This window comes from Anoplophora glabripennis, unplaced genomic scaffold (genome assembly GCF_000390285.2).
Source record: "Anoplophora glabripennis isolate ALB-LARVAE unplaced genomic scaffold, Agla_2.0 scaffold242, whole genome shotgun sequence".
Taxonomy (NCBI): Eukaryota; Metazoa; Arthropoda; class Insecta; order Coleoptera; family Cerambycidae; genus Anoplophora; species Anoplophora glabripennis.
The window spans coordinates 119,180-186,985 of NW_019417087.1; the positions used below are offsets into that span (position 1 = coordinate 119,180).

The following is a 67,806-nucleotide window of genomic DNA, read 5'->3' on the forward strand; positions in this document are numbered from 1 at the left end:
TTGAAAAAGCCCTTTGTTTTATCTTTTTCCACCCTTGGCCGGGGGTTGAACAAAAAATTACTCTCACTTATTGTTATAATATACCTTAAACTAACTCATATCAAAAATTCAGCCAAGTTGACAAAATTTCGATTTAAAGGCTTAGTTAATTGGACTATTTTGGCAAGTTGAAGGCATGGAGACTACACACACATCACAAACGTACTGTTTTTCGTTTAAATCTGTTGTCATTCACTGCACTTACTATTACCATATTTAAATTATTTTCAAAACTTTTTATTTACTACTATAAAAACAAATTGCAATAATTATCGATTTATTATGCTACATTCACTTCGGTACACATGGAACATAGCGACAACAATATGCCAAAAAGAATCATTCAGAGGCAATCCATTTTATGAGAGGTACAGGTGGTGGACCACAGCAACAAGTATCAACAACAGAGGATGAAAAGGCAGTGATGGAATTACTTGAAATCACTGCTGTGGAAAATGATGAAAATGTCATGGATCAGTATCACGCACAAACTGTTGTCGCGAATGGTTTGCAACTTCTGCAGCTTGCAAATTACTCATTATATTTAGATTTAATAATAAATTATTTAGATCCCTTACAAATTTTAAATGATTACGTACCTTTGAACAGCGAATGAATGAAGTGACAATTCGCGCATGAGAATCAGATGACATTCGGATTCAAACTATTCGGAGAAAATGCCAATTCCCCCGACAAAACCCTGTGGAATTATTTCCCTTGATATCTGGAGAAAATATCCCACAAAAAAATTTCAAAAATCACAATAGCTTTGTTCCTAGTAGAATCCAAAATAGTTTCCAACAGTCAGACGCATGCGCATATGGATATAATGCTTACATAAGGTTCAAAATTCATTGTTTTGAATCAAATGCGATTGCGTCGGACTGTTGGAAACTAATTCTAATGCACTTCGAACAAAGCTATTATCTGTGTGTCAAGAGAAAATGACGCGATTCTCTCTAATGAACTAACTCTCCTGTTTTCAAAAATCAAGTTGAAGGAATGAATTTCTCTAGAGAATTTAATTTATGCCGTATGTCTAGGATATATTTGCAATTGACCAATCAGCGGGCAGAGTTTTCTTCAATATTCCAGTGCCATTATTGGCGACCCTGATGTTTAGTCACTTGATTTGATTTTGAAATTTGCTTTGTAAATATCATCATATTCGTAGTAATTTAATAGCACTTCAATTTGAATAGAAGTATATTTGAAAACACGAACAATTTAATATTATTATAATTATGATGAAACGTTCGTTCACGTCGGAAGCGCAAAAAAGAAATTAATTAATATGCTTAGAAACAACGAAAAACTTTTTAAAATCAAAGTTTTCATCTACTTTTACTGACAAAAATAAGGCCCAATTTTCAGATATTGCTGAAACTTTAAATGCTTTAATTAAATGTTGGTGCGGATGGTGCACAATTTCTGCAGCTTGCAAATTATTCATTATATTTAGATTTAATAATAAATTATTTGGATCCATAACAAATTTAAAATTTCAAATGATTACGCACCTTCGAACAGCGAAAGAGTGAAGTGACAATTCGCGCATGAGCATGAGATGACATTCGGAAAGCTGTGATTCGGATTCAAACTATTCGGAGAAAACGCCAATTCCCCCGACAAAACCCTGTGGAATTATTTCTCTTGATATCTAGAGAAAATATTCCACAAGAATATTTTAAAAATCACATTATCTGTGTGTCGAGAGAAAATGACGTAATTTTCTCTAATGAACTAATTCTCCTGTTTTCGAAAATCAAGCCCCTGGATGGATGGCTGTTACTTCAGTAAATTCATTATTAATTTGCAAATATTTTGCGGAGGTAACGAGCTAGCTACGACCTTTCGCAGCGACATTTCAGAATATAACTATGTTGAATATATGTTTCCTACTTTGTAATTCAAATAAAATAACATACAATCAATTTTACACAAAAAGAGTTACTCTGAGCAAAGTAGATATACCTTCTACTTATTTTTAAGGTTTTTCTACCCCACAAAAGAAAAATAAATTTGAAATAAATAACAGTTTACGCCAAAATATCAACCAAGGGATTGATTAATTTAGTTTTCCTTACAATATCTTACAGATAAGTTCTATGACAAGTTATTAACGTTACGGAAAACTACACTGCCTTCATCATTGATATACCTAAGCCACGTGACCAATAATTACCTTCGCATTTGCAATTAAATATTGGTAAAATTAAAATTTATTAAAATAAGATCAAGATTACGTTAAAACAGACCTATTCCAACAAAGCGGCGGTCACATTATCTCGAACTTAGACGCTACGTTTTGTCATTGTTCAGTTTGTAAACGAATTAGTTTATAATGCTTATTAATATTGATGACGCTAAAGATTTAGGAATGTCTAATTAATTGTGCAAATTGTGCAATATTGGTTGGTTGCCTAAAGCTTTGTATGTTTTTCCCCAATATCCAATCAAAATGTGCTTTTTTTATCATAAATTTTTGACACCCTGTACATAATTTAAAAACGAAGTTTTTGTGGGCATGTATTTATGTGAAAGTGTCCAGTTTTTTTGTTAATTTACGCCATTTAATTAATAAGCCAATATTAATTAGTCAAGCATTTGACACAGTTGGACTATGCTTATTATTATTATTTTTTTGAGCCGGTCCTGGCGACGCAACCATTAATAATTTCCCATAATTCGACATTATTGAATCCTGTCAAATAAAATAGATCAAATCAGACTCCCACGCAGTTAAATAATTTGTGCGGACCAAAGTAGGGCAAGGCCGTCTGGAATCGCCACAGTGTAAAAAACTAGGCGTCCCTCTCCCCTCCCTCTCCCGATTAAAAATATTTTCCGGCGTCTCGGTGTCTCGTCCCGACGGCGACGCGTTGTGAAACATGAAATTTAAGTGACGTCGCGGCGCTGGCGGAACGCGTCTATTCCGGTTTGAACGGCGGTGGGGTTTTACTTTACAGTCGCATTATGTAAAAAGTTTATGGGGACTCTATTTTGCCAGATAGATGAAAGGTGTGGGCGCGACAATGGACTATTTTGTGAATAGACGACGGCATAGTACTTATACGATGCAGCTTTCTATAAGGCAGAAGGAATATAAACATACAAGGTGTTCCGTATAAAACCTCCCGGGTTATTTCGAAAAATTAGAGAAAATATCTGAACTGAGTAGAAAGCAGACAAAAACAAAAAAAAAAGTTATCTTTGATAAAAAGTTTTGCTTATCTTGGGAAGCCATGGTCAGTAATCAAAAATGTAATAAAACATACAGGGCGTCCAAAAAGTTTCAAAATGTGAAATTTTCCCTAAGCAAAGTGCCTTTAGTTTTTGTTTTCCTTAAAGACTGTATTTAACAAAGTTGATCTATAACTCAAAAAATGCTTAAATACTTATATACAGGGTGTTACAAATTAGTAGGTCAAGCAGTTAACCACATATTCTTTGAACTAAAATAATGGGATTTTTCTTATGCCACTTTTCATTTCGGAGCTCCATTTTCAAAATACAGGGTGTCAAAACTAAAATTTAAAAAATGATTTCTTATTGTTAACTCCGGTGATTGTAGAGATATTTATTTAAAATATAGCGCATATTTTGATCTTAAGTCGGCATATTTTTTATATAATTTTGGTTTAAAATATCAAAGCGCGAACGGTGGGGAGGGGGGTTGCAGTACCCATGAATCCTATATATATTTTTTAGTGCGCCTAAGTTTTCAGAATATTTTCTTTAGATAAAGCGGCAATTTATTCTATTTTTTGTCATGAAATACCCCTATGGAACTTTGGAATAAAAAATGTAGGAAGTTTACAGTACTTTAATCCATGTGAAAGTCCATTATGTTCCAAGCAAAATTTGAAATGCAAAAATTATAAAAAAATTTCATGAAAAAATGTTACAATGCATTTATTAAAACGTTACAAATTTCAAAATATAGAAAAGTCAGAAACAAGAGGCATTTTAATAAATACTAAAAACCAATAAATATATCAGTATCAAAATGAGCTGAAAACAGCACCAAAGAGTACATTATTTTATTATTTTTAGAAAATAAAATTATACATTAGAAATTTGAGCCCGAATGGTAAAAAACCTAACCATACAAAAATTAGAACTTAAAATGTAATAGGAATGTAGCATAACTAGCGCCCTCTATGAAATATCCAAAATAATATNCTTGTCTTATTGCTGTCATTTGTATGCTAATTTCTATTAAGTATTATTCGTATCTAATTAAAATTACATCTTAGCTTACAAATTAAATTGTATACTCGTATACATAAATGTGAGATAGAATGCCGAGTTTTTCGTTTTTTGGAGTTACATGAAATCAGTTGTTTATGGAGAAACTATAAACACTTGAGAAGAACTTTAGTAGCAGGTTTCAAATGCTGCAAAGTCATTTCGCATTAAGGATTTATACATTAAAATAAGACAATCTTTTAATAAACGTGTTGATAAATGTATTGAAATTAGAGGTGGACATTTTGAACAAATATTGTCAAAAAGGCATATTTTTTACTAATGTTTACTATTTTACTGTGCATTACAATTTTTAATTCTAAATAAACCCTGGTTTTTGACATTTCTAAATGATTTTAATTATTTCAACTATTAGCATTGGAAATTTCAAAGCCAAATATCTCGGAAACGGTGCGAGACAACTACTTTCATAAAGTCTACCTTTTTCTGTAAAAAAAGTTGGAAAATAAGAATTTGATACCAAAGGGGAGATACCTTTAAGTACAAAAAAGTTATGTCGTTTCCAACACCTTCAATCTACAGCAGCTGGCGCCCTCTATGAACTATAACCAAAATATGTACAAATTTCAAATCCTCTATCCAAAGAACCCCAAACCTCAAAGGATTTTGTGAGGATATTTGCATTTGTTAAGGAATAAATTTAAAAAAACTAAAATAATATTTTACATTTAACATCCTGTATCTCTTTAACTATAAATATTCGGACTAAGGTAAGTTCGGCTAAATCGCAATATTTTTGCTTCAGGAACCTACCCATGAATTTTGACCCACTACCTCGGGACCACCCTGTATATATATTTTTAGTATGCCTATGTTTTCCGAATATTTTTTTTAGATAAAGCGGCATTTTATTCAATTTTTTTGTCATGAAAAAATGTTACAATGCATTTATTAAAACGTCACCAAATGTCAAAATAAAGAAAAGTCAGAAACAAGAGGCATTTTGATAAATACTAAAAACCAATATATCACTATCAAAATGAGCTGAAAACAGCATTAAAGAGTACATTATTTTATTATTTTTAGAAAATAAAATTATACATTAGAAATTTAAGCCCGAATGGTAAAAAACCTAACCTTACAAAAATTAGAACTTAACATGTAATAGGAATGTGGCATAACTAGCGCCCTCTATGAAATATCCAAAAAATAATTAGACCAGCGTATTTGGCGTCCTTAAAAACCCCGATATTTCGCACCGTTTAGAAATTTTCGTAAAAATTCTATTTTAAAAGTTTTATTTTGTCGCACTGTATCTCGAAAACAAGGAGAGATAGACATATCGTTTATAAGACAAAAAATTCTTATTCTTTGACATACCCCCTGTATTTACGGCAGGTGTTTTTGAAATTAAATTAAGGAAAATTATGACATATTTAAAAAACGACTTTTCTTATTTACATGACTATCCTATATTGATTATAATTATTTTTCTATCTAATTTTTTTTTATTTGCCCTTTTTATTAAGTTTATTTCAAAAATACGTATATTGTATTATTAGCTATCACATCTTTTTATTCCTTTTTAAACTATTAGGCTAATTCAAATAAATTCAAAAAATTTATTTAAAATTTAAGAAAATTAAAATAAAATAAAATAATTCAGCCGCACTGTCTATTGTCTTTCTTCCAATATACCATACAAATAGTTTATATAAAACTATTTTCAACTTTTTTCAACAAATTTATACTTTTTACATTAATAGTGGACATTAACCAAAAAGCAGCAAAAATAATTAGCGACTGTACAGGCTGTTATATATTCGTTTCTCAGTACAGAGATCTCGGAAACGATAAGAGATACGCAGTAGCTTAAATGGGGCCAAAGTTGCGTAATCAGGGGACCAACATTATGCCTCTGAAAAATCAAGACTAACATGATTAGTTTTCGAAATATTTGAAAAAAACAAAACTTTGGAAATCCGTTTTTGTTTTATTTCAGCCTTGTTTGAGGTGATATTGAAAAAATAAGAACACTTTCTCATGGCAACTTTTTGCCCTCTATCGAATGGCATAATCAATTTTTATATGTAACGTTTCGTCTCTCCAGGACCATCATCAACTTCATTTTTTTAAATACGACTCTGGAAATTTTATTACATTGTTTGCAAGCCTTCATGACCCCCAATACTGTACTGCCTCAGCCCGAATCAGACCAGACGTTTTGTCTCGAAAAATTCATCTTTAATGTATTCTTTCCAAATTTATCCAAATTTTTTATTTAGATTTCTATGTTTATTGAATTATTATCGTACACTCTTAACATCACACGTTACAATAAAACATTATTAAAGTTTTAATCATACATAATTCGATATATTGTTGCGTCAAAATTAAAACATTATGACAATTTTAATTTCATATGACAAATTAATTCTTAAAAATACAAATGAACAACCAAAACTCTAAATGAATATTATACTTTCAAAAATTACAGTAAATATTCAAAAAAGATAAGCATAATATGATCGGAATTTATTATACCTGTAACCGTAACTGTGAAAGAGCATGTCAAATGTATTTGTATGAATATCCTGAAAAAAATTAGATCGAAATTTGTTTCAATTTTGAGCACTCGAGAAACCTAGAAATAACTATGACCACAGGATTAAAACTCTAATAACACAGGCCAACAAGGAAAAAATTCCAGAGATCAGACACTGTGTTTCCGAAGGCATTTGGCGCGCTGAATCCGAATCTGGCCTCAGAATTGATCCATCACCCTAGGTTTCCGAGATATTCTAACCTAAAAGTGCAAAAAACACGTATTTTTGCTATTTTCAAGGTTATGTAACTTGGCGAAAAAAATTTTTTTTCTCAAAACTGAAAATATCATTGGAAACTACTATCTTTCCCCTTCAAAACGCATTTTTTTATTTGTAAAAAGCTTTATTTTTCGCGGAGATATCGTCGATTAAAGATGATCAGTATAGCTACCTTATTAAACCATGGCTCGACCTATAACACAATTAATGGGTATTATGGGTTATTGGGTAATAGGGCTTGAAGTTAACCTTCCTGACGATTAGGGCTCACAGCGCTTAGTGTTGTGGGGTTATAGGGCTTGGGATTAACCTTCCAGACATATAGGGCTTGGGGTTAACCTTCCTGACGATTAGGGCTCGCAGCGCTTAGTGTTATTGGGTTATAGGGCTTGAAGTTAACCTTCCTGACGATGAGGGCGCTCGCTCCGCTTAGTGTTGTGGGGTTATAGGGCTTGGGGTTAACGTTCCTAACAATTAGGGCTAGCAGCGCTCAGTGTTATGGGGTTAGCCATGATGTAATAATATAGCCATACTGGTTATCTTAAATTGACGATATCTCCGCGAAAAATAGAGCTTTTTCCAAATAAAAAAATGCGTTTTGAAGGGGAAAGATAGTCGTTTCCAATGATGTTTTCAGTTTTAAGAAAAAAATTTTTTTCGCCAAGTTACATAACCTTGAATATAGCAAAAGTACGTGTTTTTTGCACTTTTAGGTTAGAATATCTCGGAAACCTAGGGTGATGGATCAATTCTGAGGCCAGATTCGGATTCAGCGCGCCAAATGCCTTCGGAAGCGTAGTGTCTGATCTCTGGAATTTTTTTTTTTGAAATTTTGTCGGCCTGTGTAATGTTTTATTGTAAGGTGTGATAGTAATAGTTTAAATAACTAGGTGGATTTCACAGGGTCTAACGACACATAGTGTACGATAATTCAAGAAACAAAGAAATCTAAATAAAAAATTTAGATAAAATTGGAAGGAATACACTGAAGATAAATTTTTCAAGACAAAACGTCTGAATCTGGTTCGAGTTGAGGCAATACAGTATTGGCGGTCATGAAGGCTTGCAAAAAATGTAGTAAAATTTCCAGGGTCGTATTTAAAAAAATGAAGTTGATGATGGTCCTGGAGAGACGAAAGTTACATATAAAAATTGATTATGCCATTTGATAGAGGGCAAACAGTGGCCATGAGAAAGTGCTCTTCTCTTTTCAATATCACCTCAGACAAGGCTGAAATTAAACAAAAACGGATTTCCAAAATTTCGTTTTTTTTCAAATATTTCGAAAACTAATCATATTAGCCTTGATTTTTTAGAGGCATACTGTTGGTCCCCTGATTACGCAACTTCGTCCCCATTTAAGCTATTTCGTATTTCTTACCGTTTCTGAGATCTTTGCGAGAAGCGAATTTATAACAGCCTGCATGCATTCGAGAAAATGGCGAAGTCGCCAGTGCTACATGTATAAGAAAGAAGTAATTAAAATTAAGGTTTTCTGAAGCTATTAACTATCCAACCAACTGGTAATTAAAGTGAAACCAATCAGAAAGTCCTCGTAGTATGAACATTCCCAGAGAATAACGTTCTGAAATGGATATGTACTTAGTAAGAGATGAAAATGTAGAAAAGGTATTTCATCTCAAGTTGAAAATGTTATTCTTTTCTATTCAATTTAATTCGAAGTGAACTATAATTTGACAAAAAATTATGTTAGTTTTTTCCATGTAGAAACATATGATTTTTATTCAAAATTGTCGGATCACAAATAAGACAATATTTGTCAAATAAAAATTATTTTAATTTTTTATTTCAATATTTTTAGGCTCTATGTTCCATTAAAAACAAGTACGAATATAATAATATATAATTTATCTGATTAGAAAGTCAGTGATAATTTAGTATTTATTTTTAGTGGTAGTATTTAGTAGTATTTAATATAGAAAATCATCTTTTCTTTTTGGTCACTTAAAAATTAATAACATTTTTAACTTAGGAGTGAAAAAAATTAACTTTTTTCAAAAAAGCTTTAATATTCCTAACTTTCTCACATATCAGTAGAAAAAATATCTACAATTTATTGAAAAATATAAGAACACATAAATTCATAAGAGTTCATAAATTCTAAAATATAAGAACACAACGCTGTATTAAAATATATAAAATTTCAAATTGTGTTCAATAAAAATAAATTATACCAACTCATAATAACGAGAAACCCACTTTTCAGTGTCTATTTTAATATCCTGACATACATTTCACCACCATTTTCAATAAAACCTCCTATTTAAATAACCGTTTTATATCCCATTTATACGCTTCATTAAATTTTCATCAATATGAATCTGCTTGTGAAACCATTTATCTTTTTCCGACACATAAATGTAATAAAAATCATTCTCCGGTATCAATAGCCGACAGTCACTTGTTCAGAATGATCACTAAAAATACTTTATGGCATAGCGATTCAATATTACGGCAGTACATCCCGCTAAATTTGAATAAAAGAATTAATTCGATTTTCGAAACTGTAGAGAAAAAATGAAAAATTGAGAATTCGATAAATGTGTAGTTTGTATCGATTTTTTTACTAAAAAATAAAATAAAATTATTAAAGTTACGTATATATTATTCATATAAATTAATATTAACAGATAACCAGACCTGACGCAATCCTAGAAAAAGGGAATTATAAAAATACCCTGAAATTTAAAATTTATGCCTTAGGAGCTTGGAGAATAAGATTATAGAATCCCCTTTGTCTGAAAAATCTATATTTTTTACCGAACAATTTTTTATTTGCTTTTAAAAGGTGGCCACAGAAAATATTAACCGGCAATTTAACGTAATAAAAAAGTAAATTTATATCTTTTAATAAATGTGTACACTTGAAAGGAGGCAAACCTTTCTGTTGTGATTAATCGTAGAAAAAAGCCATCAATACGACTGTAGACAAAGCCACCCACGACGATAGTTCTGCATGATGAGTGCCTTGGAGAGGACATGGAAAAGTCCTGTTCCACCAGTGGTTGAGTAGAATAAGATTATATAACGGTAACAATTTCCAAAAGGACATATTCTTCTGTTTAAATCTTCGTTGTTTTGATAATTATCTCTAGAGCAATTTATGAAAACCTAATAATTCTATTTAGTATAATTTAAAAGAAACTGCATTTCTTTAAGTCGACTAAAGTATTATTTTCTTGAAATCGTAAAAATTTCGTTACGCAGAATACTATACAGTGCACAATAGAAAAGATTCTTATAAATAATAGTACCCCAAAACCCTTAATTTTTGATTTCGATATATAAAGATGTTCAAAATTAATAAAAATATATAAGGAGTAACTTTAAATGAGGACCATGCTTATACAGACACTAACTTTGACATTTAGAAATGCATAAGTTTATTTTGTCAAAAACAAAGACCTTATCGTAAACTAATAAATCTGAAACTAAAATAAATGTAATAAAATGAAACGGAGACATATTTGGTTAATACTTTTTCGCCGAATTAATGTTGTTTTTTGCTCGCCTAGCGCCCTGTTGTCATATCACATATATTTTGTTACTACTATAGTGATAGAATAATAAAGTAACTGCTCATCTTAGTGTATTTCGTGAGGGTCTTCGTTTTTCTGAATATCTAGCAGCAAATTCTCTACATGTTATTGACATTACTTAGTCACATTATCCATAAATAACAAGCAAATTAAAATAATTCTCATTTGTACAATTTAAACGATTCCCAGGCATTTTTATGTAAATTTTCAGCAAAAACTATTACAGACATAACAATAATTTGACAACTAACTTGACAAATGTCATGATATTTCAATTGTTTTTAAAGTGTTTCTGGTCATGGCCAATTTGACAGCAGGTCTGATACGAGAAAAACTGTCCAAATATAGAAAATTGCAAACAGCTCTAAAAGTAGTAACGGCAACCCTAACAATGCTTATATGGCTTGAAAGGAAATTTCAATCTGCATATGACAGAGTAAAAAAATACAAGGTGTTCCATTTAAGTTCACAAAGTTATAGCTGTTTGAAATTATCAAAATGTAACGGCAAAAATGAAACACCTAGTATTAAATGTTTTAATTTGTTGGTATACCATAATGTAGTGTTGCCTTTTACAGGTACCAAAAATCCGCTTGATATCACGCTCTTGAAAAGAGTTACTAGTATCTTCGCGGACACTTGCAAATGTCAAATTTTTTCTTTAAAATTTAAGATCTCGAAATCTATAACTCCTAGGTATAGGGAATATTTAATAAAGTAACCCTCAAATTTCACGTAGAATCCGAAAATGCAAAAATATATAGGATGTCCCATTTAAAATAACAAGGTTAATGTACCAGAAGTATGATAAAGTTCTAAACATTTTAGCTGTGTTGGTCCTACTGCCTTTGCTAGGTTGCCATATTTTCGGATTTATAAGATCAGTACCTTCCGAGATATCGATAGTGGCGATTTCTGGTGGGACACCCTGTATATTATTCAAATATCTTATCTTCCGAAAAAAATTGTGGTTTTTCTCAACTATCCTGCGAAATAAAATTATGTTTTACAGACAAATTATTTTATTTAATATTTTATAAATTCTTTAATTTCTTTGTTCTACATAATCTGAGATAAGCAGCAAGACGGTGTTATAGAAAGGTACCGTTGGTGGAAACGGGCAACCACTTGTTCAGGAAACTAAGAAAACAGTTCAGGGGAGGACAGGGTGCTCCCCAACCCTTCGAAGATGCGCAACACCCACACGCTAGTGCCCTTACTATAAAACGTAGAATTTGGGACGGTTCAATTTAGTTCTGAGTTGCCACACAAACCACTATATTGTTATTTTCGCGCTATTCACCCAGTTCGTTTGTTTCGTAGCTGTAGACGAATTATAAATTTATTGTAAGTAATGAAAATACGCTTTTTAAGTAATTATATACTTGTTTACGCCAGTATAGTTACGCATTTCTTTAATTTTAATGTAAATTTAGTTTTAAAAATTTAGGCGAGGCCTTTTTGCAAAATAACCGGAAAATAAGAAATTAAACAAGAAAAGAAAAATTGATTGCATAAAATTCTAACAGTTTTCGAGCTTAAAATAATAAGTGAAGTCGTAGAATATACGGAAAATCCATTTTTGTTGCAAAAATACGAAATTTGTATTTGAAAAACTGATGTTGAAAGTAACTCCAGCTTGATAAAACGTTGTGTTCTAAATGTTGTACTGAATGGTTGTAAAAATATTACTTCGATTATTTTCCATTGAAATTTTGTATAATATATTATTTTATTTAAGTGTGAATGTTAGTATTTTTACCTTCGAGGTGTTATGAAAGATTTTAATTTTTGGCGGAGTCGCCGGTGGAAATTGTAAGCTTCCCGTATGTGATTGTGTTAAATGTTGCTGAATTATAAGAATTATATTTTTTTACGGTCAAAACTAATGTCAATATACCTAGCTACTTAAAACTTTTGTTGATGAGTACAATCACAACAAATTTTATATGTAGTTTCCCATGTTTCAAATTCAAAAATTCAAAATTGAAAATATTTATTTTGTTATTAAAAAAAAATGTAACAACCAACATATTACACAACAACAAAGAAAACAAATACCTAAAAAGCTAATTTGTCCCATTTTGTAGTTTTTTCTGATACATTAAAAATAAAAAGATTTTTGTATATACGAGTATTGTACATATACAGGGTGAGTCATTAATAATGGTACACAGCTTACTGGCAGATTGTTAAAAATATAGCGATTGAGCTAAACATGCCTTAATCAATTGTTGCTTATTTTCGTTCTACAAGGTGTTAAAGTTGAAAAAATATTTTCTTTTTTTTATCTATATTTTAAGTATGTATGGACCGATTGTTTTGAAAATTTGTAGTTTTACGTTTTTCGATTTTTCGAAAATTGTATAAGTTTGACTTCTATCTCCAAAATACATTCAATTGTTTTTCTAGGTACAGACTTGAAGTCATATGAAAATTTCCTAAAACTTTGGCAGCAACAAATGAAAATTTGACGTTTTTTTTAATTAAATTTATGTTCTCGTCCGCACGCAGATCTTTACCCCGAGGAATGTTACGGAAAATGTTAACGTTCTCGATTTATTTTCAGTAAATCCGATATGTTTTCAAGGAGTTTCGTCATCAGCGCCCTCTTCGTCATCCTCAGCGCCATCCTCCTGGATTCCCAAGCGGAAGCTCGCTATCTACCCACCAGGGCTAATGGAGAAAGGGTGGACAAGCTCCGCGAACTCTTGAAAGAAGTGAGTAAGATATACAGGGTGAGTCGCATAACATTGTCGTCCTTTTATTTCCAAGAAATACCTGCTTTCGAAAATTACGTACAGCGTAATGTTGGTGCGAACATGAGAGAAATCAAAGAAAAAGCGTTAAAAATAAAAGCACAGTGCTTTTCTAAGTATTCGAAGGCAATATCCTTTTGTTATGAACAGCAGAAGAAGAAGAGTTGTATTAATGCCTGGAAAAACATACATAAAAAAATTCAGCTTATGATTTGTCAATAGGACGATATTACTATGGACCGTTCTTGGCACTGTCAACTTAGTAACATAATAAGATATGACAGAACTACCAACGTAAATCTAATGAAATTCCTAATTTTGAAATTTCCAGTAAAAACGTCATCGTTCCCCATTCTAATATTATTTTGAGGATTGTCGATGAAATATAATAAACAGAAAAAGTAATTACACCAAATGTGAAGTATTTTTTGTACATATAACGTTTTATATACAGGGTCTTCTGTAACTCTGCAACTGTAAAATTTATGAAACAAATGGTCTTAAAATAAAAGTTGTCTGGAATCATGTGGGCAATGTAAAGAAAATATTTTTACTTTACAGGGTGTTCCCTTTCGAGTGGGCGCTACATAACTTTGTTATTTTAAATGGAACACCCTGTATATTATTGCATTTTTTAATTCCTTGGTTAATATTAGTTTATTAAATGTATACGGTGTTTAATACTTACCGTTTTCGAGATAATCAGTTGTTTTCGAAAAAAATCACGATTTCAGCTATCATTTTTTCAACTGGAATGACCCATATTAATTGTCATGGGTGAATACAAAATTGAATGCCCTTTCGACTGGTATCAGGTTGTCCATACTTATCTTTAACAGTTTTCCAGAAAAATCAAATTCTTTTCTAAAACAAGTTTATACAGGATGTTAATGATAAGTTTTGCCAAACTTTAATGGCGTAAGTATTTTACCGATGAAAGTAATCAACTTTTGCCCTATAAAAATTTTGGATAAGACGCTTCCCTACGGAGATACAGGGTGTTAAAAGTTTCAAATATTTATATTATTGATAAAAAATGATAAAATTTGGGAGATGAAATTTTTTTGGTAGAGACTATTTTTTCATGGATAACGCTTAGTTATTGGGAGAGAGGGGAACCTTTTTTGAAAAAAATCATACGCCACTGCTTTTTTAAATAATTTTGTGGCAATAAAGTATTCTTGTGAAGTATTCATACAATTTACTGGCTTTTAGGTAATTGGGAAATCAAATAAGAAGATACTTAAGTACTTACGTAGCTATTTATAACTTTCTATTAATTGCTAAATGTGTAACAATAAATTCAATACAATATTGTTGAGAGATTTCAAAACACTATACAACGCGTTTTGTGTGTTGCAAAAAGCTTTCTTTTATGACAGTGAAGTTACAGGAAAAATAATATAAATATTTGAAACTTTTAACACCCTGTATCTCCGTAGGGAAGCGTCCTATCCAAAATTTATATAGGGCAAAACTTGATTATTTTCATCGGTAGGATACGCCATTAAAGTTTAGCAAAACTTATCATTAACACCCTGTATAAAAGTGCCATTACTTTTACTCTGTGGATTCCCCAACTTTTGTGGCTAAAATTTGGTGTACCTATCCTGTAGAATATTTCTACTGTCGAAACAAACTACTAAGTATACTTTTTTAAATGATGCTAACACATATTTTTCATTTTTCATGAACAAATTCTTTCTACTGATGTAGTAACTAATAGATAAAGGAAATAAAACTCAGAGCAAAAAAAATTAAAAGTGTTAAAAATAAATGGGGCCCCAAATTGTACATATTATTACTCAACTAATTTCGACTACATTTTCTTCTTCTTGAGCAAGAATTATAATTATAGACAATATAAATCATGTGATGTGTAAATTATAACTATAGGCATTGGTAACAAAACAACCAAAAAAATAAAAAATATATTTAAATATCATTGGAAATAAATAGGAAGATGATCTTATGTGACATTCAGGTAGTGATAGATCTCATTTCATCATTCTCAAATCATTGCATTCTCGTGGCCAATATCCCTACGATATTTGTTGAGACACAATTCCAAGAAGACCCCTGCGTCGCTTTCTTGGAATTAACTGCAAAACGACTGTTCTGCAAACAGAATAACAGTTACTTAATTCAAATACACTTAGATTAAACATCTGGGTACTATTGAATTTATCGTATCTTCACTGATGATGACTGAAGAGTACGAAACTTCGATCCGCACAGTGAACCGACATTCCCGAACAGCATGCTTTGACTGCGAGTGCTTTACTTCAATATTTCCTTACGCGTGCTATTTTTTTAGTTGTTAGAAAGCGAGATCGAGAAGGAAGAGATGGGGGACGTCCCAAGATGGCACCCAGAGAGCAAACTCTTCTACAAGAGGGAAGCCCCAGAGGTCCAGACCCAGCCACTCCCCCAACAATAAAACAATTGACGACCTGAGCAAAGAACACGGACAATACGATTTTCGGAGAAATGTAAATAAGAATTAAATATAACAAATTTTAAATAATATTTTGATTAATGTGAACAATTTAATAATATGTATATTGACAAGTTGAGAGCACGAATATGATTCCAAAAACTAAAAAAAAATGTAGCACGTTAGATAAACAATGTGCAGAGTGGTTTTTGATTTTGGCAAACGTATATATGATAAATGTATTTTTTGAAAATAAAATTAAATTATATATCTATATTAAAATTTAAAGTATATATTTTCTAATATAAAATAGCATTTATTTAGAGTATTAGAGCAAATATTATAGGTATAAGGATAGACAAAGGCGGTTGATGCAATTTAATAACTATAGTAATATGTGTCTTAAATCAGTAAAAGCAAAAATCTCTCTGTACATTGTTTAATACAAAAAGAGGCATTATTTTACATTTTCCTAGGGCTTAGAGGTATTGTTTTTTTTTCATATTGTACATTTATATCACATTTTATTTAACTTTAATGTAAGTAAAATATAAATCAGTATTAAATTGATGTTAGCTAGAAAATAGTGCCTATAGTTATATATGGTGAAAACAAGCATACTTTTCCATAATTTAAGAATTTCTCTCAGCAAAATTAATAAAACCATTTTTAATATTTTAGCACATATTTTCGTATATTTAGTTAACGTAAGTATAATTGCACTTAAATTATGGAAAAATACGGCATGTTACCTTCTTTATAGAAGTAGTATTAGAAAAATATATAAATAATATATTGTACCCGTCCTTAAAAAAGATCTTCTCAATTTGTCATTATATGGGGTTAGGTCAATACGACGGTTTCAATTTTTAAAAGCAATATTTTGAAAAACGTTTTAATACAATAATAATAAATGTGATTTACAATGAATGTGTCTTATAATAACAAAAAATGTGCATGGGAATAAAAACTATTCAAATTAATAGTTAAAATATGTTTTATTATCATTATTCATTACCAAACCGTCAAATCTATGATTCTTTAACACGTTGACTGCGACATAATCTCAATGTACTTTGTCCGTGAATGCGATACATATCTTTGGGAATATGTAACAAAACTTCTTCTGTGTGCAGTACATATCCCTGGGAATATGTATTTTTTTTTACATTTGACCTCTATAAAATTAAAAGTAACACAATTATTGCTATAAACTTGCATGTATCTGTAACTATACAGGGTGTCTCATAATTAGCTGCCAATTCTGAACAGGCCGATTCTATGATCAAAACTAAGTAAAAAAGTCCATATGAATATGGGTCCGGAAATGCTTCCTAAGGGCACAGGGACCCATTGAAGAGGGAGGAATGGAAATCATTTTTTTGCAATATCTCTCAATCGCGTTGTGATAAATGAATGAAATTTGGTATACACAGCTAAATTTTGATGAGCAATTTGATGGACTAATCCATTTATTTCCACAAGGTCCATTGGGGTGGGTACGGGGGGGCCCTTGGTACTTTGCGTGTGTAACTTTTTCATCTTTGACTTTTTAACAAATTGGACAGCAAATTCCGTTTTCCCGAACTGTTTTACGTTAAAAAGGTACTCTTGTTTCAAATCGTTATCTTTAACGGTTTCTGAGAAAATCGCTCTTGAATTAATCCCACTTTGGTCAATTTCATAGTAATTTAAACAAAAAATAATAATAATAATTTAATACGTAATCAGTAATACACATTATTGATGTAGAACAATTATGATATGATGATTTGTTTATGGCTTTTGCGATGGTAATGCTGCGCGGCAGAACGCGAGTACGGCAGAAGGTTTCCAAACAGAAGGCTGACATCAAGGAGGACATTCCTCACTGTATTCCGCAATTTAGCTGCAACCGTCACTTTTCGAAGGGATCATAAGATGGAAACTTAATTTTGATAACAGACAACAAGCTATTTTAAAAACTGTTCAAAAAACCCTCCACCTTCTCTGATACAAAGTCTTGCCCTACGTGTAACACTTCTCGAAGCTATTAAGATGCTAAAACGGTTTTGACGAATTTCATTGGCTGCATCATTGATACGCTGCAGCAATTCCTCACGGGTATCGACTTCGGTGGCGTAAACTTTTTGATTTAGATATCCCCAGAAAAAGAAGTCCAGCGGGGTTAGGTCGGGAGAACGCGGCGGCCAAGCTACCGGTCCGTGCCTCCCTATCCACCGTCCAGCGAAATTTTCGTTTAGGAAATTTAGAACATTGCGACCACTATGTGCCGGGGCTCCATCGTGTTGAAAAAACATGTTACGTCGTAAATTTAGAGGCAGATCATCGAGAATTTGGGGAAGATTTTCTTGAAGTAAGTTTAAATAAAGATTTGAATTGAGACGTTGTGGAATTTCAATAGGTCCAATCAGAGTGTCGTGAATTATTCCCGCCCATAAATTTATGGAAAACCGTTGCTGGAAGTTTGTTCTCCGAACAACATGTGGGTTCTCTTCTTCCCAATAATGAGAATTATGAAAATTTAATTTTCCATTTCGGGTAAAAGTAGCTTCGTCACACCACAAAATTTTGGAAGCTTGCTCGTTGTCCAGCGACAAAATCCAGCGACAAAATTGCATACGTGGCGCAAAATCTTCTGGTATCAAGCCATGTACACGTCGATAGTGATAGGCATGTAGACCTTGTCGCTTTAATATTCTTCCAACCTGAAATGTTAGTAGCACATCTAATCAATTCTGTTAAGGAAATCTTTAAGATATGTAGTACCGTTGGCCGAGGAACATTTATTTGCCTTGAAATGTTCCGTATGCTAGTCGTAGGATCTTGTTCAATAGCGTCAAGGACCTCCGCTTCCCTATTAATCCTGGGACGTCCTTGACCCGGTGCCTTTCGAAAAGTGGCGGTTGCAGCTAAGTTGCGGAATACCGTAGGGAATGTCCTCCTTGATGGCAGCCTTCGGTTTGGAAACCTTCTCCCGTACTCGCGTTCTGCCGCTGCAGCATTACCATCGCAAAAGCCATAAATAAATATCATATCAACTAACTCTTGTCCCGTAAACTCTTCCATTTTTTTCGCTTAGAACTATTAAATTGGCAATCGGGTTGACAATACTTTGACATAAGAATACCTTGATAATTTTGTTTAAATTACTATGAAATTGACCAAAGTGGGATTAATTCAAGAGCGATTTTCTCAGAAACCGTTAAAGATAACGATTTGAAACAAGAGTACCTTTTTAACGTAAAACAGTTCGGGAAAACGGAATTTGCTGTCCAATTTGTTAAAAAGTCAAAGATGAAAAAGTTACACACGCAAAGTACCAAGGGCCCCCCCGTACCCACCCCAATGGACCTTGTGGAAATAAATGGATTAGTCCATCAAATTGCTCATCAAAATTTAGCTGTGTATACCAAATTTCATTCATTTATCACAACGCGATTGAGAGATATTGCAAAAAAATGATTTCCATTCCTCCCTCTTCAATGGGTCCCTGTGCCCTTAGGAAGCATTTCCGGACCCATGTTCATATGAACTTTTTTACTTAGTTTTGATCATAGAATCGGCCTGTTCAGGGTTGGCAGCTAATTATGAGACACCCTGTATATCCTAGGATACTAATGTTTTCATTCGCAGTTTTGAAAAGAAAAAAATAGAAAAATCATTATTTCTAACTACAAAACTAAAAACTACAGATTCTGCAACTTTCACAAGATACAGTAAAAATGTGATTATTGAGATTCGCATATTTTTTATAATGAGTACATTCCCCCCGAGGTATGTACCGCAGTCAACGTGTTAAGTTTTTCTAAGACGATTTATCAGAAACTTTCTAAAACTTAGAAAACGAATACACGCATATACAGGGTGTTCCTTGGAAAGGGCGATGAAGGGCACGAAAATGAGTAACTTTTATTAAGCAACTACGAGTCGAAAAACTTTTAATTTTCAAATGGAATGACCCATATTAATTGTATGGGTGAATGCAAAATTGAATGCCCTTTCGATTGATAGAAGGTTATCCATACTTATCTAATAACAGTTTTCCAGAAAAATCAGGTACTCTAAAGTCCGAAAAAGTAGCTATGTAACAGCGTCAAGAAGGCCTTACAAAACCACTTTTCTCTCACATTTTATCAGGCCTGAGACTGAGAGTATCAATATTTACTGGCATGTGGTTTGATAAACAACAATAAATCACTAACACCAACTCAAACAAAACGCAAAACGAAACAAATTGAAACTCGTAACACAACAAGGAGAAGAATACTTATATCGCTGATTTACATCAATTGCCCGAAGTGTCCTCCATTTTGATTATTACACAAACGAATTCGGTTTTTAAAAGACTGTTCAATATTAGTCAACATGTCTTGCGTAATTTTTTAAAATGCTACTGTAATGCGATGCCACATATCTTCAGCGGTAGCTGGTGGTGTAACGTAAACTTTGCTTTTTATAAATCCCCATAAAAAGAAGTCGCAACTTGTCATATTTGGACACCTTGCAGGCCAACTCACTGGTCCCCCGCGCCCAATTCATCTGTTGGGAAAAGTTTCATGTAAAAACTGACGAACACTGAGGTGGAGCACCATCATGTTGCATCTACATTCTTCGAAGTGTGGCTAAAGGAATGTCGCCTAACCAATCTTCTACAGTGTTTGTTAAAAGGTTTAAATAAACAGGTTNCGCGCCCAATTCATCTGTTGGGAAAAGTTTCATGTAAAAACTGACGAACACTGAGGTGGAGCACCATCATGTTGCATCTACATTCTTCGAAGTGTGGCTAAAGGAATGTCGCCTAACCAATCTTCTACAGTGTTTGTTAAAAGGTTTAAATAAACAGGTTAAAAAAGAATGATCTAATGACATGGGTTCCCTAAATTGCTCCTCACATGCACACGTTCAAAGATCATCGTTGGCTATGAGTTGTCCAAAATTGTTGAGGATTTACTGTCTCATAATAATGGCAATTATGACTATTAACGAAACCATTTTTATGAAAAGTAGCCTCATCGGAGAACATGACCCGTCTAAAAAAGTCATCATCTTGATTTAACATCTCAAGTACTCACTGACAAAACTCCAGTCTCCGCTGAAAGTCTACTTTTAGTAACTCTTGGTGTAATTGGATGCGATAAGGATGTACTGTGCTGTGCTTTTGTAAAATCCTGTGTATTCATGTTGTACTAATACAATTGCATGGCCTCCTTGACGCTGTTACATAACTACTTTTTCAGACTTTAGAAAAGAACCTGATTTTTCTGGAAAACTGTTAGAGATAAGTGTATGGACAACCTTACTTCATAGGCCAGAAAAAAGAGCTGGGAAATGAGCATTTCGCGACTTTTTGTTTCGGCAAGCTGAATTTATCACTATATATGCTAAATATTATGTACAATAACATATTAGTTTCCACAGTCATAAAAATGGAGGGAAGATTGTTTACAGGGTGGTCAATTGTATAATTTTTACGTAAATTCACGTTTTTCGCTTATAACTTTTTTCCGTTCATTCCCACGAGAAAACAGTAAAGTACTTTTTTTAAAAATATTGATTAGATCAAAAGTTATAAATAGAAGAAATTTATTTATGACTTTTGAATAAAACATTTATAAACTGCGTTATTATTACCAGAACGTTTTGGCATCGCACCCTCTCATTCCTTATCAGTCTAATAACAGGAAATCTGGAATCGGTAAGTTGAATAGTTTACGAGTTATGGCTTTATAAACAAATTAACTAATTATTAGTCTGGACGATCCCGAGCATCTTCCACAATAGCACTGTTTTTTTTTCATGGTAGACTTCATAATAGTGCATTGAAATCTATCATTATTTTTTTTAATTTCAAATTTGCAACCTGGAATTTTTTTTTTAGCTTTAGCCAAAATGAAATATACCACGCACGCGCGTGATATAGTTATATATTATTACATATTCGGAAAGCTTGTGAAAAGATCTTTAAGTTAAAAAAAAATCGTCAAGATTCGTTGGAAAACAACGGTGTTACAGACTGTCAAATATATTATTTTCAAGCGAATTTCGCCTTTTTAACGTCAGGACTATGAATATTATCGTCATTTTCTTCGGACTCGCTGTCGTTCGCTTCCACCACCCTTCTACCGCACCACGACTCGCCGAAAAATTAAGCGACCCTCTGACTTTTAACAATATTTCTTATGCACTTAACATACTTCCACAAATAAAATATTTTTATCTGGGAAAGTACTCGGGTTGCCGGTTATGACAGTATTTTTTTTTGCCGCTACCAACCTAATTTGTTTAACAGTAAGCCCTCAACTTTGATAGTCTGTAACTCCGTTGTTTTTCAAGGAATCTTGACGATTTTTTTTTTAACTTAAAGCTCTTTTCATAAGCTTTCCGAATATGTAATAATATATAATATATCACGCGCATGCGTCGTATATTTCATTTTGCAACTAAGGCTAAAAAATAACAAAAATTCTAAGTTGCAAATTTGAAATTAAAAGAAAAATGATAGATTTCAATGCATTATTATGAAGTCTACCATAAAAAAAATCAGTGTTTGGGATCGTCCAGACTAATAATTAGTTAATTTGTTTATAAGACCATAACTTGTAAACTATTCAAATTACCGATTCTAGATTTCGTGTGAGTAATTAGACAGTGATAAGGAATGAGAGGATGCAATGCCAAAACGTTCTGGTAATAATAACGCAGTTTATAAATGTTTAATTCAAAAGCCATAAATAAATTTCTAATGTTTATAACTTTTGATCTAATCAATATTTTTTGACGCTCGAGGGTTAATTTTGTAGGTCTTTTGAAGACGAAAAAAAAGTACTTTACTGTTTTCTCGTCTAAATGAACGGAAAAAAGTTATAAGCGAAACACGTGAATTTACGTAAAAATCATACAATTAACCACCCTGAAAACAATATCTTTCTCCCATTACGATTTAGACGTAGAACAACTGATTATCTCGAAAACGGTAAGTTTTAAACACCATGTACATTTAATAAACTGTACCTAATAATAACCAAGGAATTCAAAAAAGCAATAATATACAGGATGTTTCATTTAAAATAACAAAGTTATGTAGCGCCCACGCGAAATGGAACACCCTGTGGAGCTAGAAATATTTTCTATACATGGCCCACACGATTCCAGGCAACTTTTATTAAAACCATTTTTTTATAAAATTTACAGTTGCTGAGTTACAGAAGAATCCATTTTAGATGGAACACCCTGTATAACACTATACTGCAAACTTTACGAATCAATAAAAAAATTAAAATTTTAATTAAAAGCCTGTGTTTTCAATCAAAATTACCTACTTCTTGCATGAATTTTTGGACACCCTTTCTTTACCATATTTCCTTTGTTTTAAGAGTGTTTATTTACATTCGTAGGAAAATATCGTTCTGTGACTTTTATATAAGGTTATTACTACAGTGTTAATCTGAGTAAAATATCTAAACGACATAAAATTTCTTGTATTAGGACCTAATCGGCTTAAAGCAATTAAACTTTTACGATTCCAAAAATTAGAGGCTTTTCATAAAACTAGGCAATTAAAAATCAATCGGACTTTAGTAGGAAAGCAGGTAGGTAAAACTAAGTGGATAAGAATTTATTGAACCAGTAAATACACTGGTAATTCTACATCGAACCATCCATTAGAATTTTGATTTTGAAGGCGATAAGTTCAGTTTGTTAGAAAGAGGGTGTAAAATTTCCATTATGTTAAACCTTAGAGTAAGTAATATCCAAAAAAAAATTAAATAGGCCGGAAATTTTGATATTTTCTGTTAGTTCAGAAATCAATCTTGTTTATTTAAATAAAAAAACAAAAATCATTTATTTGCTAGTATTTACGAACTCTTTTTTAATTTTAGTCCTGTTAATTTTAAAAACTATAACTCCTCCTTCCAGTTTATTTTCTTTTATAATATTTTACATTTTTTCATAATATCCAAGTCAGAGAATTATTGAAAAAACAAATTATTTTTTTTTGCAGATTATCTTTATTATCTTTCTATTCTTTGTGGCAACAAATTCTGTCTCGGCAAAAAATGAAGTCGGGAATGACAGACCGAAAAGGCAACTGTGGGATTTTTTCACACCAAACTTAAAGTTATACAAAGTTTTCAACAGCGACAATCCAGACGACACCTTAGCTGAGAAATTTCTGGAAAGTGACAGTCAATCAATATACATGTACCCGCTTGGTAGTTTCAACATCTATTTCCCACTGACACAAGACGATGAAGATTACAGCGATTACAATAATATTGATTACGCTGAAGAAGACAGAAGTATTTACGAAACTATGGTAGACCCCTCCGATAAATCTTACGAAGGTAAGATGAATAATTTTCAAGTACTTATTTTTTTATTTTGGCAATACTCATATACAAAGTAAATTCATAAATGTGTTCATACAGGGTGTCTAACGGTGACGACCTATTAGAATTATTTCAGAGACTACTTCGATTTGAATATTGAAAATTTGGGATACCGGGTTTTCGAGCATGGCCTTCTCAACTAAAATAATGGCGTCCACGTACCACTTCCGATTATACCGAAAGTCGCCATTAACTTGCTTATTTTAAATGTAACACCCTATTTATTATTGCAATTTTGGATTCTACGTGTTATTTTAGGTGGACTTTTATGAAGTTATATTCCTAAAATTAACCGTTTTCGAGATATTTCCTTTTTTTCAAAAAAATGGAGATAGGAGGGATAGCTAGATCCCTAAGCTTTCCATCCATACTTTCAAAGCGGCTTAATTGCATACAGGGTTCTAGAAATTTAATACCGAGTTTAGTTATCTTCAAACCTTCATAAGTCGGTTTTTCAAATGGAACACCCTGTATGTTTTTCTATATTCTGATACACAATTTTACTTTCTTTCGAACGGTATAAGGGATCCCTATACCTATCTCTTCTAGTTTTTAATTTATCTACTATTTTTTATGTAATCACCTAAAATCATGTAATTTCTTGCGAGGATAGCTGTGGATTTTTTAGCAAAACTTGAAAACAAACAACTAGTGTCACCAGTTATTTATTATTATTTATTCACATACGTCGCAATGGGATACTAACCAGAACATTTACAGTTTTTAATGAGACATATCCCAATTTTCCACCAATAAAGTTAAGAAGAATTCTAAAGAATCAACATACATAGTAAGTAATACACAATTTTAATTATATATGTTGATAATAATAATGCACTAACATAAAAAAAATGACTTAAAAAGTCATAAGTGTTCAATATGACCTCCACTTGTGGATTCTAGAGATAACACCATCAGCCACCGCTTTTGCTATTTCAACTGCAGGTAATTCATGGAACGCTCTTCGTATTCGAGCAATCAAATCCTCTTTTGAAGCAACGGGTGTAGAATAAACTTTATGCTTTATAACTCCCCAAACAAAAAAATCTGATTGAGTGAGATTGGGCCAATTCCACGGTTCTAGTCATCTCATCTATCTATCTTCAAACATTTCCGTCAGCTGTTGATCGATTTGATTGTGACAGTGAGGTGGAGCTCCGTCTAATTGATACCAACACTTCCTTAGTTGGTCTAAAGGTATATCATCTAGAAAATCTGCCACAACCGTTTGCAAAATATTGAGATATCTGTCGGCATTGAAATTTTCTTCGTAGATATGGTAAGAAATTTGGTTATCTTTAATTAGACAAAACACATTTACGCTAAATTTATTTTGAAAGTGTCTTTCCCGGATAACATGAGGATTTTCAGATGACCACAAATGAGTATTATGTCTATTAAAAATACCTTCTCTCGTAAATTTTGACTCGTCTGTCCACATAATATGTTGCAAAAATTGTGGCTCTTCTTGGTATCGCACTAACATCGTTTCACAAAATTGTACACGTTGCACGGCGTAACTCGGATGAAGTGCAGAAAGTAGCTTAGATTTGTATGGATGCATGTCATTAGTTCTTAGCATCATGTGAATGGACGCTCGTGAAATGCCTAAATCATACTCTGCGGCACGAGTTGAGGATTCTGGATGAACATTAAAATAGGCTAGTACATTTATTACATTATATTCATTTGAAATTATTGGTTTTGGTAAAATTCTTTCTGCACAAATTCGACCATACTCCAGTTGATTTGCTAAAATTCTTCTCAACTTTTTTCTGCTCATTGGTGGCAAATTTGGATGTCTCATTAAAAACTGTACATGTTCTGCTTATAATCCCATTGCAACGTCCGTGAATGAATAATAATTTTAAAATATCACCATTTGAAGATGTATTGTTTTCCATTTCTTATAAACCCATAAACACTAAATTAAACTGTCACTGCAAGAGACTAACAAACAAATTGACATTTTAGTCGTTTGTTTTGAAGTTTTGCTAAAAAATCCACAGCTATCCTCGCAAGAAATTACATGAGTTTAGGTGAATACACAAAAAATAGTAGATAACTTAAAAACTAGAAGAGATAGGTATAGGGATCCCTGATACCGTTCGAAAGAGAATAAAATTGTGTATCACAATATAGAAAAACATAGAGTTTGTTCCAATAAAAAAATGACTTATGATCGTTTCAAGTTAACTAAACTCGGCCTTAAATTTCTAGCACCCTGTATGCAATTAAGCCACTTTGAAAGTATGGATGGGAAGCTTAGGGGACTAGCTATCCCCCCTATAAATATTGTTGCTTTATCTTTATTACTATAAAATACGCATGGTTTGAAGCCAGTCACTGTTTCTCTCCATTAAAAAAAAATAAATATCTCGAAAACGGTTAATTTTAGGAATAGAGAAACTTCATAAAAGTCCACCTAAAATAACACGTAGAATCCAAAATTGCAATAATATATAGGGTGTCTCATTTGAAATAAGCAGGTTGATGGCGACTTCCGGTATAACCGGAAGTGGTACGTGGACGCCATTATTTTAGTTGAGAAGGGCATGTCCGAAAACTCGGTATCCCAAATTTTCAAAATTCAAATCGAAGTAGTCTCTGAAATAATTCTAATGGGCCGTCACCGAGAGACACCCTGTATACTTCAAATAGCAGTACAGTTTAGCGCGTAAAATATGTAATTAATTGTTTTTTATTCGACAATATTAGGAATAAAAGAGTTAAATTTAAAATCAATTATTATAATGAATATTTTCATAGAAAACTTTTTAAGAATATCTGTAATATTTACGCATAACGTAAATCACCATGCACTAAGATAATATGTATTTTCAAATTCGATCCCGTAAAAAAATTCAGCAGGGTAGGGTTTGATGGAGTTATACTTTGCAAAAATATACCTTTAAATATTTAAGTATTTCTACGTACTAGTCCGATTAAAAATTGTTTTTCAAAATCCCTTCTGAAATAGATTCAGGGAGGTGAGAAGAGATGCCTGTAAAAATCTGAACTCTTTATATTAATATTAAGAGATCGCGCATCGTGATTTTCTATTTTCCATTTAAATAACATGGGAAAAATTATTTTTCAATTTCAGAATTTTATATCTTAAAAACCAATAGACGGATTTAAATGACCGAAACATATTATTGTGGGGAATTGAACGTTCTACAAAAAATGTCCCCTTATCATTTTTTGATAAACCTACTTTTACAAAAGTTATTCAAATTCAAAGTTAAATTTATGTTATAATTACACTTATTTCTACAGTTTCAGGTAAAATGATTAAAGTTATCATGAAATATTAATAAAAAAAAGATTTCTGTCCATAATATCATACTCAATTACAAATTTCGTTGCAGCTGTCGTTGAAAATGAAGAACTCAAGAATTTGGAATCATATCTTCAGTATAAAGTTCATCGACCTTCAAGTGAGCTGTCAAAAACAGGTGCCGTCAAAACTGAGGATGTATTAATTGAAAAAAATACACTTAAGAAACTCGATAATGAAGAAGACACATCCAACAATAATACTGGCAAGAGTATTAATGATCTTTCCATTGTGATTACCCATACAACTAACAATAAAACAAACAATAATGATGAAAATCCTGGAATAAAAGAGAACAGCATTGCAGAAAAATTAAACATAACTGAAGTGACTGACAATATGACTGTTACAACCAATCAAGATAAGACAGATTCTGTTAAACTCTACGAATCTTCGATATTGTCAAATATAAGCAGTATTCCCTTAGTAACTGTATCTTATGAGAATTGCGTGGACAAAACTAATCTAAATATAACCCTGCCTATACAAGAAGATGGTAAAGGTAATAACACAAACAACATTGGTAAAAATGAAACAATAACCAAAGGATGCGCGAATTTTGAAGATGCTAAGAAGAATATGACTTTATTTGTATCTAACATAATCCTACAAAACAATACTGAACAAAATAAAAATGACACAGAGACAGGCACGTCTACCAATACAGTGAATGTCACTTATTCCGACATATTTAATGAATTTTTAGCAAATTTCAACCAGTCAGCTTCAAGCACGAAACAAGTGGCAAGTAACAACAGTAACGTCAAACTAAATAATAAACGCCAGCAAATTAATCAAAATAACATAAAGGGAGGAAACTCTAATTCGGTCTGGCCAAGCTTGTTCGTCGAAAAAATGATATCCTTTTTTGTTCGACAGTCCTTAGTTGGCAGAACTGATCAGGTTGCTGTTTATCACAGCTCAAGAAGAAATAGTCAGGCGAATCTGAAGATATCCCAAAATAAAAATAATAATCGTGATTATTGGGGAAATATGGATGGCATTCGAGGTGATATCGGAATTGCAGGTTTCTTATAAATAATTTCACAAAACTAATTGGTTATTGTGTCAAGAATACATCTGTTAGAAATATATACTTGTTATATAATAAATAAATATATACTTGTAAATATATACTTAAATATATACTTGTTATATAATAAATTAATATTTTACGTATTATTTTTTTTGTTTTTAATTATTTTGTTCGGCACATTTTCCGATAATTTAATTTGCTGGATAAATAAATGTACATAAATATAAAACCTGTACTATACTGTACTGTACTTACAAACAAACTTACAAACTTACCTACAAAAATGAGAAAAATGTTCTAATGAACAAAGAAGGTGCGCAAAACGAGAAAAAATTCAAGAAAGTTCTATATTTTTCACGTTACTGGAGATTATTTACATAGAGGCTGATTTTCTATTCGGATTTATTTTATTTTAATTTTAAAAAATCTATTAACAATTACGGCCAAAAGAGATTGATTTAAAATATTTTCAAGTTTGTAACTTCACCGCTAGAGGACGCAACTGCTATAGTGTTACAGAAAATTGTCGTTTTTCGAAATTTCGCTTATATCACTTATGTTGAAAATACTCGTACACTTTTTAGATACACTGTTAAACCCTTCACAAGTTCTGTGTGAACTTTTTTTTATTACCATAGCAACGCCAGTTTAAAGGACGCCATCTTGAAATTTTTAAATTGTCGTAACTTCTAAATGCCTTAATCGATTTCAATAAACGATGGCTCATTTTAAAGAACTATTAATAAAATTTATATGTATGATATGGGAATAAAAATATTATTTTCCTGGGTAACGGTAGACGACGCTAATTAGAAAAGTTCTATAATTGTCTCCGTTCACTAAAAAAAAATACAATGTAACGATATAGTTTTTTTTCACAGCTTGATAGGCAATTCATTAAGGAAAACAAATACACAAACAGGAGGTTGATATATTTTTTCGTTTTCAAGCTATTTCTAAAATAGTGAAGTTGTGCTAGAACATCCTCCTTTATTTAGTTCTCTAAATAACATTGACATATAAAGCCAAAATTAAATTGTAAAAATATACAAAAAAAGTACTTGCTATATTTTGAAATTTTTTTGATAACTGCAATGTTTCGTTTTTTATTAAGTAATTCCAAATATCTGAGGTTATACAATATGTTCAACTTAGGTTAAATTTCGAAAAAACGACAATTTTCTGTAACACTTTTACTTTTTTACTTTTAAATTAATTTCTTTTGGCCGTATTTGTTAATGGATGATTACTGAATGATAATTATTGAATGAAGAGAGAGAGTCAAATAAAACATGTTGACAAGTAGAAAAAGAAAACTGGACATAATAAAAAATTGATAAAAATCTATGACTATTTTTTAATTTATTTTAAATATGTTAAGTTCATTCAAATAAATTCAACATATTTCCAAAAAAAACCCTATTAAATGAGGTGATGTGCTTGATAAACGCATATTTTTTTTGTCGTTAAAAATAAAGCAATAATTTTATTCTCACATCATTTTCATATTTTTTATTTCCTCAACACCGTAAACAGGTTGGTCCATTTTCGATGGGAATTCTCGGTATTTCAGAAACTACTAAAGATATGATAAATCTGACAGGACGTTCTTGAGCTCGATTTTCATGGCGAACTCGACTGCCAAATCAGAAATTTGCTATCTTCGTTTGTTTCTGAGTTATTGCCCCATTTTTTAACATGTCTGTATCTCAGCTGTTAAATAAGTTAAAACTTAAAGTGAAAACTGCTCAAGGCTAATTCTTTGGCGTAGAATTGAATGCCGGTATTAGATTTTTAGTAGATCTTTATATTTAGGAGTTATGACCCAAAGTTATATTTTTTTTAATGGAAATCGTAGCTGATCATGACCTAAAAAAATAGAGATTTTTTTTGCTTATTAGCAATATATCACATACTATAATTATTTTTACAAACATAGGAGGTATGGGGTGTTTTATATATAAATAACATATTTTTTTCCTTTTTAATATGGCTGGCTATGAAAATACAAATAAACTATAACTCTTACTTTTACAAAACTCATCTGTTGTAAAAATATGACGTTTATTTTAAATGCACAACATATACTCGCATGATAATATAATACTAACGAAATTTTAGAAGATAGGTGTATAGGAACAAACGGACCGATGAGATGGCCAGCTAAGTTAACTGATTTGAATCCGTTGGACTTTTTCTTTGGGGTTTTCTAAGACATTATATTTAAAATTCATTTTTACTCTATCGAGGAACTTCAACGAAATGTTGAAAATTCTTTTAATAATATTTCAAATATACACTTACCCGAAGCGTTGCCAGAAGATGCGCGAAATGTGTGACAGATGATGGACGGCAATTTGAACATTTAGATGATGATGTAGGTACTTACTATTGTTAAATTTATGTTTAATATTGTAACTTGAATTGGAGTGGAATAAAAATTTGAAAACTCTATATTTTCTTATCTGTAATATTGTATATTTTAAATAAATTTCATATTTTTACATCTTTACTTTCTTTACTTTTGTAAATGTAAGAATTATAGTTTTGTATGTGTTTTCATAACCAGCCATATTAAAATGTAAATTTATATATAAAACACCCCGCATCTCCTGTGTTTGTAAATATAACTATATAGCATGTGATATATTGCTGAAAAGCAAAAAAAAAATCTGCAATTTTAGGTAATGACCAGCTACGATTTCCATTTAAAAAATTTAACTTTGGGTCATGACTCCGGAATCTTAAGACCTACTAAAAATCTAATGCCGGCATTCAATTCTACGCCAAAGAATTAGTCTTGAGCAGTTTTCACTTTAACTCTAACTTATTTAACAGCTGAGATACAGACATGTTCAAAAGTGTCACAATAAGGAGAAACGCCTTGTAACTCAGAAACAAATAAAGATAGCAAATGTAAAAACGTAAAAAAATATGTTCCCTCTTTTCCACTCTAATCGCGAACGTACTGTATGTTATAATCGAAAATTATTTCTTAACAATCCGGTATAATTGAATATACGATTTTTATGTTCTTTCTTCAAATTGAAAGACTATCTGCAATATCAGTTTAGTTGCATTGCTACAAGAGTTGTTTTAAAAATATAGATACCGGTTTAATAAAAAATAAAAAATAGTGGGCTCGTGCAGGGATCGAACCTGCGACCTCCATCAAAGCATTGGAGCTACTTGTGTGGCGCTCTGACCAACTGAGCTAACGAGCCACAGCAACATGGATTTAATCGTAGGAATAAAACAGATGAATTTATAAATCGATTACTTGTGAAAATAAATGTTAAGTAATGTTCCTAAAATAGATCCTGCGATATTAGGTATGAGGCTAGTAAAGTCCAAATGGTTATTTTCGATAAGAGACAACATTTTTCTTTCATAAAAGTAGTGTATTTGGAATTTGGATATTTGCACACTAATTTTATTTTTTCTTAAAATAATAAATTAGAATTCGATTTACTATCATCCAGATATTCCAATTCTTCTACTTCAAAGAGAGACATTCCTCGATAATTACAATCATTACTAACAAAATTTTAACTCTAAAGAGTCATCGTAGGAATTTCCCTTTAGTTTTCATACAATGTGCTTAATGCAAAAATAATTAACTTCATTCCCAACAGCCCAGCAATTTAAAATATATAGGCCAGTCTGGAATTTACAAAATCAGTGATATTTATAACTCAGAAAGTGTAGTTGATTTGCAAAATGAAATTCATCGTAGTAAGTACACAATATTTTTTAATGCAGTGTTTTAAAATAGAAATCGGTTTGATATAATTTTTATGAATATGACAATTATTGCAACAAAATCGGTGAATCTTCGTATTTTACTCCATTTGAATTGATTCTGTATTAATGTTTTTGAAACAACAGATAAAGAATATAAAAAAATAGTGTAACAAATTCGAGGACTTGAAGTAAAATAATAATTCATATTGGGGAATTTAAATAGTTTAGTTTTCGAGATAAAAAATAGAAAAGAATTTGAGAAATATCAGATTTACTACAATATGTCTGAATTTAAGTGAAGAGTGATGAAACTTTGCCTAATTAAGCACATTTAAAAGTCACTGAATCATTTTGATGTCACTGAGTATTTTCGAATTCGATAATGTATTCAATGAAAAAAGGTCTCTCTCATTTCATTCGGAGAAAGAGCCAAATTATTATTAATAATATTTTTTATAATCTAAAATACCTTATTAGGTAGGAACGGATATAGATAATAATAATTGTAAAACTGTTCGTTTCAAAGATATAATCCATAGGATTAATTTTGTTATAAATACGATTATAAAAACATTATCAAGTTCCAAAGTTCCCAAAAATCAGTAGCGTTGAATTTCTTTAGTTTCTAAGGAATATTGATTATTTAGTATTTAAAAAAAATTTAACTAGAAAATGGTTCGTTTTCCAAATAAAATGGAAGACTTTCTTTTTTTCTTTGATATACAATTAACCAATAATGTCATACTTTTTAATTGTTATATCGCAATCTGTAAGAAATGTACCCAAAAAAAATAGAAAGGGAATTCAATTTTGCATCTGCACCCTATTTAAACAAATCATAATATTCGTGATTGAAAACTAAAGTTCTGAGGTCCATATTTACTATATTTGCACTCGATGTTAAGAATATCTTGTTTGAATTAATTGTGTAAATCACATCTCGTTATTTAAAAAAAACGTCAAGTAACATTGAAACACGACTTATACCCGATATTTGTTTATTAAAGTACGCCTTAAATTCAACGAGGAATTGAAAAAAGTGTGCATTAAGAAAATGAAATTAAATAAAGTCCAGAAGAAATGAGGCACCCTGTATAATCGATGTTAAAATGTGAAGAATAGAATAGGTGCATATTTTATCAGCAACACTTTTTTGTATTATTGATATTACCAGAGTTATGAAAGAATTCGTCTTATGTCGCGCATAGAAGGTCCACAAATTTTCCTTTCAATTGTTTGATGATATCTTAGGAACTGTTTGAGATACAAAACTCAAATTTTGTAGACGTATTATCATTAACATTAACTAATTTTGAGCACTAATTCAATTTTTATTCACATGCCAGTGGCGGAGATTTTAGGTTTGCGTGAAGTTCTTTTGCCCCTAATTTTTAAAACTCAGGGAAAATTGGCATTTCGAAAGACTATTTTAAACCAACAATGTTTTCTACACAGAAAAGGTTTTCATCAACAAAAGCTCTAAAGCGTTTTGTGATGAAAACATGAAAGAAAGTGGCAATTTAATAAAAATATATACAGGGCATCCCCGTAAAGTATAGACAACACTTGACCACAGATTCCTTGGCTGAAAATAAGATATACCCTACTAAGATATAGCCTTCTGAATATAGAATAGATAACCCAGTTTTTTTCAAATAATTTGGAAACTATTTTCCTAGAAACTTCAAAGAGTGACCGCAAAAAACCTGTGCTTTTGCCCGTTTCTTCACAATTCGCAGAGAATTAAAAAAAAATACATAAAAATATGTTCTTGGTCGCAAATTAGTTGTCATAAAAAATTAAAATGAGCATAGCTTTTAGTATTTTGAAAATTTTAAAAATCACCCCTACTTAGGGGTTGAAAAAATGCCAAAAATGAAGAATTTGAATATTATCAATTGATATAAAAACTATTAGCATGTGAATTATCTTAATATATTTTTTTGGAATTTTACAATTATTTCTGATATTCTATTCTATTTTTGGGGATGATTCCACCCCCTGAGCGCGTTTAAGGGTGGATTTTCTAATTCAACATACTTATTTCAGCCAAGAGAATAAATCCTTCTTTGTATCAATCATCATTCTATAGAAAAATTCACATGCTAATAGTTTTTATATTTATTGGTAATATTCAATTCTTCACTTTAGGCGTCTTTTCAACCCTTAAATAGCTGTGATTTTTGAAAATTTTCAAAAAACTAAAAGCTATGCCTATCTTAATTTTTTACGACGAGTAACTTGAGACCAAAAACATATTTTTATGTACTTATTTTCTTTGGTTCTCTGCGAATTGTGAAAAAATGGGCGATTTTTGCGGTCACTCTTTGGTACACATATTTTGTTATATAAGGGCAATGTAAATAAAGAATTTGGTGAGAATACATATACAGGATGATTAATTAAGGTTTATTTAAAATGTTTATGTTCATTTCCTTATATAATTAGTTGATACTGTTTATTTAAAATCTGTTGATTTTTGATTTTATTTATTGATAATACTAAATAACACTAAAAATATATAGTTAATTTTATTTTTATTTTCAATGTGAAATTCTTTCATTGTTATTCAATGCTTTGAGGCTGCAGTTACAATTTATTTTTTAGTAATCGCAATTTTTGCCTATTTTGATGGATAAAAAATTCCAATTTTACTCGAAATCCATAAACGATATCAAAATTTTGTAAGAGGCAAAAAATCTTCCAAAATAGTGTTTATTTTTAAAAATATAATTTCTGACGTCACTGGTGTACACACAAAAAGTTACGGGATAGCCAGTAGCGCACAGGCATTAGAAAGAGAACATCCTTTATATGTATTCTCACCAAATTCTATATTTACATTGCCCTTAGTAAGAAAATGTGTGTACCAAATTTGAAGTAAGAAAAACAGTTTTCAAAGACTCTATGTGCTGAGTTTCCAAAAGTCAAAAATTGTAATTGCACATATAATCGAGGAAATAAAGCACAAAAAGATCCGAAATCTTCGAAATTTTTCGATCAAGTCGTATCAAGATGGGTTTTTTTGTATTCGCTTTCTAAAATTATATGGAAAAAATGTATCAACTTTGTATTATGTTTTTCGGTCAAATTGCACTTGTGCAGTGCAAAATGCATCTGGAAAAATGCATTTTTTAAAGTCACTTAGAAAAAATTCATAATTCATAATGCCTGGAATGGACTCAAATCAGGGTCTTTGTGGTTTAAGAGGTCTCTGATCCCGAATATGACTTTCAAATAGATCCATCGCCGACCTGGACCTTAGGATTGATGATTAACGTCATCTTCGAGGCTTCTCCTTGATTTCACTCTTAAATGCAACGAGGCTTGACACCCGGAGGTTTTTCGGGTTGCTGATTCATAATCTGGCTTCGGCGAGCACCCCCCGGACACCTGGACATGGACGTCATCTCCGGGAGTTTTCCTGTAAAATTCGCGTAAACGAGCCGAAAATCGCATCAGGGGGTTTTTCGGGGCGCTCTTCTCGAAATCATTTTATAATATGACGCATGCACGACTGTGGGCCCCCAGACCAGGGTCCTCGAAAAACTATCCGGGCCCTATACGTCAGTTGATGATGAAAATGATATTTAGTAGAATATTTTCAAATTAAAATTAATAGTTGATTAGAATAGGATAAAATGGAGTTAGATTATATTTGAGTTAAATTAAATTGAAGTTAAGAGTTGGTTAGAAATGGCAATTGATTTAGAAATAAGTAAATGATTTTTATTTTTTTTGAAACTACACTTGCATATATTGTGACATTCATTCAATTTATTCCCTCTATTTTCATCTTGCATAGTTTAAATGGGATCAACGATTCCATACAAGTTATTGCTGTCTCAAATAACGAGCGTTCAAATAAAAACGTGGTCAAGTTGGTTCTGAAAATTTGGACGTAGGGCGTAGCGTATAGCAAATGAACTTAAACGTCATCTGTCAAAGCGCTATATCGCCGCTATCAATTTGAATATTTTCGTTTTAAAAAGCGTTTAAAATGGTGTTTTCTCAAGAACAAAAAGTGTTTATCATAGAGTCCTATTTTAGAAATGGACGCAAGATTGATGGAATATGGAAGTATTATATTGAGGAATGTTTCATAGAATTTCAAAATCAATTTCCCGGCGTTGTTGAGTACAACATTTTTCAAAGTGCAGTTCAGCGTTGTGTTAATGTTTTTCGTGAAACGGGCAGTGTAACAAGAAAATAAGGAAGCGGCCGACCTAAAAAGCGGACTGAAGAATTAAAAGAAAATGTCCAGCAAATAATGGAAAATGCGCCAAGAACTTCTGTACGTGTTTTATCACAAATGGTGGGAGTATCAGTCGGTACCTGCCACACAGTGTTACAAAAAGATTTGCGTTTGCTCTCCTATCGTTTAACTTGTCAGCAAGAACTTCATGAAGTTGATTTTCCGCGACGGGCTGTATTTTGTGAATGGTTTTTAAACAACTACGGTGAACTTCATAATATAACCTTTTTTTCTGATGAAGCCTGGTTTCATTTAAGTGGTTACGTAAACTCACAGAATATGAGAATGTGGTCTTCTGAAAAAACAGATAACTTTTTTGTCGAGGGCCCTCTACACGCTCAAAAATTTGGAGTTTGGTGTGTTCTCAATCGAAGGAGGATTTGTGGACCTATTTTTTTTAATGGTACTCTTACTGTGCAAAGGTATAGAGAAGAAATTATCGCTCCTTCTGTTAACCAGCTGGAAGAAAACGAAATTACAAACTTTTACTTTCAACAAGATGGCGCAAGGGCACATACGGCAGGCGAGACGATGAATATGTTGAGGGAAGTTTTCCAAAATCGACTAATAAGTCTCAATGCTGAACATGAATTTCCACCGAGGTCATGTGATATTACGCCGTGTGATTTCTTTTTGTGGCCTTACCTTAAAAACACTATTTTTGAACTGCCTATTCCTGATTTAAACCATCTGCAGGCTCGACTTATAGACAAGATTCGTGAAATTAACAATACCCCGAGCATCTTAGAAAATGTCTTTAATTCTTTGAGGAACAGGTGTGAAAAGTGCTTGGAACAAGGAGGGGGACACTTTCATCAGCTCCTTTAATTGTTTGTTATTGTTATCACGATTATTCTTTAAAATAAAGTTATATAGTCATTAACGTTATTGAAACTAACAGCTGCTATACAGTTCGTTGAGAAATGAGGTTAAATTGGTCGCTATAAGCTACTCCCTACGTCCAATGTGTCAGAGCCAACTTCGACCACGTTTTTATTTGAACGCTCGTTATATTGAAAATTCACTGTTTATTATTTTTCTGGCGATGACGCCTATTTCAAGGTCCAGGTTCCGGTGCATCAGGTGTCCGGGGGGTGGTCGTCGACGCCAGATTCGAGAAGAGCGCCCCGAAAAACCCCCTGATGCGATTTTCGGCTCGTTTACGCGAATTTTACAGGAAAACTCCCGGAGATGACGTCCATGTCTAGGTTCCAGTGCACCAGGTGTCCGGGGGGTGCTCGCCGACGCCAGATTAGGAATCAGCGAAACGAAAAGCCCCGGGGTGTCAAGTCTCGTTGCATTTAAGAGTGTAATCAATCAATCCTAAGCCCCAGGTGGGCGATGGATCAATTTGAAGGTCATATTCGGGATCAGCGACCTCTAAAACCCCCAGGACCCTGATTTGAGTCCATTCCAGGCATAATTAACCGAGTTATGAATAAATGACTAGAAAATGCATTTCTCTGGATGCAGAAATGCAATTTGACCGAAAAAGATAATACAAAGTTGATACATTTTTTTCACATAATTTTAGAAACCGAATGCAAAAAAAACCCATCCTGATACGACTTGATCGAAAAATTTCGGAAGTTCAGTGCTTTATTTCCTCGACTAATAAAAATATTTAGACATAGAACTGAGAATCTTAATTTTGCCAATTTAATCTTTTTTATGCAATTACTTTCTACTCTACTAACCCAAGTCTTCAAGATGTCGCAATAAAAACCACTAAACGCCAACAATGTGCAATGGTGTTTTTTTATCATATTTCCTAACCTGATCCAGATCCGGAAGAAAAAGTAGCAACCGTAGGTCGCCAACTAGATATTTAAATACAGTTCTTTTTGATTCTCAATAACCATCAGTAGCTAACTTCATTTTGTTGCAGGTTATCCCGATGTTGGCAGTATGCTTAGCTACCACCGCGGCTCAAACCTACCCGATGGACACGCCAACTTCCAACCCTGCCAGCCAAACCACCGCCTCGAGAATCTCAGCCATCATTGTGGAAGCCATCAGCAGAGCGTTCACGTTCGTCTTCGACCTATTCGACATAAAAGTGCGATGTATCCGATTCCTAGCTTCTCTCTACACTAACGATAATCTAGTCCTGTTCAAGAAAGTCCTCAGTCTAGGACTGAGGTTTGGTAACTGGTTATACAGCGTCGTACCAAACTCAACCACCGACGGCCAGAATCAATTCTTCTCGTTGTTGTTCCCTCAAGTGAACCTTGAAAACGATAGCGAAGAGAAATCTCAACCCAGTGACCTTACCATTGGGCCGAATGGTGCTCCTTTCCATAAAGAGCCATCTGTTGAAGGCACTGGAAATCGTGGCGACACCGATGACTTGGCAGGAAATGAGCTGTATGACAGCGACAACCACGACGAACTTATGAATCTACGTCGTCTGATCCATGGTGGTTACTGATTTGTTTAAATTTCTTAGTATTTTTTATTTAATTGTGTAAATAATAAAGATGGTTAGTCGTGTCAGCAAAGAGTAGCTTTATTTCTAAATTATAGGGCGTTAAATAGGAGCTCTACAAAATTCACTAAAAAATGTTTTTTCCGATTTATATTTTTTAACGTTTATAGGGAAGGAAATTACAAAAAAAAAAATAGGAAACTAGGTACAACGCATACACTTTAAATTCTGCAATTACAAAGACAAGCGTACCTTGCTCTACAATTTTTTTTACTTGGTTTTCAAGATACTGGACGTTAAAGTTTAAAAAAATAATATATCGAAATGTATAATAACGATAGTTTAGATAGATAGAATTTTTATATGTATACAAAGTGTTCCAGAAAATGTGGGCCATCTCTCGGATTTATACAGGGGACGTTAAAATAACCTGACAAGTTCCTATAAAAATTTTCCCTAGAGGGCCTCTCTACGATGAGTCATGCCCCTAAAGGACGCCCCTGAAAATTGATTTTCTTTTTACTTTTAAAATACTTTGTGTAATTATATTCACGAAAAAAAAAATAAAAATGGCATATTTTTAGATAAGCACAGAAAGAATGCAAATTTCATCGGTTTCTTTCTCTTTCGGATATAATAAAAATCATATTAAACAAAAATAGTTATTTCTGGAAAACAGTTCATTTTGTCGATATTAACCAAGAGTTCCTTTTTTTAGTTTAAGGTTCAGACTATATAAAAATATTATTTTTGTGACTTTATCGTAAAGTGTGTAAAAGAATGACATTATCGCGCTACAGCTAGTCTGTCCCTGGCAAACCAAATAAGCCAAATTGTTTTCATGGGTCAATTCTTAAGCAGTCTATTGCCATCGTATTAAAAAATAATTAAAATTAATACTTATTAACTCCTTTCAATATGTCACGGAATAGGCATTATAGGATTTTAAAAGGAACTATGACGTTCAAGATATTTTATTACATGGATCGTTCAAATGGTCATTTTAGATGAAAAAACCGCAGAGTGCTATTAAATTAGAGGGTGGTAATTGGAGATAGGGGTGAAAATGCACCCCTTTCAATTTTTTAATTGTAGCTCGAAAACGAAGCAAAATATCAATATAGTTCATAGGAAAAATTATTTAGAGGATTGAATTTCCCATCGAAATGGCTTATTTAAATAAAAAAAGGAAAATTTTTATGTAAAAAATCGTTAATAAGCAAATTTAAAATAAGCAAAAAATTTGATTTTTTAATTTTTTAACTTTTTTGCCTCTAGTTTTTTTTTGAGTGAAGATAGGTACAGGGATTGCTTCATAAATAAAGTAGATAAAATTTCCTTCAAAAAAAGAGGTTGTACAGTATTTTTGAATGAGAGTTGACTAATATATGGCCGCCCAAACTTAGCCAATTTTTCGATTTTCGTCGCGTTTACCCTTATACGTTTTAATTCCCATTTTTTGGAAAAAAGGAAGGATTCATTCAAGGATTTTCATCACATGACTTGTTCGAAGGGTTATTAAAAAGGAGAAAACCGCGGAGTGCTATTAAATTAGAGGGTGGAAATTGGAGATAGGGGTGAAAATGCACTTTTGTAGTTTTTTTTAATACAGCACGAAAACAAGGCAAAATTTCAATAGGTGTAGTTTATAGGAAAAATTTTCTAGAGAACTGAATTTCGCATTGAAATGGCTTATTTAAAAAATTTAAAAGAAAAATTGTATGTAAAAAATCGTTAATAAACAATATAAAAAAGCACAAAATAAGATTTTTTGATTTTTTTTACTTTTTTTAACTCTAACTTATGTTAAAAACGACGAAAATCTAAAAAATATTTTAAGTTTGACCGGTTATAATAACTCATTTTGAAGGGAATTTCATCTAGTTTTTTTGTACAGCAGTTTTCTTTGCCTACTTCTACTAAAAAAAAATAGTCAAAAAAGTAAAAAAATAAAAAATCATATTTTTTACTTTTTTAAAATTGTTTATTAACTATTTTTGCATGAAATTTTTCTTTTAAATTTTATAAATCGGTCATTTCGATGGGAAATTCAATTCTATACAAAATTTTTCCTATGAATTATACCGAAATTTTGCTTCGTTTTCGTGCTATATTTAAAACACTGCAAAGCGCATTTTCACCCCTATTTCCAATGTCCACCTCTAATTTAATAGCACCCCGCGGTTTTTTCATGTTTAATGACCCTTCGAACAAGTCAAGTGATGAAAATCCTTAAACGAATCCTTTCTTTTTTGAAAAAATGATAATTAAAACGTATAACGGCAAACGCGACGAAATTCGAAAAATTGGCTAAGTTTGAGCGGCCATACAGGGTGTTTCTAAAATAGAGTTCCAAACTTCTGCTGCGTTTATAACTCGTTAAAATAAGCCAAAAAGTTCCTATTAACATGTGCCATAAAACGCACCCTTAGGAAGTTATATGCCCTTAAAAGGGCTCAAACAAAACTACTTTTTTNGGGCCGAATGGTGCTCCTTTCCATAAAGAGCCATTTGTTGAAGGCACTGGAAATCGTGGCGACACCGATGACTTGGCAGGAAATGAGCTGTATGACAGCGACAACCACGACGAACTTATGAATCTACGTCGTCTGATCCATGGTGGTTACTGATTTGTTTAAATTTCTTAGTATTTTTTATTTAATTGTGTAAATAATAAAGATGGTTAGTCGTGTCAGCAAAGAGTAGCTTTATTTCTAAATTATAGGGCGTTAAATAGGAGCTCTACAAAATTCACTAAAAAATGTTTTTTCCGATTTATATTTTTTAACGTTTATAGGGAAGGAAATTACAAAAAAAAAAATAGGAAACTAGGTACAACGCATACACTTTAAATTCTGCAATTACAAAGACAAGCGTACCTTGCTCTACAATTTTTTTTACTTGGTTTTCAAGATACTGGACGTTAAAGTTTAAAAAAATAATATATCGAAATGTATAATAACGATAGTTTAGATAGATAGAATTTTTATATGTATACAAAGTGTTCCAGAATATGTGGGCCATCTCTCGGATTTATACAGGGGACGTTAAAATAACCTGACAAGTTCCTATAAAAATTTTCCCTAGAGGGCCTCCCTACGATGATTCATGCCCCTAAAGGACGCCCCTGAAAATTGATTTTCTTTTAACTTTTAAAATACTTTGTGTAATTATATTCACGAAAAAAAAATTAAAATGGCATATTTTTAAATAAGCACAGAAAGAATGCAAATTTTATCGGTTTCTTTCTCTTTACGGATATAATAAAAATCAAATTAAACAAAAATAGTTATTTCTGGAAAACAGTTCATTTTGTCGATATCAACCAAGAGTTCCTTTTTTTAGTTTAAGGTTCAGGCTATATAAAAATATTATTTTTGTGACTTTATCGTAAAGTGTGTAAGAGAATGACATTATCGCGCTACAGCTAGTCTGTCCCTGGCAAACCAAATAAGCCAAATTGTTTTCATGGGTCAATTCTTAAGCAGTCTATTGCCATTAAAAAATAATTAAAATTAATACTTATTAACTCCTTTCAATATGTCACGGAATAGGCATTATAGGATTTTAAAAGGAACTATGACGTTCAAGATATTTTATTACATGGATCGTTCAAATGGTCATTTTAGATGAAAAAACCGCAGAGTGCTATTAAATTAGAGGGTGGTAATTGGAGATAGGGGTGAAAATGCACCCCTTTCAATTTTTTAATTGTAGCTCGAAAACGAAGCAAAATTTCAATATAGTTCATAGGAAAAATTATTTAGAGAATTGAATTTCCCATCGAAATGGCTTATTTAAATAAAAAATGGAAAATTTTTATGTAAAAAATCGTTAATAAGCAAAATTAAAATAGGCAAAAAATTCGATTTTTTTAATTTTTTAACTTTTTTGCCTCTAGTTTTTTTTTTAAGTAAAGATAGGTACAGGTATTGCTTCATAAATAAAGTAGATAAAATTTCCTTCAAAAAAAGAGGTTGTACAGTATTTTTGGATGAGAGTTGACTAATATATGGCCGCTCAAACTTAGCCAATTTTTGTCGCGTTTACCCTTATACGTTTTAATTCCCATTTTTTGCTAAAAAGGAAGGATTCATTCAAGGATTTTCATCACATGACTTGTTCGAAGGGTTATTAAAAATGAGAAAACCGCGGAGTGCTATTAAATTAGAGATAGGAAACGCACTTTTGCAGTTTTTTTAATATAGCACGAAAACAAGGCAAAATATCAGTAGGCGCAGTTTATAGGAAAAATTTTTCTAGAGAACTGAATTTCGCATTGAAATGGCTTTTTTAAAAAATTTAAAAGAAAAATTTTATGTAAAAAAGCACAAAATAAGATTTTTTGATTTTTTTTACTTTTTTGACTAACTTATGTTAAAAACGACGAAAATCTAAAAAATATTTTAAGTTTGACCGGTTATAACTCATTTTGAAGGGAATCTCATCTAGTTTTTTTGTACAGCAGTTTTCTTTGCTTACTTCTACTAAAAAATAAAATTAAAGTCAAAAAAGTAACAAAAATAAAAAATCATATTTTTTACTTTTTTCAAAATAGTTTATTAACTATTTTTGCATAAAATTTTTCTTTTAAATTGTTTAAATAGGCCATTTCGATGGGACATTTAATTCTATACAAATTTTTTCCTATGAACTATACCAAAATTTTGCTTCGTTTTCGTGTTATATTTAAAAAACTACGCATTTTCACCCCTATTTCCAATGTCCACCTTCTAATTTAATAGCACCCCGCGGTTTTTTCATGTTTAATGACCCTTCGAACAAGTCAAGTGACGAAAATCCTTAAACGAATCCTTTTTTTTTAAATGATAATTAAAACGTATAATGGTAAACGCGACGAAAATCGAAAAATTTGAGCGGCCATATATCAGTCAATTCTCATACAAAAATACTGTACAACTTCTTTTTTTGAAGGAAATTTTAATTACTTTTTTTATGAAACTATACTTTACTCAAAAAAAAACTAGAGGCAAAAAAGTAAAAAAAAAACAAAAAATCTATTTTTTTTTGCTTTTTCAAATTGTTTATTAGCGATTTTTTGCATAAAATTTTCCTTTTAAATTTTTTAAATAAGCTTTTTCGATGGAAAATTCAATTCTCTAAATAACTTTTCCTATGAACTATAGCGAAATTTTGCTTCGTTTTCGAGCTACAATTAAAAAACTGAAAGGGGTGCATTTTCACCCCTATCTCCAATTACCACCCTCTAATTAAATAGCACTCCGCGGTTTTTTCATCTAAAATCACCCTTTGAACGATTCATGCAATAAAATTGCTTGAACGTCATAGTTCCTTTTAACCTTGTTTTTTTGGATATAATTATTATCCTAGAAGCCTTGTCTCAACACTAAAGTTTATCGGATAAGTGGTGTCATTCAAATTTGTGATAGGTATTTTATCCTCTACTTAGCCTTGCTCTTTGGTAATAGTACTATGTTGCGACATATTTTCTGTAAAAATATTAATATTTTCATTGGTAATCTGACTACGGTTCTGTTAAACACAATGCCGCACTAAGCCTAGTAATGATAAATGCGAGCATATTTCATTCAAATTGACCAAAGGAAGTTTTTTAATATAAAATTGTATAAATATTTGATATAAAAACCGCCACTTCTCAATATTTTTGAGTCACCTTACATAAATGACAACAATTTTAAAACAATTAGTATTGCTTACGTCTATTAGAAAGCACAATACCTCTTTCACATTTTTTATTATTTCCTCAAGTAATATATTACCCACCGGATACTTGAACGTCTTTCTCCTTTTATAGCGATCCCCAATTAGACATTTTAGAGAATTAACAGTTGTTACGTGAATAAGTGGCTTAAAAAAGGATGCGGGAAAGTATGTCCCTTCGGTAAGAGGACCAGAAATCTGCATAATTAATAGATTCTGCAATCTCCATTGTCTCCCAGGAAATATTCTTACTCATTAAGGTGTTCTAATTGTTTTTTCGCCGGAAGGAAAGTCCATTCCCAAAAAAAATGGTGACTTAATTGTTTCACAAATGTTGCTTCAATTCTGTGACATAATAAGTCTCTAGTGATTTTTTTTATTCTACTGTATTCGTGTCATACTTTGCATGTCACGGTGGGATATCCCGATTATTGTTATTATTATTATAAAAGTACATACATAAACAAGAGTAGAAATAATAGTAATATGGTCAGTCTACATATAAACTTATTTTAGTATTATCCAACTTTGCTCAGATTTTTTAAATATCAAAACTCATTACATTCTACTTTCCATTACCGGGTTTATGAAGAAACTTTGTAAAATTTCCAAATTTAGCATGTTTTACCCAATTTATTTCTTAGTCCCAGAAAGGAAAAAAGAAGCTGATATACTGGCTCTCTTTTCAAAAGTATTTGATCGAGTAAATCACAACATATTGATAGATAAATTAGATGGCCGAAAACAGTATGTAAGTTTGCAGCATTTTGATCAACATGTCATTACATGTTGATCAAAATGCTCCTTTGATGCTTTGATTTTCATTAAAAGTGTGGCATCAAAGCATCAAAGGAGCGTAGATATTAGCATGGGAGTTCCTTAAGGGTCCGTTGTGGGTCTCATACTTTTTATTCTATATATAAATGACATAGGACAGATAATATCCTCATCGCATTTTACAATGTATGCAGATGACATTTCTATAATAGTTTCTAATACATCGAATGAATTAATTCAACAAAACAGCAAGCACATTTTGACTTCATTAAATACTTATTTCACTCAACATCAGTTTTATATGAATCCTAAAAAAACTCAAGTTATTCAATTTCATAGCNATAACTTTTTTCCGTTCATTTCCACGAGAAAGCAGTAAAGTACTTTTTTTCGTCTTCAAAAGACCTACACAACTAGCCCTCGAGCGTCAAAAAATATTGATTAGATCAAAAGTTATAAACAGAAGAAGTTTATTTATGACTTTTGAATTAAACATTTATAAACTGCGACTATCATTTTTTTTTAATTTCAAATTTGCAACCTGGAATTTTTTTTATTTTTTAGCCTTAGTTGCAAAATGAAATATACGACGCACGAGCGTGATATAGTTATATATTATTATTATTATTCGGAAAGCTTTAAGTTAAAAAAAAATTCGTCAAGATTCGTTGGAAAACAACGGGGTTACAGACTGTCAAATATATTATTTTCAAGCGAATTTCGCTTATTTAACGGCAGGACTATGAATATTATGGTCATTTTCTTCGCTGTCGTTCGCTTCCCCCACCCTTCCGCCGCGCCGAGGCTCGCCGAAAATCAAGCGACAATATTTCTTATGCACTTAACATACTTCCACAAATAAAATTTTTTTATCTTTGAAAGTACTCGGGTTGTCGGTTATAACAATACTTTTTTTTGCCACTACCAACCTAATTTGTTTAACAATAGGCCATCAACTTTGACAGTCTATAACTCCGTTGTTTTTCAACGAATCTTGACGATTTTTTTAACTTAAAGCTCTCTTCATAAGCTTTCCGAATATTTAATAATATATAACCATATCACGCTCATGCGTCGTATATATTTCATTTTGCAACTAAGGCTAAAAAATAAAAAAAATCCAGGTTGCAAATTTGAAATTAAAAAAAATTTATAGATTTCAATGTATTATTATGAAATCTAACATGAAAAAAATTAGTGCGATTGTGGAAGATCCTCGGAATCGTGGAATCGTCCAGACTAATAAATTAATTAATTTGTTTATAAGGCCATAACTTGTAACCTATTTAACTTACCGATTCCAGATTTCGTGTGAGTTATTAGACAGTGATAAGGAATGAGAGGATGCGATGCCAAAACGTTCTGGTAATAATAACGCAGTTTATAAATGTTTAATTCAAAAGTCATAAATAAACTTCTTTTGTNTCTGATTGATGCGCCACAGAACGCAGGTCGACGTCACGTTTGACACGACCGATGATTCCAAGATGATTGCGATGGTAATTTGGGAATTAATTACATCGAAGTAGGCCCCGTCTGGACAGGAACAAAGGAATGGGCCTGTCGAAACGTCCATCATCTTTCGAAATGTTTTCAGCGAGGCAATCGCTGAAGGAAAATAGTTGTATTCTTTTGTGTTTTTTTTTTGTTTTTATGAAGAACAGTGCATGTACATAAGAGATGGTTTTTTCCTCCGATATGACATTGTAATTAGAAATGAAATATCTTGAAATGGCATTTTAAATATATTCCCCTTAGTTGCAAATGTCTCAAATAAAGCCGTTTTATTTTTATGGATACTCATTTTGTGAAAATATTAGCAATGCCTGACATTATGCCAGTTCATTTAACAGCTCTTCTATGAAGAAATGCGTTGCTTTTATTGTCCGTTACGTAACACGCAAATGCATTTGTTATACAACAGAGACCTCAAATAAATATCCAAGCCAAACATATCTTGAGTGTCTAATGCGTCGGTACCAACGATTCAATCATAGTGAATTATTTCTGTACTTGTATTTATGTGTTGTTTATTCTATTGACATTATGGGTTTCTACAATATATCAACATTGTGATCTATTTTCTGAATCATTTGTCAGAATTAGGTACCATTGTTCTTGTGTACAGCTGGTTTTGCTTTTTTTGGAAAAGACTTTTTTCAGTCGTACAAGGAACTGTTAAATAAAAAATTTCCCACAACGAAAAAGGTGTTACTTTGTTTCCTCATCTGTGGAGGTGAAATAAAAAAAATATTAATTTTTTCAATTAGGTAAATTAACAAGCAACAAACAGTTTCAAATCTAGAAAACGGTACTACTAATCTCATTATCCACTTAACTAATATCGAAAGCGACAAACGCATTAGTACCCCACATTCTACCCAATCAGAAACAGATAAACTTTCATTTTCTCCATAAGAGTCGTCCAAGGTCCATTAACCAAATTCCTTACACAACCCGTACTAAGTACTTACAAAGTAAAGCAAAACGACTAAATAACGACTCGGAACTTTCACTAACCGTCAGATTTCAAGTTCATGTTACGCTAGATTCAAGATCTCGTTACGCAATTCATCTCTTCTGATTGATGCGCCACAGAACGCAGGTCGACGTCACGTTTGACACGACCGATGATTCCAAGATGATTGCGATGGTAATTTGGGAATTAATTACATCGAAGTAGGCCCCGTCTGGACAGGAACAAAGGAATGGGCCTGTCGAAACGTCCATCATCTTTCGAAATGTTTTCAGCGAGGCAATCGCTGAAGGAAAATAGTTGTATTCTTTTGTGTTTTTTTTTTGTTTTTATGAAGAACAGTGCATGTACATAAGAGATGGTTTTTTCCTCCGATATGACATTGTAATTAGAAATGAAATATCTTGAAATGGCATTTTAAATATATTCCCCTTAGTTGCAAATGTCTCAAATAAAGCCGTTTTATTTTTATGGATACTCATTTTGTGAAAATATTAGCAATGCCTGACATTATGCCAGTTCATTTAACAGCTCTTCTATGAAGAAATGCGTTGCTTTTATTGTCCGTTAAGTAACACGCAAATGCATTTGTTATACAACAGAGACCTCAAATAAATATCCAAGCCAAACATATCTTGAGTGTCTAATGCGTCGACCTTAAATAACTTTTACAAATTTGAAAAATATGCTTATCTTTCAAAATAGTATTGTGTGCAAATTTCATTTACACTGCATAGCGAATGTGTCGGGAAATATTTGAATAACTTCGACACAAAAGTGTACCTAACACATTATATCTGTGGTGACAAGAACTATCATTAGAGCTACGTACAGCTACGGACAATAAATGCTTCGAAGCAATTTAAACGTTTCAGGTTCGAAGCTTTTTTTGTCCGTAGCTGTACATGAAGTTTATTTCGGAGCGTTTGCCAATTTAAAAGAAGTAAGAGCATACATACTGAATCGTATTGATTTGTCTTGACGTTGTTAACAACCCATATAAAAACTTATTCGGAGTTTGTCAAATAACAACAAAGAATACTCTCTGTTGTGTCGAATTTATTTGATTTTCCACCACATCTAACATGATATTTAAATAATTTTCTTCATTTGTAACGCTTACTGGTCATCCACTTGTTAGTTGATCTGTAACACATCCAGTTTCATGACTGCAATGTTTTTGAAACGGTTGATTTAGAAATACGTTCCCGATAGGGACCTAGGGGATTCATGAAAAATATCTACTACTTCGTCACAACTTCGTTTTCTATCACCATATCCTATGACCATTAAAACCTCAATACGTTCGGTTTCACTTAAACTTAACTTAAATTATTCACACTAAATGCATTTTTCATTGAAGAAAATGATTTTCAAAGTTCGATATCTCGAAAACTGTTAATAATAATAATGCTTTATTGCCCAACAGACTTACAGGGCAATTTACAAATAATACAACTAAATAAACACAAACAAAAAACATGAGAAAAAATTAAAAAAGGAAAAAAATTTCAAGACACGTAATCCTATATACCTATAGAAGTGTGTTTGCATTACAGTACTACATATTTAATCCAGAAAAGGACATACAGAACATAGTATTCATCACCTTATGACGTTCAATAAAATATATAATGGACAAAAGTTACACAATCGGTTAAAATTATCACACATGACATATACTGACGAATTATATAAAATGTTAGTATTTGGCATTGCAAGTCTAAACGTATTAGTATTTCTTAACTTTATTCTAGGTGCGGAAAAATTAATAGCAGCAAGCAAATCAGCACAATGATGTTGTGCAGTAACTTATACCAAAAAGTGTGTGACATTCGAATTCTACGAGTTTCATCGCCAAATCTACGTATTAAAATGTCGTAGTTTACACCCATTTCAAGATAAATCCCATAAACTTTGCAAGCCAAATATTTTAAAAACTTTTTTGAATTCTTGAATATTGTAATAAGGATACCATACCACCGCACCATATTCAAGTCTAGAGCGAACATAAGCACAAAATATAATGTTTTAATAGCTCCAATATCTGAGAATTGCTTACAATTGCGAACTATAAAACCATAGAACCTCAATGCCTCTTTCGCCTTTTCAATATGGTCATTAAATGTTAATTTTGCATCAAACAATACTCCAAGATCTAAATAAGAGGTATAACGGAATAGATTATTATTATCAATGCTATATACAAATTCATAGATCAACTGTTTCCTGGAAAAACTAAGAATTCTGCATTTAGAAGGATCAAGATACAATCTATTTTCTAAGCACCAAGAATTTATATGTTCCAGATCAATCTGCAAATTCAAGCAATCCTCTAAGCTATTTATAGCAGAAAATAACCAATCATCAGCATAAAAAAGTCTACAAGAGCTAATTACCTCATTCAAATCGTTAATATATAGCAGAAAGAAAAGAGGTCCAAGTATGGAACCCTGAGGAATACCTGAGATATCAATATAATGAGTCGACTCAAAACTATTATAATAAACAAATTACATTCTCTTATCCAAATAAGATTTAAAAAATTAAGTCATATCTAAACTGAAGCCAAAATTTACCAACTTACGGAGAAGTGTCTTATGGCTAATCTTGTCAAAGGCCTTTGAGAAATCCGCATAAATCACATCCACTTGTCCCCTATTATCTAATATACCTGTAATATACTGTTTTATTACAGCCAAGTTTGTGGTAGTTGATCTACCCTTTACGAACCCATGCTGATATGGAGAAATTAAATTACAGACCGACGGAAATATACGGTTATATAAGACTATCTCAAAGCCCTTGGGGAAGTTTGATATTATAGATATGGGCCTATAATTCTTGACATGTGAGTTATCTCCGTTCTTAAAAACTGAACAAATTCCTTCCAACGACTAGGGAAATACTTTGTTCTTATAGCCAAATTAAGTAATGTACAAAGCGAAGCTGCTAGAACAGCAGCACAATCCTTTATTATGAAAGCGGGGATGTCACCAGAGCCAGAAGTCATTTTATTTTTTAATTTTTTCATTGCACTAAGAACCTGATTCTCAGTAATCTCATTCAAAAAGATATCATTGTTATAACAGCAAGACAATACTAACTCAGAGACGTCCTCTGGGTCAGACTGCAAAAAGACGCGAAGTTAAGTTTAGGTACATTCTGTGTTCATGAATTTTGTTTAGAATTTCGAGGAGAATTGAAATATGCAATATACGGGGTGTTCTATTAAAGAAAAGGCAACTTTGTTTCGTCATGACTTTTTGACTGATCCTGTATAGGTCCAAATTTCTCAATTGGCTCTGATTTTCGAGGTATCCTAACCTAAAAGTGCCAAAATCACGATTTTTAAACATATTTCAGGTTATGTTACATGGATAAAGTATTTTTTTGCTAAAACCATTTATGGGGGGTTTTAAAGTACTATACTCACTTTTTAAAACGCACTTGGGTTTATCCCCATATAATATTTCGTCTTCGAGAAATCGCATGTTGAAACCCTAGGCCCATAATCCATAAGGTTTGTGATGCTGTGTTGTGAGTATATTCAAAAATCGAGAAATAAGTCAAACTTCTCAACATGCCACATTTCAAAGACGAAAAATGATAACGGGATAAATGCAAGTGCGTTTTAAAGAATAAGTATAGTACTTTAAGACCCAAGTAATGGTTTCAGCAAAAAAATTAACTTTTCATGTCACATAACCTCAAATACGTCGCGATTTTGGCACTTTTAGGTTAGGTTATCTCGAAAACCAGAACCAATCGAGAAATTTGGACCTTGATTCGAATTCAGCGCACTAAAATCTTTTGGAAAAGTATATTCGTGTTGTTGGGTTAAAATCTTGTCGGCCTGTGTAATTTTTCTGCTCCTATTAATCCACATTCCCATTTTCTTGAGCCCTTTTTGTGTGGAGATGTTGAATTTGTTACATAATAAATTAAAAATTAAAAGTTCCTAGGGACCTGACGAAATTCCTATGTTTTTTTATAAAAATAAAAAGGTAATAGGTATTAAACCAATCACCTATCCTTGTAGAACTCATTTTCACAGAAGTCTTTCCAAGAATTTTAAATACAAGAAAAAAATTGTGCCTATTTTTAAAAAATAATATTCTAAATGTTTTGTAAGTTATAACTGATTTCATGGAAGCCTGCAAATGGATTAGTGTTCAATTGGGACATTTTGTGACCTCAACAATGCGTTCGACTGTGTAAATCATGAAAAATTGTATTACTCTACCTTAGAGGCAAATAAATTCAATTTTTTTTTGCCTGATTAAACAATCCTAAGTAAAATATGGAAATAGTAAGATCAATTTGTAGCAGCTATTTTTTATATATATTTGTGGAGGGTGATAATAGAACAGCAAGAATACAGGATAAAAAAATGTGAGCTGATAATAAAGTATTTTTTGTTTTTTTACATGAAAAATTGTTATCTAAACGTGGTGTGGCCTATAACTGGGATGCTTTATTCTTATAAAACCGTAAATAGTATGCCACATTAATTTATGCAAATAATTTAGATATTAATAACATTAGATCAGGTTACGAGTGTTGGAGTTCCGTAAGGCCCTGTACTGAGTCCCATCCTGTCCCTTTCATACACAATTGACCTCGATATTTTAATTTCAAATGCTTTAAATGCATATAATACTTCTATGTGATTATTTCTAATCTCAGTAATAAACCATTATTATCTAAATGGAAAACTGTATTCAATGTTTTAGCTAATTGGTGTGCTTTATAATAAACACGGCTCAAAATTAAATATCAAAATAAAAGACACTAGTAATTAACTAAATTTTCATCAATATGTCATATTTTTGCGAATTACTTTTGTTTATATGTACATATTTAAAAATTTGCATACCATTTTGTCTTTTATTCAGTTAATTTTAATAATATTGAGTAAAAATACTGAGGCCGCAAAATGCTTACTTTAATTTATTGTGAAAGTTATAATTACTGTAATTACTTACTAAACGATCACACTAAGCGACATCCATTAAAATTCTTTTGTGGAATGTCCATTATACTTATTTATTTCCTTTTAATTGCTGTATAAGACATACCAATCTTTTGGTTCAGCTATCTCTTTCATGAACGTTGCGCAACACTTTATTACTAAAAATACTATTTGTGCCATATTATAATAGGAACCTTTACCAAATTCATTTTCTGTGCATGTTAATGATATTNGACAATACTAACTCAGAGACGTCCTCTGGGTCAGACTGCAAAAAGACGCGAAGTTAAGTTTAGGTACATTCTGTGTTCATGAATTTTGTTTAGAATTTCGAGGAGAATTGAAATATGCACTATACAGGGTGTTCCATTAAAGAACAGGCAACTTTGTTTCGTCATGACTTTTTGACTGATCCTGTATAGGTACTTACTTTTTATTTATTGTAATACATTTAAAAAAACCTTAAAACTTTATGATTTTTCGATAGCTATCTTACTTTAGGAGATAATCGACCGTTTCCATACAAATCAACGACCCTGTATAATAACCCAGAAACCAGAATGTATTTTCGGAAGGATTTTGGTGCGCTGAATTGGAATCCGAGGTCCAAATTTCTCAATTGGCTTTGATTTTCGAGGTATCCTAAACTAAAAGTGCCAAAATCACGATTTTTAAACATATTTCAGGTTATGTTACATGGATAAAGTATTTTTTTTGCTAAAACCATTTATGGGGGGTTTTAAAGTACTATACTCACTTTTTAAAACGCACTTGGGTTTATCCCCATATAATATTTCGTCTTCGAGAAATCGAAACCCTAAGCCCATAATCCATAAGGTTTGTGATGCTGTTGTGAGTATATTCAAAAATCGAGAAATAAGTCAAACTTCTCAACATGCCACATTTCAAAGACGAAAAATGATAACGGGATAAATGCAAGTGCGTTTTAAAGAATAAGTATAGTACTTTAAGACCCAAGTAATGGTTTCAGCAAAAAAATTAACTTTTCATGTCACATAACCTCAAATACGTCGCGATTTTGGCACTTTTAGGTTAGGATATCTCGAAAACCAGAACCAATCGAGAAATTTGGACCTTGATTCGAATTCAACGCACTAAAATCTTTTGGAAAAGTATATTCGTGTTGTTGGGTTAAAATCTTGTCGGCCTGTGTAATTTTTCTGCTCCTATTAATCCACATTCCCATTTTCTTGAGCCCTTTTTGTGTGGAGATGTTGAATTTGTTACATAATAAATTAAAAATTAAAAGTTCCTAGGGACCTGACGAAATTCCTATGTTTTTTTATAAAAATAAAAAGGTAATAGGTATTAAACCAATCACCTATCCTTGTAGAACTCATTTTCACAGAAGTCTTTCCAAGAATTTTAAATACAAGAAAAAAATTGTGCCTATTTTTAAAAAATAATATTCTAAATGTTTTGTAAGTTATAACTGATTTCATGGAAGCCTGCAAATGGATTAGTGTTCAATTGGGACATTTTGTGACCTCAACAATGCGTTCGACTGTGTAAATCATGAAAAATTGTATTACTCTACCTTAGAGGCAAATAAATTCAATTTTTTTTTTGCCTGATGAAACAATCCTAAGTAAAATATGGAAATAGTAAGATCAATTTGTAGCAGCTATTTTTTATATATATTTGTGGAGGGTGATAATAGAACAGCAAGAATACAGGATGCAAAAAAATGTGAGCTGATAATAAAGTATTTTTTGTTTTTTACATGAAAAATTGTTATCTAAACGTGGTGTGGCCTATAATTGGGATGCTTTATTCTTATAAAACCGTAAATAGTATGCCACATTAATTTATGCAAATAATTTAGATATTAATAACATTAGATCAGGTTACGAGTGTTGGAGTTCCGCAAGGTCCTGTACTGAGTCCCATCCTGTCCCTTTCATACACAATTGACCTCGATATTTTAATTTCAAATGCTTTAAATGCATCTCAGTAATAAACCATTATTATCTAAATGGAAAACTGTATTCAATGTTTTAGCTAATTGGTGTGCTTTATAATAAACACGGCTCAAAATTAAATATCAAAATAAAAGACACTAGTAATTAACTAAATTTTCATCAATATGTCATATTTTTGCGAATTACTTTTGTTTATATGTACATATTTAAAAATTTGCATACCATTTTGTCTTTTATTCAGTTAATTTTAATAATATTGAGTAAAAATACTGAGGCCGCAAAATGCTTACTTTAATTTATTGTGAAAGTTATAATTACTGTAATTACTTACTAAACGATCACACTAAGCGACATCCATTAAAATTCTTTTGTGGAATGTCCATTATACTTATTTATTTCCTTTTAATTGCTGTATAAGACATACCAATCTTTTGGTTCAGCTATCTCTTTCATGAACGTTGCGCAACACTTTATTACTAAAAATACTATTTGTGCCATATTATAATAGGAACCTTTACCAAATTCATTTTCTGTGCATGTTAATGATATTATATGAGAAAATTTTCTGACGAGGCCATAGAACCAACAACACGGACCGAAATCAGTATCAGACGGTTCTAGGGTTCTTATAGAGCCTCCGGCCCCACAGGGCTTAGCCCGAGAATAACAAGGATAGGCCAAAGATTTCTAGCTAAGGCTAAGGAAGTGCGTTGTAAGTCTGTAATTGGCGGTGACTAGGTACGTACACTTTGGCATTACAACGCGAAATTCTACGAGAGAAGACTAATTAAATTAGGCGCTTCTGGTCCAAATAACTACCTAGTTGCGTTTTGCAATAGAACTTTGAGAGATCAATACAGAGAAAAAAAGCCCTAAAGTTTTTTCTAAGGAAGAAGTAGGTACGGAAGCTTTTAAGCACAGCAGCTGATGAATCGTTTCTGTATACGGAAATAATTATGATAGCCATCAGCATTGTTGGGGCTTACCAATGAGATGAACGAACTTATTGTTACATGACATTGAATCCGGATCCCCTCCCTTTGCATACGCGGAATATTTACCTTTTGTATCCATCAGGAATTATCCGTGCCACAAAGTATATACAGGTACGAAAAGACCCCATGGTTCATCCGCCGTTACGTGAGAGCGATAAAGTAAGTCACAGAAATCCGTGCGATAGATAAGGATGGCTATAATGAAGGCGTCTCATAGTCACCGCCCGTTTCGCCCTTCCACAAATAATATCCACTTCCACTTGTAATTCAGCGACCGGTGGTCATCTTTGTTTTCGTCGTTTGCCTTTTCTGTAATAGATGTCACTACTTATACAATTCCTACTTCGGTATTCCGATAAGTTAATACAATCCGTTAACAGAGGGCAGCACAATTTCTCTAAGGTGAGATTTTTTTGGAATTGGGGAAATAGGGAATTTCGCTTTATTTCTCGGGATTTTTAAGTCATTTTAAAAAGTATACTTAAATAACAACTAAATGAACTTTAAATGCAGCTGAGCACTATACTCCATTTGAATAACTTCTCAGTAGGGGTCACTAAATTTACAAACAGAGGTATCTACTATCTACTAGCTACTGACACTGTAAAAAGTTTTCTTTGTTACGCGTTGTGTTGCCCTCTGTTAACGGATTGTATTAACATATCGGAATACCGAAGTAGGAATTGTATAAGTAGTGACATCTATTACAGAAAAGGCAAACGACGAAAACAAAAATGACCACCGGTCGCTGAATTACAAGTGGAAGTGGATCTGATTTGTGGAAGGGCGAAATGGGCGGTGACTATGAAACGCCTTCATTATAGCCATCCTTCTCTATCGCACGGATTTCTATGACTTACTTTATCGCTCTCACGTAACGGCCGATGAACCATGGGGACTTTCCGAACCTGTATACGCAGCATAACTTGCGTGTACTTTAATGTTTATATGTAATTTCTAATTGACTGAGATTGGCGTTTAGAATTCTGCGTTTCTCTGCGTGAAGTCCGGGCAAAAACTATTTTATTTTTGTGCATTTTTGTACCTCCCCATGAAAAAGCTATAGCTACGCCCATGGTCGGATTGATTTTCTAACTATGCAAAGGTCTTACATAAAATATTCATTAGAGCAATATACAGGGTGTTCCGCCTAAGAGGGATTCTTCTGTAACTCTGCAACTGTAAAATTTATAAAAAAAATGGTTTTAATAAAAGTTGCCTGGAATCGTGTGGGCCATTTCGTGTGCGCGCTACATAACTTTGTTATTTTAAATGGAACATCCTGTGTATTATTGCATTTTTGAATTCCTTGGTTAATATTAGGTAAAGTTTCAGGCTTCATACTTTGCATTACTAAATTATCAAAAACGAACTTGAAGGACTGCCCATAGATATCTTTTGGTTTGCACTATTTACTGTTATACTAAAATAACTAGTGAAAAAAAATAAATTGATAACAATAATTATAATTTTAGAATATTAATCGATTAACTGATAAATCATCTGTTTTTTTTTATTTGACAATATTGCAGTGTAATATAGGTACATAGTACCTACATTTTTCTAAAATGATGCAAGAATTGAAAGGGGTCTCCTGCAAACATTCAATTCACTTCCTACTGCAATAAATTCATAATGGAATTGAGGATGTCGATATAACGTCCTGAACGGGGGCAGTGAAGGGCATCTAAATAAAAATTACGTAACTTTTTGTTTCGGCGTTGTGTGGAATATAAATTATTTACCACAGTACTATTGTATTTGACGATCGTGTTGATAAACACGCATGAACCATCGACAAAAGTAAGAGTTTTTAGATGTGAAGCCTTTTTTTAAAGCGGGTGTTGAAATATCTTCGTGGGCGAAAGAATGGGTACTAAATTATGTTCTTAATGGTCGTTTGGTACATCCTTCAACAGATTTCTATTTCTTCCCTAGACATTTTTTGAGTATTCTTGACATATCTCCTGTCAAAATGACATAGCTTTTTTTCATTTATTTAAACTGTTTGTCTACCTCTTTTTTCAATATTGGAGACATTTAAGGAACCGGTAGAGTAACTTTCGAATGTTCGGTCGCTGGGCGCGGGGGTGGTCCCATCGGACTAATTTTTGCGAGTGTAGGTTGGTTATAACCAAAACATATTTGTAATAAAATATTTTCTTTTATGAATATTAAGATATTTCTACTGTGAAATATTAATTTGATTATGTTGACACGTACAAATATTAATTTGTTATTCGACACATATCTGTTGCAGTTATAAATTTTATTGGTATATCCAATGATTCATACACTTTCGCACATTAAAAATAGTATAGCCAATAAACACGGTCGTTAAAACATAATAAAAGGCTGACGACAAGTAGTAACTTGTCGCTAAATGGAGAATTGTTTTAAAACATTTTATGTAATCAATTATATCAAATAAGGCTATCTGCATGTGGCAAAAATTGCAAAACACGTATCTAATAAAAAATAACAACAAAATATACATAGTCTGGAGGAAGTGCACAAGTCTTAGTGGTTCTTGAGGTACAGGGTGATCTATTTAACCGAATAAATGAGTGTTTCTGAGAAACGGCCGAGAAAAATCATTTTTGCTTACTTTTATTAGAAGTTAGGGCAGAAATATAGAAATTATCTTTACGACGCTAGACGTCGCGGCGGTTCAATTTTTTTTTTCCAGCAACATACATTTTTTAATATGTCACGATAAAGATCTCTTCATTTTGAATATTTTTCATATATATAACATTTTTTTATGTTCCCATTATTTAAAAAGTTACGGGCAATTCTCTAGTGAATTTTTCTATCTCATAATTTATTATTGCAACGACGTAGTCAGCGATATAGATCTTTTTCAATTCTCTTGCTGGTTCAATATGTTGTCGTTAAATCGACATCTTCGGGGCGTCGGACTGCAAAAACTTCTCAAGAATTTTGTCGGACAATAATTTCAAATCTTATTACCAAACCCTCCCAGAAAAATCAGCTTGCTGGTTGTCACCAACAATAATGTCACCAAATCGACATATTTGGGGTGGCGGACAAACTCAAAATACCAACATTTTTGTCGGACAAATTTTTGGGGGGTTTAAAAAGAATATATCTCATTTAAACTTCAAAAAAAGTGCTGGTCATAACATTCCATGTCTATGCCAGATTGACATGTTTTCCTGAAAATCACGGGAAAACTGTTGAATTTTCCTAGTAGTCAAATCTTGGGAGACTCGTCAAACTTAAGCTGCACGCGAAGTTACAGCTTGCTGGTAATCATTTTTTCTTTGTACGTGGGCCCGTGGACTATTAGTTGCATTGGAGAATTACAGCAAAGCTTTTAAATTATAGTGTCATTTAATGGTTTATATAGTTTTATGATGGTGTGTTATTAACAAAGTACGATTTGGGAATCGACAACAACTTTTTAAATAATGGGAACATAAAAAATTTTATATAGGAAAAATATTTAAAATTAAGAGATCTTTATCGTGACATATTAAAAAATGTGTTACTGGAAAAAAAAATTGTAAGCGTCGCGTCGCCTAGCGTCGTAAAGATAATTTCTGTATTTTGACCCAACCTTCAAATAAAAGTAATCAGAAATGCAATAGTTTCTAAAATAATTTATTTTTCTTAGACGTTTCCCAGAAAAACTCATTTCTCCAGTTAAATCGATCACCCTTACAAATAGGCAAAAAAAGTTTATATAAGCCTTGCTCAGGAAACTCACTGTTTTTTATATATACGTCATCAATTTTCTTTTAAACAAACAAGTGATATAACAGAGCTTTATAATAAACAGATAAATATATTTGAGTTATGAAACTTTAGCCAAAATGTGTACAAGAAAGAATGTATAAAAAAATGCACTAGAAAAATTAATTTTTTGAATTTCAGTTGATTAAATAAAATCTTGCTTACTATCCGAGAAACAATTAACATTGAATTTTCAGCATTCATAGAACTTCAGAGTAAATTCTTTCTATTCGACGCCTTTCTACACAAAAATTAGAAATTAAATTACATATTTGTATTCTGTAAAGGCGAACGCCGATATATTTTATTTCGTAATTCCTCCTAGCCCACAATTAGAACCAATTTCGCGGAAATAATAGTCTATTAATCCGTATCTCATAATCAGAAAACAAAGAGAAGAGAAAAACATGGAATTAACAGTGCAAGTCTTACGTTCTGCCCCATATTATCTCCAAATTAATATAATTTTCGTTGCTCAACGAGCAACTGTGAAATTTCGAGTTTCGTTTTATTTTAATACGAAATCTGCGGTGTCAATATATGCTTATATGAGTTTGGAAAACTTAACTTTTTATATGTTAAAAATAATTGTAATTGATAGACTTTTCATTTTAATTTAAATTTAATATTTTCGTTTCATAAAGTATTATACAGAGCATTTCCTAAGTATAGTCCTTAGCTTCAGGACGCAATTTCTTAGGGCATTTAAAGAAAAAAGTTCCTATAAACATGTGAACAGAAAGATTCCAGATCCAGTGTGTTGAAAATTTTTAAAAATAGGTATATTTATATTTGAAATAAAGGACCCCGCCGGAATCCTTATGTAAATTGGTTTTCGGTCAAATGATTTGAAACCAGTGGTTTTTGTAGCTTTTGAGTGGTAGATTAAAAGTGTCAATGGGCGTCAAGCCCTAAAAATTCATGGTTCAAAGTTACAGCTCGCTGAAGCTACAATGCTTTAGATTTCACTACCTGCATAGTATGGTAAAAAAATACTATATTTTTGCTCAATGCCCAATAAACTATCACCGATATATCGAGATATCAGACTGAAAGGGTTAAAAACGATATTGAGATGATCTTTCAGATTCAGTACAATCGATTTTTCACAATCATTATCGTACAATAAAAATCATAGCGGTTGACGTCTGCATTTGCGTGACCCAATGTGCACTACGGGGAGGTTGCTATAGATCGGACTTAGCACATCATGGGATTCATGGGTGTACTTGATATTATTTCAAAACCGCTCGTAGCCTAAAAACCAAAAATGCAGGCAATACGAGCGCATGTGCCTAAAGTTCAGTCACCAGATAAACATGTGCAATAACAAGGCAACAAGTTCGGCAAGTCGCAGCAAAATGCATAAAATATTATGTTGCTTTTAGTGGCTCGAAACGAATACTGCGTTTTTTAAATAAAATGTTACTTTTTGCATAAAAGTATTAAGCTATCAGTTAATATATTTGAAAAGAATAGATAGATTAACATTTTTTTACATTATTTCACCAAAACGTATTTTTGAATCATTCAATCGATTAATGAAAAGTATTAAATGAAGTTTCTCGTACTTTTGTAAAGGTATTGGTGGATAAATGTTTTTAAAAAAGTAAACATTAGTTAATTGCTTAATCCAAGATTACATATTGGTTTTATGCATAAAGTAACATTTTATTTCGAAAACGCAGCATTCACTTCGAGCCACTAAAAGCAACATAATATTTTATGTATGCTGCTGCGACTTGCCGAATTTTAAGCCAGAAACAACTAGATGACGATAAAATCGCGAGGAAAAATGATAAAGAGTTTGTTGACGAGCATACAAATGAACGATGTAAGATGTTATTGCACATGTTTATCTGGTGACATAAGGTGGTAACCATAGTACCGTTATTTGGCGATTTGTTTCCATTTCATCGATAACATATTTTTTCTGATCTTTATTAAGATTGACAAGACTTTTTCACTATATTTGTTTCAAAAGAAATGTTTTTCCGGATAACCATTGAATTATATCGGCTTTCCTCCAAGCAGTCGTAGGCGTCCGCTCGGTCTGCAGTGAATGGTAACTGGCATTATCCATGACAATTACAGACCCCGGAGGAATAAGATCCAACATCTGTGTAAAATACTCTTCGAAAACATCTGCGTTAATGTCTTCGTGATAGTCACCTGTATTTTTAGATTCAAATAAAAGTAAACCGCCATCTACAAAACCACTGGCACTACCTATATGTGTCACTATTATCTTCGCCCTTTACCCGAAGGTGCCTTGAACCCTGTTGAAGGTCCATCCAAAAATTCTTGTCGAAAACTTTTTACATTATTATCTTGCCATACTTTTTTGACCCAAGTTTCGTCTAGATAATAAATATTCCTCCCTTCGTCACGGAATTTTCTAATTGATTTTAAGTAGGATCTTCACCAACAAATAATTTCATCTTTATCGATAAGAACTGACTTCCTGTTCTGCTTTTCCCAGCAAAAATTCAACTCTCGTAAGACGGCCCATAATTTGCTTCTACTGATTTTTGGCAAATCGTTGTCCTCTGAAAGTTCACTTAAAATTTTGTTTAGCGTTGGTATTTCTTTTTTAAAATAAAATGAGTGTACTTTTCTGCGAATGACATTTTTGAAGAAATCATCTATAACGACTTTTGACCTGTAGATGATTTTGGGGGATTTACAGTATCTTGTTCATTTTTTGTTTCCTTTAAAAGTCTGTAGATAGTCGACTTTCCAATCCCTGTCATTTTGGAACACTTTTCCACGATGTCGTCAACACTGTTGGTAGGATTTTGGTGTTTCAATGCATTAAATACATTTAACACATTGACTGCGGTACATACCTCGGGGGGTATGTACTCATTATAAAAAATATGCGAATCTCAATAATCACATTTTTACTGTATCTTGTGGAAGTTGCAGAATCTGTGCTTTTTAGAAATAATGATTTTTCTATTATTTTCTTTTTAAAACTCTTTGCGAATGAAAACGTTAGTATCCTAGGATATATAGTTATAGATACATGCAAGTTTATAGCAATAATTGTGTTATTTTTAATTTTATAGGGTCAAATGTAAAAAAAATTACATATCCCCCGGGATATGTACCGCACACAGAAGAAGTTTTGTTACATATCCCCGAAGGTATGTATCGCAGTCACGGACAAAGTACATTGAGATTATCTCGCAGTCAACGTGTTAATATAATAATCTTCTCATTCTGAGACAGTGCACATCTTCTCACGCGTTTAGCAGGTACGTAATCTGATAAGCTCGACATTTTACCCAAACAATATTATATCCACTGGCACAATAGTCATTAAACACAAGTCGAATTTTACTCTACTGCACTAGCACGTCTTCGTACATTCAGCTCTAAGACTGGATTGATCTGTCACAATACACTGGCTCCTGCCCCATGATGTATCCAGTAAAATATACTAATGTACACCCATTATCTGTTAGCATTAGTGTTACCCGATAATTACCTGAAACGAAATATTACCACGCCCATAGCCGGTTCTTATTTCGGGGTTTTATTACTCTCTTTCATTTCCAAACAGACTATAATGACGTCAACAATTATATTTTTTCCAGAAACATACTCAATTTTTTTCCTGTTAAAAGCTCTCTTTTTTCTAATAAACTTTAGAGAAATTTTTCTGTATTACTTCCCGTTTAAAAGTTATAAGCAATATCGTCCTAAAGCAGTATCAAAAGAAATACCATCTGGAAATCACATAATCACATTAGCGGTGGAAGGATCAAGTAGCCGTTGGAAAATAATTGAATGTTTGTTGTTTAAAGTGCATAAATGTCAAAAAATACTTATCATTATTCAATACAAACGTCAAACGTATAACTTTTGTGCTTTCAAAATGTTTTCTCATTCAGAAAAAGTTGACATGTTGCTAATTTACGACCGGTCATAAGAAAAAATTAAGAAGAGAGTTATATCGAGAAAGGTATCCAGAGCGCCTCATTCCTGATCGTAGAACCTTTACAAGATTGGAGGCGAACCTTGTGACGAAATGAAGATGGATTTTCTGTTCGGATAAATCAAACAATTGACCGAACGGTAAGAAACAATGTTAATACAGCTAGACTGTTACAGTATTTCGATAACAAAATCCACGAAATTCTATACGGCAGGCTAGCCAGGAATTGAATTTGGATAAATCAGCCGTTCGCGAATTTTAAAGACAAATGGGTATAATGACTACAAAATTCACAATTTAGATATTTGCCTGAGCATCACATTGAAAACAGACTTAATTTTATAGCTCAAATTGTAGTAAATGTCTGGTGATCAGAACCTTTTTCGATACGTTCTTTGGACGGTCGAAAATCGATTTGTCAGCAATGGTTTGCCAAACAGGCGCCACGAACAGTAGGTACTGCTCCATTAAAAATCCCCTCATTGTAAATTCAGTCCAAAACCAAGGCCATTTTGGAGTAAATGTATGATGTGGTATCATCGGTAGGAATTTAATTGAGCCTTATTTTTGCGAACATACATTGAATTGCGCGAATTACCTAAATTTCCAACAAAAAAAACTTCCTGCACTTCTGGAGAATGTGCCTTTGCAGCTAAGGTTCTTTATGTTTTTTTAAATTTTGGATTTCGATTCTCCAAAAGCACCTTGTATAGGCTCGCAACAGAGAAGTACGAAAAGATACAACGTGTTACACCCGTAACGGTCCGTAAAATCCTCACGACTGTATCCCCGCATTGTCTCTATTAATATCAACGTTATGAAAGAAGAACAATGCAAAATTAGCCGCCAACCGTCGCGGTTGTTTTCTCACGGAATACTATGGAAGCAAAACGTAACAATTGAAGAAATTAATGGCCGTTTCGTGATGGGAGTCCGTAATCGATTCACTTTCGTTCCGAATTGCGGCACGTCCCTGAGCCACCTTGAAAGGCTGCCGTCGGCTGCTGCGTATGGTATGGGTGACCGGAAGGCCCATTCTGATCGTGAAAATTTGGCCCCTTGGCAAACTGCCTAGCACCATTGCCGATGGGTCGCGTTTTGTAATTGGTATATTTTAACATTTTCTCTTCTAATATCAAGGAAATATACAGTGTGTCTCCGGATGGGGTACCGCACTATTGTAAACTTTTTTTATTGTTGATTTTTCGAGAAAAATTTATTCTTGATAAAAAGTTTTGCTTATATTGGGACATCATGGGTAGTAATCAAATGTACAGGGTTGTATCTAAATAACACTGAAAAAATGTAAGGGGCGATTCTCTGATGATAATTAATAGGGGCTATTGTCTTTTCAAAAAATTTTCCTAAGGGGCGTACCTTTAGATTGGATCACCTCGTTTTTGAAAGATAGGAGACAATATGTAAGAGACTCACCATTGCGATGAACACGGTGGTTTACACAAAATTTTTAACACGGAGAGTAAAGTAGTTGAAATAGGAGCTCCTCAAGGTTCAGTTTTGGGCCCGATACAGTTTATTTTATACACCAATGAATTGGATACTTTAATACCTGAAATGTTTCTTCTATGTATGTCGATGATCAATATGTTATTATTTCAGCTAAATCTGATGATGAAGAATATAAATGCAATAGGGTGCTAGATATCTTAAATAACTGGTACGTTTCTAACAAACAACCCTGTAATATAGAGAAAACTCAGTATATAAGATTTAACAATCGTCAAAAAATTTGTAATTCATTGAATTTAATAATTGGAAAGCACAATTTGGTTAGTAATAATGCTATTTAAGTAAGTAAGTTTTTGGGAATTGCTAATGACGAAGGTCTAAATTGTAAATTACATTGTGAACAATAGAATATTAAATTAAGTTCTGTGACATATTTAATTCGGAATGTAAAATCTGTTTTAACTAAAGCACAATTACTTAATATATTGAGATAAATCACAAATTTGAAGTTTAAATATTATGAAGTCAAAATTAACAAATGTCAAATAATGACAGAGTTAAGGCAGATGGCAGATACAAAATCAATTTTAGGTTAAAAAAATTGGTAATGTAAGTTAAAATAAAATATATTAAACAATAATTCAGGGAAATAATATAAAATTTGTCAGTAGAATGTTAGAAGAGTAAATAATAGATAATAAAGTTTAAAGTGAAGTGAAAAAAATAGAACGTTATAAGAATATAAAGGAAGGTGTAAGGACCTTAAGGAATAGTGAGGATCAAGGGAAAAACAAAAGAAAGAAAAAAAAGAAATTAGTTACGGGAAAAAAAGAGAGTGAGGAAAGTCAAATTGGAAGAATTTAAAAGTTGGAAGTAAGTAGAGCAGAATAGTAAAATAAAAAGTAAATTTATATTACATACAAGTTGATGCATAAAGGGATCCTCCAAAGGAGAAGATAATATGAAATTAGTGAATGAAAGTAAGCTTCAGGTATCCAGTTTGTTAGAATTGTGAGATAACGAACTAGTCAAGAAGAAAAAAAAGGTACTCCCATAATTTATTTGTGTTATGAAAGTCAATATCACAGTATCACAAATCAGTCACAAATTTGACAGATCTGAACATTTAAGTTATTATAGAATCAAGATAATAGATGCAATATTAAAGACCATACCTTATTAGTGCCGTATTCAAATTCATAGACAGTAAAAAGACAAAGTGAAGTTTCACTTGAATGCAAAATTAATTTGACAGGAACTGTCAAAAAATTACATTTACAATAATTAGTTAACTAAGTTGCTGAACATTAGATTAATAATTATTACATTCAAGCATATGCAATAGTATATAACTTACTATACTATACTTAATACTAGAAACATAATATTTTTGAAAATTTATTACATGTATAAAACAAAATTACATTATAAAGTTGATTATATGTAAAAATAATTTAGTATTTAGTATTTTTAGTAAATATTGTTACCTGAGAATTATTGTTTACAATTATTGCTTGTTAGACCAGGGTCGATAATTTTTGAAACCAAAAAAAAGTATAGTAGGATGAAACCATTGGAGAAGAAAGAGAATATAACAGAAATGAAAGGAAAAATAATTTACAGGCGATCTGAGGTCGGGAAGGGGAAGGTGGTGAGTTTTTAAGGGTAAAAAAACGGTTTCCCTTAATTTCCGGAAAAACTACAAGTCTTATGGAAAAAAGTTAAATGGCAAAGTTGTAGGTAATAAAAAGATCCACAACTTTTGTACTTACAATTTTTTCACATAACCTCAAAATTTATGTGAAAAATTCAAATAACCAAGTTTTTGGTTTTTTATTTTTATCTTTAACAAAAAAATTTTTTTCGCGAAATTTGGTGAAAACTTACCTCTTTATGTCCCAAACACGCTGTAATTTTTTTGATTTGAAATGTTTATTTTTTCACCTTATTTTTACTTAATATCGAAAAAGCGCCCTAATTTTCAATCGAAAATTCTCACGTCAAAATATCTGCTTTTTTAAAAACGTCGGTGAGCTTTTTCTTCGTTGAAATCTCTACTTTCTGATGGTGTAAAAAAATATACATTACTATGGTAAGTTTTCTCAGGAAATGCAAAGAAACGAAAGAAGATTCTACAACTTTCTCAAAATATTGTAGATGTCTTATTAAATATTAATTTAACTTATTTGGTTGTTAATTATAATAGTATATTTCGACTTATAATTTTTTTATTTATCAATGTAACATGGAATCTTACGTTTTTCGAGTAACTAAAGTGTAAATTTTAATAAATAGCTCAAAATTGTACATAATGATTAGAACAAAAATTTCGGATTCTAGTTTTTTTAGTTTCTTTGGTAAGAAAACTTACCATAGTAATGTATATTTTTTTACACCATAAGAAAGTAGAGATTTCAACGAAGAAAAAGCCCACCGAAGTTTTTTAAAAAGCAGATATTTTGACGTGAGAATTTTCGATTGAAAATTAGGGTGCCTTATCGATATTAAGTAAAAATAAGGTGAAAAAATAAATATTTCAAATCAAAAAAATTACAGCGTCTTTGGGACATAAATAGGTAAGTTTTCACCAAATTTCGTGAAAAAAAAATTTTTTCGTAAAAGATAAAAATAAAAAACCAAAAACTTGGTTATTTGAATTTTTCACATAAATTTTGAGGTTATGTGAAAAAAATGTAAATACAAAAGTTGTAGATCTTTTTATTACCTACAACTTTGC

The 67,806-nt window shown here is 32.0% G+C and overlaps 1 protein-coding gene and 1 non-coding gene across 2 annotated transcripts; one reads left to right on the plus strand and one right to left on the minus strand.

Moving 5' to 3' along the window:
- Window positions 1–11,902: 11,902 nt before the first annotated feature.
- Window positions 11,903–16,786, plus strand: LOC108905984. The gene is made up of 3 exons (XM_018709095.2): window positions 11,903–11,983; window positions 13,206–13,356; window positions 15,713–16,786. Exons 2-3 carry the CDS (start codon window positions 13,216–13,218, stop codon window positions 15,833–15,835), a joined length of 264 nt encoding a protein of 87 aa, XP_018564611.1. The 5' UTR covers window positions 11,903–11,983; window positions 13,206–13,215; the 3' UTR covers window positions 15,836–16,786.
- Window positions 16,787–31,739: 14,953 nt separating this feature from the next.
- Trnat-agu lies at window positions 31,740–31,825 on the minus strand. Its single transcript is given in 2 exon segments — window positions 31,740–31,776; window positions 31,788–31,825. It is a non-coding gene; the product is annotated as a tRNA-Thr (tRNA).
- Between the last annotated feature and the right edge of the window lie 35,981 nt (window positions 31,826–67,806).

Excerpts from the sequence above, each read along its gene's own strand:
- LOC108905984 (XM_018709095.2), top strand. The coding sequence starts at position 13,216 with ATGTTTTCAAGGAGTTTCGTCATCAGCGCCCTCTTCGTCATCCTCAGC. Across the intron at positions 13,357-15,712 it reads TCCGCGAACTCTTGAAAGAA|TTGTTAGAAAGCGAGATCGA; the intron begins GTGAGTAAGATA and ends CTATTTTTTTAG.